We start from the raw sequence: 72,089 nt of genomic DNA on the forward strand, positions 1-72,089 counted from the left end.
TATTTGAAAGCCTAGGGGTGACAGGTGTAAGCCATCTCTTGTGAACCAATGAGGCTTGTCGAGCATTTCATCCCAGACTGACAGACACTGGATCCCCTTTGAATGACACCAGAAGCTTAGCCAATTGTTGAATCTATCATTTTTTTCTTTATACTGCAGTATCATTCTAGGTAAGGGCAGGATGCTACTCAGGGTCAGGGTCATACCCGCCTAGGCTACATGATCAGAGAGCTCTTCCATGTCTCTTTTCATGTAGTCCAGGGTGGTATGTCTCAGGTCATTCACACCAACATGAACAATGACAGAGTCATATTTGCACTTGTTCTGGAGTGACTTGAGTGCTTGTGCTATGTGGTGGATTCTGGCTCCCGACAGGAAGCTAACAGTAACTTTCTCCTTGTCCAGCCTAGTGAGTGGGACATCAGTGTGCTTGACTATAGAGTCGCCTATTACTAGTGTGTTGGGTATGTTATTTCGCCTTAAGGGCATGATTGTGTGGCACACTGATTTTGTGTTTTATGTGTTGTCTGGTTTGTGACAGGAGGTGCAGGTTATTTGGGTGTCTGCTTTGGAGGTCTGTGATGCTTTTGCAGGTTTTTATTTAGAGCCTCCGAGTATGATTTTGTTTATTTATGTGTATTTTTTTGCCAGTGTTGGTTTAGTATGTCTATGTGAGGCTGGAGGTGTGGTGCAAGTGTTAACCTTCTCCTCATGACTGCCTGTTCCAGTCTTGGGTGGAGAGAGCTTAGCCTCCAGTTTAGCTATATAATTGCATCTCTCGCATATGTTAATGTTTTGTGGTAGGAGCAGAGGGTTGTCTGTGTACATGAGGCAGTTGTAACATTGCCTCAGGATACCCAGGTACACCAGCTGGACTGGAGAGTATACATGAAATTGCCCTTTGGTCATGCCTGAATAGTAGGCTGAGCTGCTTAGTCACTTGTTTGGTGAGGGGTGAATAATGAGCCTTGCCCTGTTGGGCAATCAAGTGTCGGGGTATATTAGTGCTTGCTATTAGGTTTGAGCAAGTGCTGGACTGTAGGATGCTTTTTGCTAATTATGATAATAATATGCTAATTATCTAAGCAATACTGTTGACTCCTATACATATCCTGCTACTGGCCTTGCAAATTGGATACTTACAGAATATTATTTTGTTTTAGTTGCACACACACACTCACTTCTTTGCTGTCAGACTTGCCCTCCAGTTACATTACCCACCCTATACAAGGGATGATGACTGTGTACTTCCCCTTGAATGATTCTTTGTGACATATGTCTGATGCACATTGTGGATAGCTAATGATTGCTTACTCAGGATCTTCCTTTAATGTAAATGTATTGCAGAATAAATGTGTTTTACTTGTCATTCATAATCAGTTGTATATGATCGCTTCTGTAATTGTTGACCCTTCTTGTTTTTGTGTTACTGTTGCTATTCATGCAAAGTGTATGCTTACGTCTTGCTTACTATTATACATGTGCAAATGATGCTGACACTTACCTGATGACTGGTTTATATACTGTGGTCAACTGAAATACTTGATGCACAGTATTGTGCAAAATCCATAACTGCATATTGGAAACATTGCTCATAAGCTATTACTTACATTGCTGCACACCTGGTACATGTAGCACCTTAGGGACATATGAGAATTTTCATATTGCAATAATCAGTTAAATAATTCTATTGTATTTCTATACAGGTTCCACACTGACCTTGTTAATAATGCAGATACAAGATGCATCCTTGGTGGGTGTGTGTGTGTGTGCGTGTGTCTTTTTCTGGTGCTAACAAAACACAGCCATTACATGGATCAGTAAAAGTTGTGCAGTTTTGCAGGCATTGGTTTTAATATTTGTATGTGCTCTTTTTTTTCATTCAGGTAGCCAGTTCATGTGCTATCCTTTGCCTATTAGCCAGATCCATAGCATATTGTATGTGCCTATGTCTGCTGGCAGCATCTGCACCTGTAAGTTTTTCCTTAGATTCTTCATTTGTATCTGCTGAACCTGCTGGCCCTGCCTTTGGTCTTGGGAACTGTGGACCTGCCACTAGTTGTCCTTGTTGAAGTTGTTTTCTAATATTGATATCATGCACTGTGGAACAGACTGTGAATGTTTTGGCAGAAGTTGCTGGGTGATACTGCAGGGCATCTCTTGAGGTATCTAGACTCCAGAACCTTTAGCTGAGCAAGCCAAATACTCATTCTATGATATTCCTAGTTTAAACATAGGCATCATTGTATCCTTACTTAGTGGGGTTGTGTGGATCTCTCATGGGTGTCCTGAACCAATCCCCCAATAGATGCCCTTGTGGAAAGTCACCCCTAGTAAATCTTTCTACAACTCATATGTGAGCCACAAAAACTGCATGGGTTACCAGCACAGTCATTGTAGATGATTCCTTGGGGTTACAAATAGCAATTTTATCAAGAGATATCCTTTTATGTAAATATACTTCCTTTCCTGTTAACCAGATGAGGCTTTTATTTCTATGTCTGTGCAGTCTATGGCTTCCAAAACTTCAGGGAAAAATGCTATTGCATAACATGCTTGTGTGGTTCTTGCTGTCTCCTTTGGGGTGCATGGAAAATAGATATGCTCCCTTGCATGTTGTAGCACTGCACTTAGAAGTTGATGTAGTATTCTGGACTCTGGGCATGTGACACCCCTAATATATCCCAGTGGGTCTCTGGAAAGTACCCGTAACTAGTAGGTGTAAACTACATATAGTTTTATTTGAAAACTGAGATGGGTTCTCTATGATTTCCTTGGTTTCTCAGGTGAGGGCAGCAAAGGCTGCATATTTCCTCTATTATTTCTCTGTCCACCTGGTATTTCTCTACAATTTCTGTCTCACAAAGTCTATGATAGGTCAAATGGGATCTAAATACCATTCTTCTTATTGGTTGAGGTCTAACAGCAGCAGTAATTTGAATAAAAGCTTGTTGCACATACAGTTTAATGACGACAGCAGCAACCACTATCATTCTTTTTTCAAGTGTAATCATGGCTGTAATCCTAAGAGCTTTGGATATCAGGGTAAATAGCTACACTGAGTGTACAAGATTGCTTTACAGGTTCCTGAATCTTCTTATTTTGGCTTTTCCCAGTTAGGAGTTGCCACAGTGGATCATCTGTCCACTCATGATTGGCAGTAGAGTTTTAAAGTGTCGAGTTGCTAGCCCAGTACCCAACCTTCCACAGAAGGCACACACATTCACGCATTCACACCTAGGGCCAATTTAGAGTGTACAATCCACCTACAGCATGTCTTTAGGATGTGGGAGGAAACCAGAGCACCCAGAGGAAACCAATGCGACCACAGGGAGGACATGCAAGCTCCGCACAGAAGGCACCCCAGACAAGGATTGAACCAGCGAACCTCTTACTGTGAGGTGACAATGCTAACTCCTTCACCACCACAGCCACCCTTTTTATAGCTTCCTGAATAACTGTCATACTGGATTTTTTTAGCATGTTATGTCATTAGCATATTCTGCAAATTACCATTGTTTTGAGGCTCTACATTAAGTGTAGAGCAATTTATTGAATACCAAATAGCACACTATTGTGTGTGTGGTGTACTGCACTGCATACATGATAGATGTACTTAGTATAGCCACTCATGAATCTGGTCCAGCTATTTTTGTTTTTTTTAATAAAGGAATTGATGCAGGGGAGAGAAAATTGTTTTTGAAGGCGATTAATGAATGGTTTAGAAAGGGAATCAGAAGTAAAGAAATCTGCAGAAGAGCTATAAAATTAATATGAATAATTAAGATAAACATTTAAAAAACTGAAGACTAATTACTTTATCAAATGTAGATTATAAAATCATAATTAATATATTAAAACTCTGATTTGAAAAAGTATTTAAAGAGCTTGTGTGAAACAGTGTTCTTGAATCACGAAGAAGAACATAAAGAAAATGCTGAATATTAAGTAAGTAGTGTAAGATACTGATAAAGAACACTTTAACACTTTATGGTATAGACACTGGTTGTGAAATACTAGATCTTTATTAAAATTGCTTTCAATTGCCATATTATCTTTACTAGATCTAAGTATGGCTTAATGATTTGTGAAAAATGATGGTTAAGTGCCAAGAAGATTTTTAGGCAGCTGGTTACAGAACAAAGAAAAACAGAAAGCACCCTAAAAGTAGTCTCTGACATACTCAGAACTGAGTGTCCCATCAAACATCAAATACTCCAATGAATCTATTACTGTATCTCTCTTTGAACTTGCAATCTGCAAAATAAAGAGGTTATGAGTTTATCAGTGTTCAATATCCACTCTGGATCATTGTTGGGTTGTCTCATGGGCTGCGGGTCTGTGTTTGGCTATCAAAAACACAGATCCTCGAATGGCTACATATTGAACATAAAACATTTAAACGGAAAATTACCAAACAATATAACTTCAAAAATACATTCATCAAATGACCATAGTTGGCCAACTTCATGAACACAACCAACCAACCAAGGTGGGGGGCTTCACCCCCCCAACAATATATGCCAACTCTGAGATCACACTGCAGTGGGAAAAGGGCAAATTTAAAAGGTTCCCTTCAGTTACATCATGCAGTGTGTTATTTCCTGGTTGCTGGCCAACTATGGCCATTCAATGAATTTATTTTCAGTTATATGGGTTTGGTAATTTTCTGTTTAGATGTTTTACATTTGATATTTTGCCATTTGAGAATCTGTTTTTTCGATAGCCAGTCATGACTCCATGGACTGTGGGGGTCATATACATAAGCTAAGAATTCAGTAGGACTATCTTATGAAGGATATGCATTCTTTGCTTCTTAAAACAGGTGAAACTGAGCAGAGGAATTGTTAGGCTGCTAAAGAACTTGAAAGGCAAAGACCTATTGTGATTTTTCAGAAATCTTTAGCTAAGATATTTCAAAGAAAAGTAAGTGCACTTAACATATAAAGGGAACACTTCCACGTCTTCCCAGAGGCATAAGCTGTTCCTTATGAGACTTTTAACTTTTAAACAAAAAAATAGGTTAATGTATGAAGGCTTAGTCAAATGGACCTATATTACACATTGTCAGTAAAGTGCTCACCGAAACTGATTACTTCAAATGAATGACAGACACTTGGAGCTGAACAAGTTTTTTTCTTTCTTTCTTTCTGTTTCTTTCTTTCTTTCTTTCTTTCTTTCTTTCTTTCTTTCTTTCTTTCTTTCTTTCTTTCTTTCTTTCACAATTAAAGCTAGGGGGTATAAATGTTAAAACAAGATACCCATGCATTCTATGAGTAGATTAAAGAAGGCAGAAAATGTGTTTGCTAAAGTGCTTTTTATCAGCAATCCTTTTGTTATTTGAAGTATTTTGTGCCTACATGGATCAGAAGTTCCCTCTACAAGAACAGTAGAAGAATTTGAATATTCAGGCCAAGAGCAGTTCTCAAGCACCACCCAACATCTATAACATCAACTGGTAACAAATAATTATCCCTGGAGGGGATCCCTTGTAGGAGTGACGATAGCATTTTTGTCTTTGTTAACAGTACCACTTTGGTGGAAATGGTCTCTTTTTTAAAGGAACATATAGCTTATTGCATGCTGGCTTTTATTTCCCTATAATGTGTCAGTTTACCAGATTCCTTTCTCTGCTGAGACTAATTGAGATTCATGTGCTGAGGGGCTTTGACAGCATCTAAAACTGATTTGTTCTATGTGTGATCTTACTAAATGTGTTATTTTTTTCAAGTGACAGTTTCTGATATTTGTATAGGTCATGTTTATATTTGTAGGATGACAGGACATATCATTGCATGTAGTTTGGGCAGGCTGAAGATCTTGCTTCTCAAATGGATATTAATATGTATTATAGCAGTGCTAGTCTTTTTGGTTTCTATTCTATCCCTCTCCTGAAGATCACATGTCCACTTTTTTGTTAAAGAAGTTAATAATTAGTAGTAAGAGTGCAATATAATTTAAATTCAGACTACCTCCTCCCTTTGCCCTGATCGACATGGGCTTCAGTAACAAATGTCCCTATGCATTTAGTACAAAGAGAATAAATATAACTGATGCTTTTTGAACTGGGTTTATAATATCACGGGGTCCTTGTTTAACAGCTCTTAAAATGATATTAGGTTTCTGGTGGCACTAAGATGGTGATAAGGAACCATCTTTTGCTTTAGATTTTTGTGTAAGGTTTTATGAAGGTGCAGCTAATTTTATTCTCAGTGATGATCTACTATGACTTTATGTTTAGACATATACATTATTGGATTTTCTGTGACTTTATGTTTAGACATACCCATTACTGGATCTTTAAGAGCTATGTGATACACACACACACACACACACACACACACACACACACACACATATATATATATATATATATATATATATATATATATATATATATATATATATATATTTGCTGGATAACATGTAACTATTAGGTTGGGGTAGACTCAAAATTATCAAGTGAGTCATGTGGCTGTGCTTTTGTCAGTGGAAGTAAAGGAATGATTTCATACTCTCATCCTCAGTTATATGGTTGGTTGAAATTCCCTGTTAGCTCTACCGTGGAGTAAGGGGGTTAGGAACTGTACCTGGAGTCCTCTGTCAACATTATACTGTTTACATACCCTCTCAAATATATAAATAAATATATCAAAGTCATCTCCCTCTCTGTATTGAGGAAAACGTTTATGATCTTTATGGCTTCTGGTGTTTGGTCATTCCCTTCCCCATTACCTCCATGAGCCTGTTGAAGGGTTAGAAGCTCTTTTTCATGCTGTCTCTGCCTCTCATTTTCTTCATCTTCCATCTCCATACACCACAGTCTCTCCTCGGTCTCCAAACATTTGTCCTCCAGATCATGCTGATGCTGCTTAGCCTTCTCCCTCTCCCTCTATTTAGCCTCCAAACATCGCAGTTCATACTGATGCTGCTTCTCCCTCTCTTCAGCCTCCAGTTCGAGTCTCCTTAACTGCAAAAAAATTTTTAAGTCCTCTGAGGAAAAGGTGAACTGTCTTGTCTCGGAAGGCTGCTTATCCTCAATGCCTAACTGGATATCCTCCAAGCTGCTGGTCTGCTCTGCAGCTGCAACTAAGGCTGAGAGCATTGCTTCCTTAGTCAGGTTGGCATGCACCAGTCCTTTGGCTTCATACACCTTGGCCATCTGTTTCCTTGTCAGCTTGCTATAATACTCTGTTGACATATTTGCCTGCTGTCCTTGACAAAATTGACTAAAAAATAAATAAAACTGTTGTGACACTGAAACTCTGCATGTTTATCCTGTGGTTATCAATACTGCACACCTCAGTGACAACTACCCACATATTACTAAAGCATAATTAAATTTCCACTGTTGCCACCAATGTGTGAAAAGCCCACTTTACCCTGAGGCAGTAACTAAGGAGTCACAATCCTCACCACTGTCTCCGGTAAGAGAGTGCCACTAAAAGCAGGGACAGAAATGCACAATTTCCCCTAAGACTACACTGGGAACAGGTTCCAAAACCTGGGACTGGACAATATGCTTCACTCCAGGGCATAAAATTAGTCTACACACTAACCACTGCAGAAGACTGTGTCCCACTTCTAGGTATCTGACACACTCACTCTTAAAGGTCTGATATTCACACATACACACACACACTCTTGGGAAAGCATGACACAGATTTACCTGCTGTGTTTCTTTGCCCAAAGGGTAACAGCTGCCACCAGTCAAATACCACAATATCTTTCAAAGGGGTGTTCAATTATAGTGGGTAAAATAGATATGGAAACAAATGGTAGCATATATTCCAAGCAGTAAGACTTTTTGGAGTGGCCCACATGTTATCACAATAAGCATGAACAATCTCAAGTTATTAAAAATTATAACTAAATAACCAGTCACAGTGAGAGGTAGTAAAACATGTACATACTGAATAACTGATTCTAATAAACATCAGCATTTCACACACCGGAAATATGAAAATAATAGTGTAGGATCGATCTCACATTAACTTCAGAAAACTTCTAACTATCTAGCTGTAGTTCCCTACTTATCTGAAGATTAACTTTCCTATCTAATCTAAATACTTTAGCAATGCAATATTATACTCTTACTTCTGCAAAGTAAGATGAGAAATTATGTCCACACTCCAGGCTGCTGTCTGTCATCAGTGACTGGAACAACTACTCTCATGGAAACCACTGGAGTACTACTGCTGCACAGGTCTGGACAAAAAAAAAAAAAAAAACTACTGAAAAATAACTGAACAACTAACTCAGAACCTGCTTTTTATAGCAGATCTTTTTCAAAAGTAACAAGAAACTGCCATGAGAATTCTACTCTCATATCAGACTTTGAAAAGTAAACAAACAGCTGCAGTGAAGATTCTATTCTCCGAACTCTGGCATAAAATTACATCACATCTAGGTCAGATGACCCTGGCAAAACAAGTGTTCAGAACTCCCCCACAAAGAACATGCACATTTGGTGAGCCAGAAGAACACTGTTTGACATTCAAACATCTTGCATAAATCAGAGTGATAATCAAAAGACATAAACTTATTTACAAAATTATAGCTAGTCATGCTGGCAAATGTAACACAGGGTAATTTACAATTATTTCAATTATTTACAAAACATCAGACAGTCTTGCTAGCACAGATAACAATATCTGATATATTCACTTTTCTCCCCAATTTGAGGACTCAGTTCAGATTTTCAAGTTATCCTAGAAACACGTTGCTTGAGAAAAATAGGGCTGACTGAAAATGTTTCAAGCTATACTCTGTCTTGAGAATCCATCTGCACTAGCATTTCTGTAATCTTTACTGGTTAATACAGGGGTTCCTCCCAAAGCTTCTTTAAGTTTTTGGAATGCCTGCTCACAATCTGCGGTATATATTACCTTATCACAATCTGCGGTATATATTACCTTATCAGGCTTGTTTTTCCTTGCTAGGTCAGTAAGGGGTGCAGGTATTATACTATAGCTAGGCACACATTTTTTATAGTCCCCTGATGTCCCTAGGAATGCTCTCATGTGCTTTTTGGTAACAGGTAGAGGCCACACCTGAATAACCTCCACTTTTTCAGGTTCTGGTCTAATCTTACCACTCCTTATTCTATGTCCTAGGTAGGAGACCTCTGCCATACCCACCTGACACTTACAAGGCTTAATGGTCAACCCTGCCCTTTTTAATCTACCTAAGACTTTCCTGATATGTTGAAGATGCTCTTGTCAGGAATGACCATAAATGGCAATGTCATCCAAACAAGTGAGAGCATAGTCTCCTGCTCCTACTACGATATGAGCTACTAAACTTGGGAAGGCTGCTGGTGCATTTTTCATCCAAAAGGGCATCCTTGTAAACTCATATAATCCAAAAGGTGTTACAAAAGCTGACCTCTTTTTTGCAATGACAGTCAAGGGCACCTGCCAGCGTCCTTTGATAAGATCAGCAGTGGTCAGATACTTAGCTCCATCCAGCTGTTCTTAAGCTTCATCACTTCTAGGTGTGGGGTAACCATCTGACTGTATAAATGTTTAACTTTATGTAGTCTATGCAGACTCCTACACTACTATCTTTCTTTGGTACCAACACTACTGGGGAAGCCCAAGGACTACTGGACTCTGGGATTAGCCCCAGCTCCAACATCTCCTTTATCTCTTCCTTCAAAGTCTGTTTGACTCACTCAAGCACCCTATAAGGGGATTGCTTAATAGCCCTTGTGGTCCTGTATACACATGGTGCTGCACTAGGTGGGTGCACCCAGGTTTCAAAGTGAACATGCCTCCAAACTCCTGTAACACTGTTCATATTTCTTTAACCTGAATAAGGAATAGCTCTGAGATATTGCTACCTTTCCCACAGAAGTGTCAGTCCGAGCCTTACTGAGATCAGTCACCAGATCCCACTCAGACTCCTCCTGCAAATACTCAGCATTAGGCCCTCCCTATTATGATATGGATTCATCATGTTAGCATGGTACAGCTTATGCCCTGCCTCCTGCCTATCTTTTGGCACTACTCACAGGTCCTGAAGTACCCTGTTACATCCATTGCAATACCAGGCCAAAACAAGTTCTGCATAATGAGTATCTTATTATGCTTTATGTCCACATGACCTGCAAAAGGTATGTCATGGGCTATGGCTAGAGGTGCCTGACTGTAGGTTATGGGCACTAACAACTGCTGTATCATTTCACCCTCTAGCACTCTCTCAGGGGTCTACCATCTGTACAGTAGCCCTCTGTTATCTACAAAAAGAATGTCAGGGGCTATGGCTAGAGGTGCCAGATGGTATGCTCTGGGCTATACCAACTGCCATATTACCTCACCCTCTAGCCATCCCTCAGGGCTCCACTCTCTATACAATAACCCTTTGTTCCAGTATAAAGACTCCCTCTTTCCTTGAGCATTAGGTACTTCTGTAGCTACTTCTCTTAAGCTTCATAAAGTAGGATCCGAAAGCTGAGCTTGTCTTAATTCTGTCTTTTTACTATCTCCCAGCTCCCCTTCCAAAGGAAGCCTAGTACTTTCTGAGAGCAGTACCTCATTGTCAGCCTGGGTACTGCCACTTACCTCTGTCCTTGCAGTTACCATGTCCAATGGAATAGCAGTACCTAACAGCAACTGTGGTTCACCTTCAGGCTCACTGCTACAAGTTAGCTCACTCCCTGAAGTAACCACGTCACCAGCCCCGACTTCAGGCATAGGATCTGTCTGATTCTCCCTCAGGCTACCAGACCTACATGCTTTCTCCAAGCTTGAAGGTGTGTAACTGCATGCACCCAAGGTACTACATGATCAAAATCATTCCCTATTAAGACATCTGTAGGGATATCCTCAAACACTCCTATCTGATTCTTCCCTTTTTCACCCTCCCAGTCAAGGTGAACCATAGCCAAGGGTATTTGGAATGGGGTCCCTCCTAGAGCTCTAACTGGTGTGGACTGCCCAAGCAAATACTGCACTTCCTTAATGACTGCAGGCCTCACAATGGTTATATCAGATGCTGTGTTTCTCTTAGCAGTGGCCTGTCTTCCATCCTCTAAGATAGGATACAAATGTTGGTGATAGTTTGGCAACTCTGTTGTTTACAGACAACATATCACTGGCATTCTATCATTCCCACTTGCTGGCTCCCTGACCTTTTGTTTCTCTTCTTGCTTCAATGGACATTTGCATGCTACAGTGCCCCTCAGATTACATTTGAGACATCTGATCCCTGTTCCTGACCATGTGCTTGAACTAGTGGCTTCCATTGTTACTGGTGAACTCTATTGGACTGGTTTAGGCTGCTGCCAGGGGTTTCCTTATTTCCATGTGCAGCACTGGGTATCTCTTTTTTATGCAGTGGTGCCCTGCTTGCCAAGTAGAGATCTCCTATTCACCCCAAGTCATTTGCAGAGTTACACTCCCAGTCTGCTAACCAGATCCTTATGTCCTCAGGCAATGTGCTGAGAGCTTGTTTCCTCACCAAAAGGTGTGCCAGTCCTTCAAAAGTGGTGACCTGACACCCACTCATCCAACTATGAATGTACGTACTTAAATCAGCAATGTAATCACATACACTTTCATCTGCCTTGTGTCTATGTTCACAAAACTTTTTTTCTTCACATTTCAGGGCTTAATTTAAAACAATAAAGTAAACATTGTTTTACACTATCATAATTCAAACAATCAATATCAGATAGTTTAGCAATTGCATTAACAGCTCTACCATGGAGTAAGGGAGTCAGGAATTGTACCCAGACCCCTCAGTCAACATTATAATGTTTACATACCCTTTCAGATATATAAATACAACTATCTGTTTACATACCCTTTCAGATATATAAATAAAACTATCAAAGTCATCTACCTCCCTGTACTGAAGAAGTTTACTGACCTTTATGGCTTCTGGGGTATAGTCATTCCATTCCCCATTACCTCCATGACCCTGGACTTCCTAAAATTCATAAGAGACATGAAGATCCCCCAATACATCCAACTGTATCTGGGAATGGATGGATGACGGAGCCAATCTATATATATATATATATATATATATATATATATATATATATATATATATATATATATATATATATATATATAGCTATATATATATATATATATATATATATATATATATATATATATATATATATATATATATATATATATATATACTTCAGTAGCTTGAACGTTTACAATTTCAAAACAAATATGGCCAAGACCAGCCCCGGGATTCATGAAGCTCGGCGCAAGGCCGGCGGTATGCTTGCGCCGACAGTACGGCATGAAGATGGAGCAGTAGTGCCAAATGCATATTAATGAAAGCGCGCTGCCGCCCCAGCCATGTGCACAGGAAAGGAGCGTGAGTGCATAGGGCATGTCGAAGTGCTGCACGGAGGTGTGGAAATGCCGGTTGTCGACGTACAACCTAAAATGCTTGCATATAACAAGTTGCAAAATAGTAATCACATCTGCCAGTGTCAGTGGATACTGAAACGTATGCAAAGCATGCAAGAAAGTTCCTGCGAATACAAAATGAAGAAGCAAACACAAATGCACGGTAGGGAATAACGGGTCCCTATCCCGCGAACAAATGACATGGAAAACCTTGTGCCTGCAGTCCAACGCCGTGTAGATAGCTATACCAAGTGGAAGTGAAATGCATCATATGTTAGCAAGCCACCAGTACGTACGTCCAGCCCAATGGTTAGGGTCACCAGCTGAGCCATAATGTGAGGGAAAGTACACAGCTGGGCAGATGTGTCCATAACAAAATACATGATAAATGTACATATCTAGCGACCGTATGTCCGAATCATATCCCACAAGGCATGTAATAGTCACATACAAAAGGTATGTCCGTATTTCACATACCAAATGTGACAGGAAATAGAATAAGCATGTAAATGAAACAGAAGGAGCATATAAACAGCTACAACAATAAGGAAACATGTAGGCTGAAAGAAACAGTATTATCTGTAGTGTCGACTGTGGGTACGTGCTGTCCAGTACAATCGGATATGTGTATGGAATATATCCCATCCTGTACATAGGAAAAGGTGGCATCCTACCAATGATTAGAACAGCCTGCCAAAATCCGCAAATCAGCGGTACAAGCCGAACTTGTCAGGATGTGTCACAGTTGAACGGGTAGTACCCGGGTATACCAACCATGTAATGAAAGTTAAGTATGGGTGTGTACCTATGTGCATGAGGTATAGCATATGGAAAGCATACATGGCAGAGTAGTCCACACAACCATACAGGTACCTAACATATGTAGGGTATTCAATGTGTTATTCTGGCCATGTCATGGGCCAACAACCAAAGTAGTGATGTATGGGGTGTGAGGAATATGTGTGTGTGGGGGGATGGGTAATGGTACATTCCTCCAAGGCGATACTGTGTCATATGCAGAATAGGTGAACTAGAGGTGTCTGAGGGAGCAGCAGGTGAAGCTGAAAGAAACACAAAAACATGTATAAACAGCTGCAATACAACCAGATGGGCCATACTGTAGAACACAATCCCACAAACATATGAATATTGAAGTGTGCGATACAAATGTATAGACATGTCACCGACACATACCCACAGATTGGTCCTGATGGAACTGGCCATAACAAATGCAACACACCTGGATGCATAATGGACTACCCAGCATCCCCTCCACATCACACAACCTGCTCCCTTACCTGAACGTACACCAAATCCAGCCATACTTGGCCTACTGGTTTGGTGCAACCACATCTACACATAGTGACCACTATGCATATGTAGTATGTATTGTCACCCTAGGCAGTTGCAGGATTGCACACAATGTGCCAAACACACACCTGCCATGCCCTGCAATCGAGCATCTACCTGTCTAGTCTACCACACTACACCATTATGCAGTAACAGAACGCGCTACCGAGTTCCAGCATCACCGCACTCCCACAGGCATACTTCTAGGCGGATGACATCATCCGCAAAGGCAAAGATGCTGATAGGGAATGTATGTGGTGTGAGCCATCTAAAAGCATTACTCTGTCCCCAGGCAGCTGGAAACACACACACACAGGCAGACACTTGGCAGGATTGGGAGTCGAACACACACCTAACTACCTTATCACACTACAGCATTACGCAGCTACAGAACGCGCTACCGAGATTACTGAACACAGCACTCCCAGAGGCATACTTCTAGGTGGGTGATATCATCCACAAAGGCAAAGTCGCCGACAGGGAATGTATGTGGTGTGAGCTGTCTAAAAGCATCACTGTGTCCCCAGGCAGCTGGAAACACACACACACTTGGCAGGGCTGGAAGTCGAATGCACACCTAATTACCTTATCACATTACAGCATTACGCAGTTACAGAATGCGCTACCGAGATTACTGAACACAGCACTCCCAGAGGCATACTTCTAGGTGGGTGACATCATCCGCAAAGGCAAAGTCGCCGATAGGGAATGTATGTGGTGTGAGCCATCTAAAAGCATTACTGTGTCCCAAGGCAGCTGGAAACACACACACACACACACACACACACACACACACACACACACACACACACACACACACACACACACACACACACACACACACTTGGCAGGGCTGGGAGCCGAACATATACCTAACTACCTTATCACACTACAGCATTACGCAGTTACAGAATGCACTACCGAGATTACTGAACACAGCGCTCCCAGAGGTATACTTCTAGGTGGATGACATCATCCGCAAAGGCAAAGACGCCGATAGGGAATGTATGTGGTGTGAGGCATCTAAAAGCATTACTGTGTCCCCAGGCAGCTGGACACACACACACACACACACACACACACACACACACACACACACACACACACACACACACACACACACACACACTTGGCAGGGCTGGGAGTCGAGCATACACCTAACTACCTTATCACACTATAGCATTATGCAGTTACAGAACGCGCTACCAAGATTACTGAACACAGCACTCCCAGAGGCATACTTCTAGGTGGATGACATCATCAAAGGCAAGGACGCCGATAGGGACTGTATAGAGAGTGAGCAGTCTGAAAGCATATTACTGTCCCAAGGTAGACGTAGACATACACACGGCAGTGGTGTGATCAGTGCAACTAAATATCTACGGAGCACTACAACAACACTACATAGATACGGGACGTGCCACAGACAGTACACCCTTCAAGACAGTCAACCAATGTGTTCAATGTAGGCATCCATCATGACGTTGAAAATGGACATCTGTTGCCTGGATGACCACCATCGCTATACAGGATGTTAATGGCCATGCCCATACACAGAGGCACATCGCTGACACAAGGTGTGAATGGGCATGCCCACACGCTTACTATCACACGTCCATTTGGAATGTACTGTGTGTCCATCTACACAACAGCGTACTGGACATGCTCACACACTTAGCAGTTGCAAAGGGCCGTCTTGCATGCACACAGATTCTAAACACAGAAGGGCGCAGTTTGGAATGTACTTTGTGTCCATCTACACAACGGCGTACTGGGCATGCTCACACAGTTGCAAAGGGCTGTCTTGCATGCACATGGATTCTAAACACGGAAGGGCGCAGTTTGGAATGTACTGTGTGTCCATCTACACAATGGCATACTGGGCATGCTCACACACTTAGCAGTTGCAAAGGGCCGTCTTGCATGCACACTGATTCTAAACACGGAAGGGCACAGTATGGTGTTACTGTCCCCACGTACATGAAGGCCACTCACATGTACTGACCAGTACACACTCAGGAGCCATCACAGATGTCTCAGGTGCAGATCACAGAGGTACACATCGCAGTCTACAATGTAGCCCTCAGACATCAACATGTCTTTGGACCAGCAATACTCAGCCATACATTACCACAACACCGTGTGACTCATGACCAGTGGACTGCACATAGTTCTACAGCAACTGTGCAGACTATACATGTACCGACAGGATTCCATCATGTGTTATGCATTGCAATGATACCACTGAACATAACCAGGTCGGCTCTATACATACCAGGGGCCCTGGGTCTTACATAGCTGTGACAGATGACTGTCGCTGTACACCAAAGAACACACATGTTTGGATATGACATACATGTAATCGCAGTGGATATGTGCATGGACTACACACACAACACATATGTACATAGCATAGCTTTTGTTGTCCTCCGTGCAGACAAGTGGCTACAGCAATCACACTCACGCAAATGGAAGGTGGGTCCATGGCTGTTGAGCGCTAACAGTACATGAGGTAGCAATGTTGACCGAGAACACATTCCCTCTGTACTAGTTACCCATGGCACCCATCATATCATACAACAGTCCATGTGTTATGTATGTCATCACACATGTCCACCAATTGCAATGCATACAAACATGGCTACATGACAGGCATGTAGGACCAACACACGTACAATTTGTAGTGTGCATGCAGCTACCATGCATGTGCAGTAGCTGATGTATGTAACTCATCTGTGCTCAACTACAACATGCAGTTGCAATGCAGCCCCATCATTGACACCTGTATATGGTGACATACTGACAGTACGGTAGGATGTACATCAGGTATGGATGGATGTGTGTACATAAAGTGGTGATCCACCTGTGCAGATGAATGTTTGCTGGGGACGGCTCACAGGTGTGTCACAAGCCATCCTACCATTACATGTGCAAACAGTACGCTATGTTACTGTTACTTGATGGTGAAGACATAAAACCTACACAGTGGTCAGGTGTTACTGACTGTAAGTCACTTGACACCTGTAACACTTACATCCTCCCATGTGCATATAGCAGCACAATTGCCGGACATAGCGTTGGTACACATAATGCGGCCAATACTGCTGCATGTCTGTCAGACGTATCATCATTTATCAGGTGTATCATTCACAGTACTGCCATGGGTGTTTGCTTGTGTGACCATATATGCCACATATAGTGGGGAATACATCCCAATTGTTACACACCCCTGTACACTGTTGTACAGATCTGTACATACTACAGTGTGGAAAGCATGACATAGGCAGGGGTGGTGTGTGTATCACACACATATCAGCTATCAGCATGTGAATGACATTTGTGGTCTCCACAGTGTGTGTGTGTGTGTGTGTGTGTGTGTGTGTGTGTGTGTGTGTGTGTGTGTGTGTGTGTGTGTGTGTGTGTGTGTGTGTGTGTGTGTGTGTGTGTGTGTGTGTGTATGTATGGCGGTCTGGTGCATGGAGTGAGGGTGTATGCTACCATACAGAACACACAGGATCCCTAACCCCTCATGGTGATGCAGTCTACTACCGTGTTGATGCCATCAGTCCCAGCTGTACTGGCTACCTATACACTTCTCTCTCTATTCTTACACAACTAATGTAATATACACTTCTCTCACTATTCTGTTCACCCTGTGCATCAGACCATTTGAGCATGTCCCTGCACCGATGGTGTGGATGACAGGGATGTAGCACAGGCTTCATCATATGCACAGGGTGATAATGTTTGCCAGGGGCATAGGCTGCACCAATGGACGACATCATGTGTGTGTGGGTAAGGGCTGGTGATATGATTGGACATGTCTGTTCAGTATGCATGTGGGTGTTGTGGTGCCCTACAGATGTGTTTGCTGTGTGTGTGTATGTGTGCACACAGTTCTGCCTTTTGTGAGGCCTACACAGGGGTATTATTGACAGCTCCAGATTGTACAGACCAGGTTGTACAGCTCACTGTGTCCGGTCATGTGACCTATGCCTGCCAGTGGTTGCACGGGCACTACCAGGTGGAGGTACAGATTGGCTACTGTCCGAAGACACATGGCCACTGGAACCGTGTCCCTGCTGGGAATGTACAGGGCCACGTCCACGTGGCCTGCTGTGTCCTGGTGTGGACAGCACAGCACCAGCCTCACTGCTACTGCTACCGGCACTATGGGAGCAGGCACGTGAGGTGGCACGCTCATGTTGACCTGCACTAGGTGGTGTAGGTGGCCTACATCCATGTGGCCTATGCCTCACTCCTACCAGATGTTCCAGCACAGACAGCTCACGCTCGTGGATTGCCATGCCACAGTCAAGGATTCCAACCATGTCACCCAATTGCCTTTCCAGAACATCAGCAATCTGCTGCTGAGCATTTGCCAATGCCTGGATGTTGTTGTTTAGGGTATGGATAGCAGCCCTCTGCAGCCTCTGCCCTTCTCTGTTCTGCCATTCAGCATGTGCCTGTGCCACCATTACAGTCTGGAACATGTGTCTGGTTATACCAGCTGCTGCGCTGTGCCCAGCAGGTGCATGTCTGCCAGAGGTCCTCCTACGAGCAGCACCGGCCACATGCCTGTGTGGCACATCTGCAGTCATTACACTGACACCATGGTGTGGAGACACACCTTCTGTAGCCACCACCCATTCCTGTTCCACACTAACAGATGCTGACTGTCCTTGCTCTATGGCCACTGGTGATGCAGTATGTGTTGACAGCAGAACTGTGTGCGGGAAAGAGGGGGACATAGCTGGGATGGCAACCATTGGCACAGATTCAGCCCCTGACAACCCTGCCTGTACCTCATGCATATGTTCATCACTGCTAGTATTTGTGGGGAAATTAACATCAGATGGACCACAGGAGGGTAACGCACCTACATCACCTGTGAATGCAAAGAAAGACTCTAAATTACAATAGACACACACACTCACACAGACACACACACTCACACAGACACACACACTCACACAGACACTCACACACACACACAGACACACACACACACACACAGACACACACACAGACACACACAGACACACACACACACACACACACACACACACACACACACACAGACTCACACAGACACACACAGACACACACAGACACACATAGACACACCATGCATGTGATTTGACAGACGGAATGCCGCATGTATGTGATTCAGCAGATGGCATGCAGCTCAGACATTAATAGTGTTAGTTAGCAAACCTCCCTGGGGTGCACACTACAGCAAGCAGGTGTCATATCAGTAGCCATGCAGTTCACACAATCATGGTAGTATGCATGCATCCCCGTGATACACCATGTGGACCAGAACAGGATAACAGTACACATGGCTGACGTGACCTTGACATGTAATCTGCTGATGTGTGCATTAACATGCATACATGTCTGACACAATGGTGTCCTGACACATGAACAGCATCGTAATGGCCATCACATTGCGGTGTTGTCTGTATGCCCTACAGATAGAATGCATGTTTAGCAAATGTGCATGAGCATGGAAGGGTAGTGTGAGCCATCTACATTGCGATACAGTGTGAAGTACAGACACTGTGGCATTGCATGTCATCATGAGGTGTCTATATTGCTATACAGTGCATAATATGTACACATTGCATAGCCATAACTGCATGCATAACCATGACATAACTGTGGATTGTGACCCACGATGCTGAGGTGTACACACACCAAACCATGCTGTGTCATGTGACAGGTCACTGGAAGACCTACAGATGACACCTCTGCACAACTACTACAGAGTCTTAGCTGCCTGGCAAACATGTCCACACATAGCAGTTTTGTCAATTCACCTTGTCCCACATGACATTGATGTACCACACATACGAGGTGCACAGCTAATGGTGATGTCCTACAGCAGCAAGGGAAATGTACAATATCTGTGGCCTGATGTGGTGTCAATGTCTGTGGAAGCTGTACAGGTGGCTACTGTCATGCTATGACACAGTCGTGATGTTCAACACATCTTATATGGTAGACTTCAGTGAAGCCTCCACTAGCTGTGCACAGGCTTTTAGGATGTCCAGTGTACCACATCAACTGTATAATCAGTCAACTAAGGCTATAATTGGACCATGTGTGGACAATGTGCAACAGGTTGTATACACATCACATCTACTGTGTGGCTATGTGTCTCTGGCCATCCCGCATGGCCATGTGTGCACATGTGTTGGCCAAATGTGTGTGATGGCCGTCTATCTCACATGTCTGTGTTGTCCCATATGACATACACCCATAGATGTCAGATATGTCACCATCCACAGGGCTATGCAGACAACGGGTTGTATGTTTGGTATGTGGGGTATGGGTTATGGCATAGTGTGACAATATTGCAGCCAGAACACTACGTGTCTGGGACATGTCAGATGGCACATCACAATGTGTGCACCCATTGCAGGGGCATATAACACAATGGTGACTCCTGTGGGCTGCCCATATCACAGCTCACTGTGTGGTACTGTTTGCTTACCACACGTGTTGTTCCAATGTATAGTACATATGTCCACACATGAAGCAATGACAAATACTGTGGTTTCATGTCAGTGTATCATTTCGTTTGTATATATTGCACATGGGTAGCCAGTGTGAATGATGGGTGATGCGACCTGTATATCATGACTGGACCAAACATCAAGTGTACAAGTGTTAACTGGCCACATGGTGAATAGATATATGCTTTAACATGCCTGATACTGATGACAGTCTCACCTGCAATGGACTGATGTCTGTGCGGCACGCCAGAGGTACCTGTATAGGGGTGACACAGCAGTTTGAACATTATCCATGACTGTATGACAGCCACAGGGTGCACTGTGCATATTAACACATTCACCTGTACAATAGCATATAGTATGCACATGTGTGCATACACAGGGTAGCATACTGTAGTATGCAGCATGTGTGTCAACATACCTTGCATATGATGTTACGTTACATAATGTACAGTGACACATGCAACTAAATGGGATATAATAGTCATATGTGCAGTACTGACTTACCAGGCAACTCCAGGCTCATTGGTTGGGAGACACCCACCTCCAGGATGGCAGCAAGTGTTTGTGGATGCTGTTCTCAGAGAGTCCCCAGACTGGCCAGTAGCTCCTCGGTGTGTGTGAGTGGGGGCTGGGTTGGTGGCCCACCACCTGTTCCACCTTGTTCCCTGGCAATTGCAGTGGCATGCTGTTTTGCATGTCATATCAAGTCCGTGCAGTGTCTGCGCACCTGCTGGTACATGTGGTTATGGACACTCACATCATTCACCCTCCTGCGAAGATCCTGCCACAGGTCTTCATGCTGCTGGGCATGCTGTGGCATATGGCTGAACAACACCTCATAGTTCTCATGGAGGTACAGGATGAGGATATCATCCTCCTTGCGGCTGTACACTGGCAGGCGTGTACGAGGCATTATCTGTAAGACATAATGATGGTGACAGGTCACAGTATCAGAGATGTACAGAGATACTGCTGCACATACATTTCTAGTAAATCTAGTACATCTGCACAGTTATCTTTGCAGATCATCATGACACTGACACGACTGACATGTTTGTGCCATACACATGTAAAACCCGTTATGCATTGGATATCATCACCATATATGTGTGCCACCTCATTACATTGTTCATACTCCATGTGAATGCTGTCTTGATGTGGGCATGTCTGTTTGCCTGCACTGGTGTTCTTACCTATCAGCACATGCCTGGATGAGTCCACTGTAATGCTGTTGACCTTGATGCTATGTATATGTCACATATCAACACATACGCTGCCTTAATGGACTTGAGCAGTGACAATACACACATACGCATGGAAACCTTTACATGCATGTGTTTTGCCATATACATCTACACGGCACTGTACAGCTGTTCAACATCCTGCCATGGATCGCCTGTGTTGCACATGTGATAGACATGGGACAATGGCTAGTCAGACGTCATTCGCAGGGATGGTTATCAACTATAGCATGTACGGGCAAGGTTTCCTAGCTGTATCTGACAGCCATTTTGTCACCGCGAGGTGCATCAGTGCCACATTACTGATCCAGACAGTAGATACTACATCTACCATGCGGTCATCACACCATGTATGACAGAGATGACATGTGCAGCTTTGATGGACAGGGTTGCATGGTATGGTGGGAGTATGTCACATGTATGGCACAGGGATCTGTCCAGCATGTGGCGATCCTAGTAGTAGGATGGTGACTGTCCATGCCGTATGTCTTTCAGATTATGATATGGACATGTAGCATGTCCAACATCATAGTGTAGCACATGTCTTTATGCAAGGTAGACAGCATGCTGCATAGTGGAGGTGAGGATTGTGAAGGCTGGTATTGCCCATCCATGCATGGCCAATACCCCTTAAAGGTGATATGTGATCCAATATTGGTCACCCGAGTGCTGTGTATGCCTGTCCAATGATCTCCATGCTCATGGATGGCACCCTGTCATGACATGGGTACCTCGTATGACTACCTAAGGGGCCTGGAGACGTCACCAACTCAGGGAGGTGAACTGCACTGTACACAGTGTCCATAATGTTGACCGCAGCCTAGGTGGTAGTTAATGGGTACAGGGATATTCACCTAGCAGTGACAATGCTGATATCATCTGTCAGAATGTGCACATATGTCACACACCTCACCCACAAAGCCCATTCTGTATGTTGTTCACAACACTGAGACAGCTATTGCTCATAGGTCATGGCCATTCACATCCTTACATACACAGATGCCTCACATTTGTCTGTGTGGTATGGGCTACAATGAGGGTGGAGTACAACACATTAACCCTGTTTTACTGTAGCTGGCACTGGTGTGATATGCATATGTCACTCTGGCACCTTTTGTAGTGTTGATTCTGTCAATAGGCCACTGGTAGAACACTCCTGTGACATACGAAGGTATATGTAGTCAAACATCTGTACTGTCATGTACATCTGTACTGCTAACATCTACATTGATAATGGTTCATGGACTTGCATACCATACTCAGCAGAGTAATAGTGCGGTGCCACCAATTATGACTGTCGTCACCACTTATGGGTTGATATTATCCAACACCCTATCTGTATTGTATTTTCATGCTCAGCACATGTTCAGAACTTGTGAGCACTTCATGAGCTACTGATTAATATAGCACCCATTCCACAACATTTCTCACAAGTACACTGTCTGTCCTTACATTTTCAGCTTGCTTACAGTACAACAGCTGTGGTACACACGTAACTCACATATCTTGTGAGACATGGTTGTATATACAGGCATGTCCAACTGTTACTACCAGTGCCATTGCCTGTCTATATGATGAATATGTTGTACACGTGGCAATAGAGCAATTGTCTTATGTACCTTTCACCAACCCTGACTGACCTGACAATCTTGTGGGGATGTGTAACATTCGCAACACACCCCGCTCATCACATAGTCTCACAAGATCTCCACCACCACAGGCCACACATATGAGTACAACTTGTGCAGTACCTCTCCATACTCTATGTAGGCACCAAAGGCAGCCCCCATCACCAAACACAACAACAATAACTTATAGCCCACAGACTCATGTGTGCCCATCATATACAGCTAATAGGGTGTTATAACATACACAACACACCTGTCATAGGTGACTCTGTAGGCGGTCACACTGATGTTCCCCTCAGCAGGCTACACAAGGCGATAGTCGCTTACATCTTGCTGTCGGGTAACTGGTTCTGCATCATAACCTATGCCCCATGCCACACCTCACCAGGTACAATTTGACTGTCATTCTCCATGTTAGTGTGACTGCCCTGAGATGCAACTTCACAGACTATGTGTGCAGGGACATGCAATAGCTCACCGGTCTTGTAGCCCTGACGGTATGGGCCAAGCCCTGAGGAGCATTATGCATTCATCCGGACCTGTTACCACTGTACAATGACTGACTGTGTCACTTCAGCAGTTGCCTATGCTTCTGCTGTCATTCCACAGGCATCTGGTATCTGTCCGCTTTGACTGACATGGTCAACAAAACATGATGCTTTGGCACAGGTGACCTGCACCTGTCAGCCCTGGGAGTACAGATAACATGTAAGGCTCTTGCTGCTTCTATACTGCCTGTCTTGCACAGTTTCCAATAACATTCACCACCAGAACGGGAACAGGCAAGCAAAACATGGGGTCATGTGATGCAATGCTTGACATCTTCATCTCTGATGCTCACAGGCAAGGCACTCCTTATAATGGACCACTTCAATATCTCTGAAGTGAATGGGACCTGCCTCTAGGCTCTGCAGAGCACACCTGCAATGACAGGTTATACACAGACCATACCTTTCAGTCATGTAACCTGGACCGGCACACCCACGGCTGAGGTGTTCCCATATTCCACTATGTTGTACACACATCCTGGCTAGTTAATTAGCACAATGCATCAGAGGTGCTCCACGTGCAACTAACTGTGGCCAGAACTGCTAAACACATTGTAACAAGCTACGGATTCAACAACATATCCCACGGATACCAGACCTCATTTCTTGGTGTACTGGACAGTAGGACTCAGACAGGTACTACTGATGTGAGGCTGACACTACCCCGCACTTAACTGGAATAGCCACTCATGTACCGACACATTAGGCCAATGTTGTCCGGGATTCATAACCTCCACTCGGCTGGATCAACCCATACACACCACCTCCAAGACCAACAATATCCTTGACATGGACACTACCAACATGTGACTGGTGTTCCACAACTGGGGTTATCCCCTCATTGGTGGATTCCGAACATATGCTAATCACCCTTGTTATCCACATCCCGGCACCACACCCTTCACGGCATACACAGTACAAGAGTACTACAATGCCTACAACAGACGTCTTATGACAGCAGTAGTTAACATCATGACACCCGTGCAGATGGACAATGCACATACAAACGCTGAAACATACCCCAGTGCACTTCATTAGCACTTACACGACTGCATGGATCATGCTATTCCACACAGAGCCATGATAGTACCCACCAGATAACAGACGCCACTCTGGGGGTTTAGTTCCATGGACATAATTTACAACAACAGGTGGAGGCTGTTGCAAAGTGGAGTACAATCCCATGGGTGGGGTAGCTCACTGGTCAGCCTCAGTAGGGCTACAGGATCCCTCATCACATACTCCGAAACTAGCTACGTAAACATTACTGCAACACATTCCAGGGTGTACCACAAGGCATTATGGAGGTATGTCAGTAGTCAATGGCAATACCCACATCTGCTCTGACATACAACAGTTACTCAGGAACATTACAGAACCAGGTGATGTTGGCAACATGCTGGCAGATGGGTTAAATGCTAACATTACACCCTCTCACTCCCTACAGGGCCACAATCCATGCAGGAACATTGCGGTGTCCCTGTGGTCACACCTACACAGTACTAACCTGCACTCTATATGGCCTGGAACACTGGCCCCATGTGACCGTCCAACATCCCGGGCTATGATTTACACAAACCTCTGAATGACATGTCTCCCCACTTGGCCACCATATTCAGTAATAGCCTTGTATCAGACATTGTGGCCCCTGAATGGCACACAGCAACAGTTATCACACTCCACAAAGGTGGCGCCACAATGCACGAGGGGGACTATTGCTCTATACACCTGACTGGACTGTTCTGCAAGGCTATGGAGCACATCATCATGGAATTCATTCACAGAGACATTGGTGGGCTCCGGTCCTTTGATGCCACCCAGGTTGGACTTGTTAGGGCCAGAGCATGGCTCCTACACCTGGTGGACTCCTTTGATACAGTTACCAGGGTAGTTGATGATGGTAAGGGGGTCCACACAGCCTACATTGTCCTCTCATTGCCTTTCAGCACCGTTCTCCATTCTGGTATTGACAACATACACATCCACCTGCACATCGACCCCTATGTCTCAGGATGTTGTGCAAAGTGGCTCATGGACAGGAAACACACAATGCGGGTAGCATACCATAGTACCTACTGTATTTCAGTTACACTTGGCGTACCACAGTCCTCAGTCATAGGGCCCCTCATGTTCGGTATATGCTTCCCTGAGGTACAGGCTAGCACAGAGGGACTTTCCCTGCCTAGCTTTACAGACAACTGCATACAAAGCACCATGATTGATCCACCAGCTGATACTAACTCCCTCCATAAGGGTGTCACTGTGACGGATACCTGATATCAATATCATGGCCTCAAGCTGCATGACACAAGGTGCATGAACATCCCCTTTGCATTACACCATTCACCCACTGACTATCACATAGGTGGTAGTCCCCTAGATACATGTCACATTGTACGTGATCGTAGTACACACGTATGTCGCACCCACTCCTTTGATAACCATATTGCCACTGTGGCGTGGATATCCTTCTACGTGGCCACACTTATCTGTACTGGGTTTGTAGCTGGAACATAGGCACCCATTGCACCTTTGAACTCCAGATGTATAAACACATTCAAGGGTACAACACCCTATTTAGGGTGTACCTTACACAACAGCTATGGCTTTACATACCACAACATTAACACGCCATGATGTTTATTGAGCTCTGGCGGTTGACATATGTGGCAGAACTACGGACACCACGTCTGTACACATTTGCATACTACATACTCAGGGGTGACCTCTGCTGAACAGACAGGGCCCATGTCCACAACAATATTCATGAATATACTCCACATAAGCGACATAAGCAAAAGCCACTGTCAGCAACATGCTCATGGATATGTGCACACATGCAATGATGAGTGGGATGTGCTTGAGGGTTACATACCCAAACCAGACACTCACCATGCTTTGGAACATGATTCCTATGTGCATCACGCGGGGACACTCAGTAGCACTGTTCATGTGATATCTCATTTGGTGGATGGGAGACACATGTACGCCAGGGATCACTGCAGTGGCTGTATTGTGCAGAGGTGCAGGTAACACATGGCTCTGCTGTTCACAGACAGGACAGTACCCTAGAGAGGTGCCGCTGGTCTGAACTCTGCAGTTGAGCTTACACATAGACTTGCCAGACTGCATAGTACCCCACTATGAGCCTGTGAAGCTATTACATGTCCTTCGTGCATGGTTAATTGAGTAGCTCTTCCATTTAGATTAGCTATCATGCTATTACAGTGTCCCATGAATACAAGCCATATGTATCCTGTTATTGTATATTGTACATGCCAATAGACGATACCTTTGGTATGCATGATATGCCTGTTATGCTGTGTAGAATATCTGACATATCTACCTACATTACACATATTTTACATAGTATCCCATAATGCAAAGCATACTTGCACAGCAGGACCACCTTAGACATGTCATTGTCGTTATATGCCCATACACATGCCTACTGTGACAGTATATCGACATATACTATCCCCTGCTATGGCACGTACTTGTTGGACATACTCTACCACTGACGGCGGGTAGTATGGAATTGTTCTGTTTAAAGCCCTCATGTAGCATCCCTTGTGGTGTATGTGATGTTTACCTTGTGGCCCACTGCAGGACACACAATTTCTACAAGCGTTACTATGCTCAGCAAAACATCACTACATAATACCTTTTCCCACTTTATGCATGGCGGACACTTTTAATTAATGCAAAACAGGCTATACATACACTAAAATAAGTAATACAAAACAGGCTATACATACACTTACATACCGAGTGTTCTACATACCTTGTTATCGTTCCGGACTTTCATGACTATCTCTCTTACACTGTTTAAATAGTTATATGGTATGAGCATACAGTTTGAATGTCTGGCAAGTCATCCTTATATACTTCGATACCTGTAACATGTGGTTTCCTGCTGTCAATTGGTGTTCCTGAGTGACTTATTACTTGCACATCAGCTGTGCAGCTACTCCATTCGCCAATTACATGGCAACAGTGGGGTATAATTGAACTCTCCACTTGGGCATTGCCCATTTGCCCTACCTTCGGGGAGACAGCCTGTATTGTGCATTGTTGTGAGTAATTGTAACTGCTATGTGTAGAGACACGGATAGTTTGGATTTATGTCCCCCGTGGATTGTGTGTGACATCTAGAGTATGTGGTTCTACATGTGAGTGTACCTGTCATCCCAACTGTCTGATAAGGGACTATTGCAAACAAAACCTGTAACATCGCCATTTGTTCCATTATACAACGGCTACGATTTCACATGGCACCTTTAAATGTGTCTCTCACAAGGTATGTTAATGCTTCTGCAGATGTAACTGACTGACTGGATGTTTGTGCTGTAATTACAGTCTGTATTGCTATAGTTTCATGTGTGGGGGATGTAGGTGGGTGTACGTAGCATATACAGGTTTGTGGGGCTTGCATTTCTACACATTCCATATATGTGTGTGGGCTCCTTTCCTAATTAAAGAGCTATCAATTAGTAAACTTTTGTTACGGGCATATACATTGGGCCGTTGTTAATTGGTTTCTATATAGTATGCAGGTGAGGTTGATACTTCCATACCTCTGGAATTACAGCGATATGTAAAGGAATGTTACTAAATGACAGCTGTCTCGTGTATTTCTGTCCCAGATATTTGCAGTCATTACAGTTGTGTTGGTAACTGAACCTCTTTGGCATGGGTTGCCACCTTTTCAAATGGCCTTTGTGGGACACTTGCGGGACACACAGTGTTTACAGGCCAACACATACCCATGGTCAGTACACAGGATAGCACATACTTTTATCCTCAATACATACTTATTGTTGTAGGACTTTGGCTACTTATCATATTGCATGTAACATTTACGTTTCTTACATACAGGCATAACTATTTAATGCAACTATTACATAATATATGGGACATAATAATGTCCTACAATCTGGGACAGTTGCCCTTTGTAATGTTTTATGTCAGGACACAACTGCCCAGGGAGGGGCTGTCCCTCCTAATGTGGGACAGGTGGTAACCATATGCCTACGGCTAGCTATAACCACACCTACCGTAATGATCTACCTCTGAGTTGGCACTAACAGACACACGATGCAGACACACACACACACATTACAGTCACATGGGAATGTGCACAGCGCCCTCAACACACACATACACAGACTACGGCAATCACAAACACAGTTGAACACAGTACTTACGTGGACCGCAACACCGGCAGCAGTAACTAAATTTCCCTTCATATTATGATAATATTACTCGCGGTTCTAGTGTTCCAGTACTGTGTTCTTTCGGTCTTTCAGCCTCATGGTTACATGTGTCGGTATGTGACACATTCCATAGTTGGCGGTATCCTATTTATTTGTACCTCCAAGGATTTATGAATGTCGTTGACCAATCTATTTGCAGATATCGGTGAATCCGTATATATCAACATATATCTCTCTATCACCCTTTCTATCTGTATCATATATATATGTGTATATATATATATATATATCTATATATCTATATATCTATATATATATATATATATATATATATATATATATATATATATATATATATATATATATATATATATATATATATATATATCTGACAGAGAGTGACAGGCAGAATACACCTTTCATTGTGCACTTGTCGGTGTATACTGTTTCCTGGACTCCGCACGTTTGTGTTTGAACCTGTCAAATTACACACCTACCGTAGGTACATCTTGGCTACCATAGTGTTAGGTGATTGTATACATGATTACGTGTTCTACTCCAGGCAGTGGTCGTTTTACCCTTCAGAGCAGGCACTATTAGTACAGGGGTGAATAATGCTGGTTTCACCTGTTCTGGACATCACTGACCATGATCTGCGTGACATTCAGAGAAGCTTAGCCCTGTTTTGCGCATATCCGTATAGTCATATTTAAACGACGCTTACCAGCACTGGGCAATGCATATTCCCGCTAACATGTGCTAGACATGATCTGATGACCTGCATCCGACGTGCATTATTCGTGCCTTCGGGATTACGTTACATCCCTTGCAGGACATGGAACCGGGAACATGCACAACGGTCACTGCATTTGCCACTTGGCCATCTGGAATTTGTACACGTGTTATGGCGTTTTGTATGTGGAGTCTACTATGGCTGTTACTCCATACTGCAATCAAATGGGTAACTCAGTTAGTTTACATATGGATGAGTCCAATTAATGGTATGTCCATGTGATGTTTACTGGATGTGCTCCAGCATTGGGTATGTATATCACAGTGAGCCACACACGATAATGTGCTACACCTTCAACCGACCGTAGGTGGAGCATGCTGGGGTGACGGATACCTGTCATGGGTATACCCCATGCCTTGACACGACATCCATGATTACATTATGTGGAGCTCCTCATTAACGCAGCAAGGAATCCGTGCAGAGTGTGTGGAGAACAGTGCTTACACACATGTGATCCCGTGATTGCCTCTGCTCCACTGAGCGACAGTTGGTTACTCGATGTTGTGGCGACAGCAGACACTGTTTGCCTCATTTGGTGTATGGCCTTTGACAATCGGGCGTGTACCTACGGATGTACCTAGGAACCTATACACACAGCACCAACATATGCTGATAGGTGCATGTACTGTTCAGGTGTTGACATTCCTTGTTCCAATAGCTGTTGTGTGTACAATGTTTGAGAGCTGCCTATGTAGGATTCACACAGTAGGCCACCTATACATTACAATTTACAGGTGGTTGTGTGTGTGTATGTGTGCCATCCATTTTACTGTGTGTGCAGGTGGAGAGGTGTGACAGTCTGTAGGGGCCTACACTGTCAGAGTATGTGCTATACGTTCCCTCTTTGCCAAGGCATAGGCATATTGGGCATGCCTCCATCTGCCTACTGGGGCTGGCACAGGGTGTTCTTGGTCTGAATCCCTCTGTGCCTGTGATGGCCTTGGCAATTGTGGTGGGCTATGAGGGCTTTCACCATTTTGTCCCTGCTGCAGCTGTTTCCGCAGGATCATATTATGTAGCATGGCACATACTATGAAGATGTGGGCACATGTGCCTGGAGAGTACTGCAAGGCTCCACCAGATGTGTCCAAGCAATGGAACCGTGATTTCAGCATCCTGAACACATGCTCTATGATGATTCTGGTTTGTGCGTGTGCCTCATTATGGTGTTCTTGTATGGGTGTGTTTGCATTTCTGATGGGAGTCATCATCCACGGCTCCAGTGCATAGCCAGCATCCCCCACAAGGTGGCCATGTGGGATGTCCCCCCTGACAAATACCTGATACAGCTGTGAGGCATGCCAGATATGGGAGTCATGGTAGCTTCCAGGGCTGCCAGCACACACATCCATGATAATGCCCTGGGCATTGCACACGACCTGGCAGTTGATGGAGTGGAATCCCTTGCGGTTTATGTAGCACCTACCATGCTCACCGGGTGGTGACTTGATATGTATGTACGTGCAGTCTATCACACTCAGTACCTCCAGGTAGTGTGCCACATGGTGGAAGTGATGCATATTGCTGGCCAACTCCTCCTGAGTTTGGGGGAAGTATATATGCTCACTGGCATATGATAACATGGCATCCAGGAACTGGTGTAGTACCCTGGATGCTGATGCCTGTGAGATCCCCATTATATCTCCAGTTGGCCTTTGAAAGGTACCTATGGCTAGTATTCACAAGCTTACACATACCTTTGTGTCCACTGGGATGGATTCCCCTCTGTTGTTTCTAGTTCTCAGGCGTGGCCAACACAGCTCAACTATTTGCTGTAAGATGTCCCTGTCCACCCTGTAATGCTGTACTATCTCCAGATCATGTAGCCCCTGGTAGGTTACCCTTGGTCTGAACACTCTTCTCCTCCTCCGTGGCCTGCAGTGGTTGTCACCATCATCCTACAGAACACCATCAGTCTCTAACACATAGTGATGAATCACAGCTATGGCAGCTCCCAACATGTACATTTTAAAAGTTCCCCATGTGTTTACACCTATGGTGCAATGTTTGGGAATACACAGGTGTGTGTAGGGTGCTTTCACACTTTATACTATTGTGCTGTGAACACCGATGATGTCATAGGGTGTGTATGTATGATCGTAGCTATAGGGTATCTTATGTGTTTTACTACAGGAACTACTATTGTGGTGCCTTTGGTGTTGAATTACATTTGGCTGCCGTGGATTACCTCTTGCCCTTCCCTTTACATTTCTTCACATTTCACCTACCATTTTCTGGCATGCATCCTGCAGCCTGCTTTCATTTGTACTTTCCTAGACCTGGCTTATCTTGCGTAATGTGTTCTATTGCCGGTCTACTGTAGGTTTGCTTTGCTCTGCTATGACAGTTCTCCTTTCTTTGCAATCTGACACCTCCCCTATCCTGTTTTGCAGGTTTCTGCGAGCAACTTGTCAGCTGCCGTCGATTGCCCGCTGTGAGTTAATAGGTGTTGATTGCTCAGTTGTACTCCAGTTACCCTACTGCGGCATTTCCTTCTTTTCTTCCCCTGACCTTCCTTTTTGTGCTATGGTCCATGGTGCGTGCATCCGTTTACTGGGTTGCGGGCAAGTTTTCATCCCCATACACATGCGCTTTCGGGCACCATATGTGCTCTCAGCTAAATGATGCTATACCTACCTCCTCACCCCTGTCCTGCGGCTTTACTTAGAAACGGCCAGGCCAGATTTGCATTGCTCCAATGTGCTTACAGCTACGGTGGCACACCCCACTGCTGATGTCATGTATAACTCTGAGACACTCCTTGGTGTCATAGTGCTGCGCCATATGGTACATCCTTCATCCAGTGGGACGTTTGCGATTCAGTATTACCTGCCTCATTTGCATGGCATTGACTACTAATTCATAGTTACCGTGCCAAACACTGTCACAGACCCTTAGCAACCCTTGCAGCTTGGTTGTGATGTACCATCCATACCATTGAGTATTATGGTGAAATCCTGATTTGTATTACATTGCGATTTTATGACATTTGTATATATTTTCTTTGTGCTCTAGTTTGCACACACATGCCCTGCGGTTGTACTTTGCGTTACTGTGGACATGACATTAAATGTTTTTTAGGTGTTGTGCATCTTTTCTTATGCCATTGGCTGTGTATTTAGCCATTGGCACATGTTAACTTTGTAATACATGAGTCTGGTCCACTTTCATAGCTCCGATGTTCTGTTTGGGAAAATGTAAGCTGTGTTTTTTGGTTTACATTTCCGTGGGCTTACGCTATGCCTGCACCACTTCATGAATTGCTATGTACCTTCATTTGCATGGTGCAGCACTGCAGATGGGGTGATTAGCATACCTAAGCCGAGGGCTACACAGTTCTGGCATACGCCGGTAGTGCACATGGAATTGGATCATACCTGAATCACTCGACAGCCATATTTGGCATTATACCGCCTACGCTACGCCTGCGCCTGGCGCAAGCTTCATGAATCCCGGGACATATGTTTGAACCCATAAATGTTCGAATACTGAAATGGAAACATAAAAAACAACAAAAATAAAAACTAAATGTCTATAGCACCCCTACACCCCCTTACTTAAATATACCAACTCCGAGATCACACTACATTGCAGAAATGGGAAATATTCCCTTTCCAGTCTGTTCCGAGATCTCCATTCAGTCCATTTGAACTTTTACAAGTTTGAACATATGGTCTCGGCCATATGTTGTTCGAAATTGTAAATGCTCGATTGACTGAAGGGGACACACACATATATATATATATATATATATATATATATATATATATATATATATATATATATATGGATATCAGCAGTTAAAACAAGTTTTGCACAAAGCACCAGCAGTCATTAAAGTTACTAGACATTTTTTGCAGTCCTTGTTTGAATTTACAAATAGTTTGACAGAGGGTGTTTGTTATTTGATGACTCCACTTGATGTTCACAGCTTATTTACAGTAATTCCTAACAACTATGGGGTATTGGCAGTCAAGCATTTTCTGGAAGAAAACAGTGAATTTGACAATAACAAAATAAATCTTATCAGTGACCTCTTCAATCTTGTTTTAGAGAATAATATATTTACATTTGAAAAGGATATTTACTGGCAAAAATGGGGTGTCACAATGGGCATCCCATGTGCAAACAGATATGCCAACTTAGTGTTGGCAGCCTGGGAGGTCGATTTTGTGTTTAATGGCTGTAATCCTTTTTGTTCTTCTTTTAAATTATATAAGCACTTTGTGGACGATATTTATTTATTATGGGATGATACACCTGAACATTTAAAAGATGTTGTCTACTACTTAGAAACAACGATAGACTTTCATCATTTTACAATGCATTAATCTAATGCTACAATTGATTTCCTGGATTTTAAGATCTCTGTAGATGCACAGGGTATCATTAATATGGCATTGTATAAAAAATAATGTGGAAAGAACAATACTTTATCCAGAAGTAGCATGCAACCTCCACACATTGTTCCTGATTTAGTGAAAAATTAAGCCTTATGAATATCTATACTGCACACAAGAGATGAAGAATGCTCTGGAGCCCTAGTTAATTTGATCAATAATTTTATGGACAGAGGGTATAAAAATAAAGAGATAGAAAGAGAGGGGGCCATAGTTAAAAAGATGAGAAAGAAAAAAGCTAAACCATTTTTTGCTATGCAGCAACCAGATCCACCTGTCAAGGAGACTGACAGCATACCTACTTTCCAGAGAAATAGAATCATTCTAACTTACATATGCTTGTGATATTAGTTATTTGTGCAATATTATAAAAGAAAATTAGAAGATTTTGATGGTTGATTCAAAACTAGGAGATTGCTGGACAAACATTTCACTTTAGTTTTAAAAGAAATTGAATAGAATAAAAAATGAAACCACCAGCAGCCAAAGGTCACCCAGGAGAACAAACTGCAAATGTAAAAAACAAACTCCAAGCGACCACCACAGCTAAAACAATATGTAGTTTTAAAAATATGACTGGATAAGCACTTTCACACAAAGTGCTTCTTCAGATCCATGTAACAGACAAACATTGCATCCAAGTTTAAATATCTTAGCAATAATAAAACAACCAATAACAGCCAATCGATAAAACAATTAAGTCACTGATGTGTTCTACATTTCTTAAGAACAGGTTTTAAAGGCATAGTAGCATTAATTCCTGGTGATTTATCTGCTTGTATTCTTGTTATCCACTGCATTTCAACTAGCTGTACTCTGTCTCTCTCTTGTATTTTTAATAAACTACATATGCTTTTAGCTGTGGTGGTCACGGAGTTTTTGGTTTTTAAAAGAAATTGAAATCTGAAACATTTGTGTTATTGCATGCGCTTGGCTGATATTATAGATCAGAAAGGGTGGAAACCCTCTCCATGTAGAGCCTGCTCTTCATGCAATTATATTTTTGATAGAAATTAATTTATATATCCTATTTTTGGGAACAAGTATTGTCATAGATCGTATGCTGATTGTGGAACAAACCATGTCATTTATATTGTTATTTGTGACTCATATGTAAGAGTTTTTATGTAGGGAAAACTGACAGACAGCTCAAGGAGCATATATTACAACATATGAGTGATACAAGACTGAAAGATACTAAAAGTCTGTTAGCTAAGCATACAATGGTGAATCCAGGACACTACTTTCATTTTATGATGCTACAGATTATGCAAGATAATGTCAGTGGAGGCAGTCCCCCAGATTCTCAAAAGCTTGCAGGGAGTGCAAGATCGGTACAGGAGCTCAAGCAGGCAATATGTCTGCCGTGCAATCCAGGAACAGCCTGCAGGGGCGTGCATGAGTGCTCCTGCACTAATCTTGAACGGACTAAGCCCTGGTATGCAAATCACCCTATTTGCAGCTGAAATCCATGCAAATGAGGTGATTTTGCAATCCAGAAAGCTTGCAACAGTCTTTGCAAGACTAGTGCTTTCTGCAGAAATGTACTTGATTAGTAACCGAGTACATTTCTGCAAAATCCAAAACAGAGCTATGACAGCTCCAAATAAAGGCTGCATATCATGTAGTAAGCATGCCAATAGCCAAGTATAAGGCCAATGGCATTGCAAACAAAACAAAAAATAAAAAAAATCAACTTTTATTTTTTTTTAGCCGATCTCGGCTGCTTAAGGTAGGGCAGCGGTGCGCAAACAGGATCGGTGGAAAACAATAAAATAAACCTAAAATAAGCATTCTAACTAAAATCCCTATTCTGCCATGCAAGGCAATGGCAGGCAGAAGACAACCTGGGCAGTGAGTAGTGACTGCTAAGGGGGGAGACTCAGTGTGAGACATGCAACTATGCATTAGCAGGCAATCCTATGCAAATGAGGGGAAGGATAGTGAAACCCAGTTTTCCCCAGTATGTGAGTCGGGTCCCAACAGTGTAAGAGTAGGAATAGCTTGGTGCAAGCCTAGGAGTTAGGTGACATCATGGGAGGTATGTCAGGCATACTGTAAGCAGATTGGAGACCCTGTGGCTCGGGTCTGCTCCTAGCTTAGCACAGCTAAGTTAGGGGGTGTGTCTAAACCTGCCTAGCACTCTTTACAAAGCCTAAGCAAGTGTGTGGGCTGAGCACCGGGTTTTACAGGAGGAAAAAAGAATTTAAATAGGAAATAGCAGCAGTCTGCACATTTGAGCACTCTGTTTGTGCGGCGCACCCCTGGGCTTAAACAGGAAGGCAATGGGAAGGAAAACAGCACTAGGAAGGTAATCAAGGAGTACTAGCTTAGCTGGCAGGTGAAATGTAGCAGAATCAGCCAATTACACAGCCCAGCCCAGAACACTACTATAAACTATGCAAATACCTACCCATCTGTTTTTTCCCCACACTCTACACCACCGGTGTATACAAGCGGGGAAATTGTAACAAACAAACCTACAAAATGAGAAGGGCTGCAGCAAGCAACATAGAACAACATGTGCAAGAGGCTGAGAGTGGTGAGGATGTGAATGCTGCCGATCAACCCACAGTAAGGAGAGGGAGAAGAGTGTACAGACCCAGGGTAACCTACCAGGGTCTACATAAGCTGGAGATAGTGGAGTGCTATAGGTTCATAGGTAGATACTGGGCTATCTGCCGGAAGGCATATATTAGCCCAGCCACGTTGTGCGGTATTCACCGCCCCTTTGGTTAGTTCCCTAGGATCTTGATCTAGCAGCTAGTACCCTTGGCCCTTATCTAGTAGAGCTGTTGGTATGATCCCTGGTATGAACTTTCTGTTACTCATCCACTTGTCAAGGTTCCTCTTGAAGAGTGATACTGAGGGGCTCTGTCTTATGTAGATCGGGACCTTGTTCCATAGCAAGGGAAGTCTTTGTGAAGGGAATCTATCCCTCCAGCATGTTCTATTCATTGTTGTGCTGAGGTTTATATCCCTAGAGCGTGTAGCTCAAGTGGATTTGGTTTTGCTAAGATGGAGCATGTTCAACAGTTCTGGGTTGGACATGGCTCTGTATGTTAAACAGAAATCGCCTCTGAGAAAGCGGTATGCAACAGAGAAAAGTCTTAGTTTTTTCAATCGTGCTGCATAGGGCAACTGTTTGAGGCCAGTAATCCTCTTAGTGAGGTACCTCTGTGGTCTCTTCAGCTGCTGGAGATGCCTAGCCAGGTACATTCCAATTGGTGCATTGTACTCAATAATGGGTCTGATGAGGGAAGATTAGAGGGGCACCACTACATCCTTAGATCTTGATGTGAACCCTTTCGTGATCAGATGGGTCACATAGAAGGATTTTCTAACCACCTTGGCAACATGGTTATCAAAGGAAAGCTGACTATCTACTTGGGTCCCTAGATCCCTTATTAGTACTTCAGATTTCAGGGGGTTACCTCCTATGTGGTAGTTCGTGGGTACACCTTTTTTTCCAAAGGGGATTACTATGCATTTTTTAGCATTTAGCTTGAGTCCATGGCTTTGACACCATGCATCAGTCTCGTTAAGGCCCTTCTGGAGGATATCCATGTCAGCTGGAGGCTCTATTATAGCACCCAGTTTGCAGTCATCTGCAAACTTGGTCAGCCACAACTCTTCAGTGCTTGCCTGTACTTCTGAGAAGTATATGCCAAACAGGAGGGGCCCCTGAGGAACACCGCTCATTACTGGTCTGGATTCAGACATAGATCCTGCTACTCTTACTTTGTGGGATCTGTCTGAGAGCCTGTTTGTGATCCATCTTGTGACGTAAGGGTTTATGCCCAGGTTGGTGAGTTTATCTATAATACCCGAATGGGGAATGGTATCAAATGCTTTAGCAAGGTCAAGGTAAGCTGTGTGTACCTCCTTTCCCTTATCTATAGCCTGAGTAACTGTCTCAAAGAAGTCCACCAGGTTCAGGAGGCATGATCTGCCCTTGACGAAGCTGAACTGTGTGGGGTCAAGTGTTTGGAGGTTCCCAATCTCTCCATTTATGAGTTCCATAATGATTCGCTCTATTGCCTTACAGATCAGTTTGGTCAGGCTTATTGGTCGGTAGTTCCCAGGGTTGGTTGTGGGTTCACCCTTGTGCAGCAGGACCACCGTTGCTGTGTGCCATTCTATGGGCACATATCCTGTCGAGAGGCTGAGATTGAACAGGGTATTCAAAAGCGGGGTTAATTCATTTTGGAGCTCACATATGACACAGCCCAGGACACCATCTGGTCCCATGGAGGCAGTGTTTTTAGCTTTAGATAGAGCCTTATTAGCCAACGTATCAGTAATGATTGGAGTTACACAATCCCCTGGAATAGTAATAGGCCCTGTAGGTGGTGGTGGGGGGATTTGCACTGAACCTGTCAGCCAAGATGTTGGCAATGTCAGTGGGGTCAGTGTATTTTGTTCCATTTTGTACTAGCTCAGAACAGACCTGAGTGTTGCCATTTAGGTTTTTGACGTAACCATAGAAGATCTTATGGTTATCCTTGGCATCCTTGGCAACTTTCTTTTCAAAATTGGCTTTAGTTGACTTGATGAGGGCCCTCAATTTCTTACTAAAACTGATCAGGGAAGATTTTTCTACTTGAGATTTGGCCTTTTTTTGTATAAGTCTCCTCCTTTTATTGTATAGTTTGCTTAAGGCCGGGGTTCACCAGACTGGTTTCTTCTTGCTTGAGGAAGGAGTCTTGGTTTTATTTGGGATAGCACGGTCCATGCAATCCTGAAGATGTATATAAAGTGCCTTGGTGTAGGATTCTGCACCCGGGATATCATTATCCTTCTGCAGGGGGATAGTGAAGCTTTCCACTTCTGACACAAGTAGTTTGAAGTTTGCTTTGAAAAGTTTTTTTACGATGGTTTCTTTGACTGGGGGAGGTGGAGGGGTGAGGATGTCTAGGATTATCAGTTTGTGGTCTGATCTGACCAGAGAGGGAGTGATAACGGGTGTGGTACAATGTATGCCCATATGTGTGATGACTAAATCCAATATGTTGTCCCCTCTAGTGGGAGAACATACCAGTTGTTCGAGGGCATTTGAATTTATAAATTCTATGAACCGCTGGACATAGAAGTTAGAACTTTGGTAGTTCACCCAGTCTATACCAGGGTAGTTGAAATCACCCAAAATTATGGTGTTGGGTAGGACCTTTATATTTTTCAATGCCTCAAAGAATGCTGAGTGAGCATCTTGGGACATGATGGGCGATCTATAACAGGCTACGACTTGAAATGTGGTTTTGCCTGCTGATAGTTGCACATGGATGATCTCTGGGGCGTCATGCTGCACCACTGACCTGGAGATGTGGGTATCCTTGATGAATATGGATACACCTTGCGCCCTTTGTACTGCGATCCGGTAACTGAGGCCGGAAGGTATGATATGAATTGTAATGTGGTAGTGCTGGGATGCTCTCTGGAGCCTTGGACCAGGTTTCTGTCACTGCACAAACATCGATATTCTCCATACTGAGGAGTGCCTCGAGTGTGTGCATTTTGATGTTGAGACTTCTGGTGTTGAGTAGCATTACCCTTAGTTTTTGGTTACCTGTGCTGGTTATGGTGGTTGGTTTGTCCTTTGAGCCGTGCCTAAAAAAGGCACTATGGGGACAGCAAGAGCCTTGGCCAGTATTCAAAAGCCTAGGGGTGAAAGGTGCAAACAATCTCTGTCGAAAATGTGAGGCTTGTCTATCATGTCATCACAGGCAGACAGACACTGGATCCCCTTAGAATGATACCAGAAGCTTAGCCAATTGTTGAAATTGATCATTTTGTCTTTGTATTGTGGTATCATTCTAGGTGAAGGTAGTATGCTACTCAAGGTCAGGGTCATACCAGTTTGGGCTACATTATCAGAGAGCTCCTCAATGTCTCTTTTCATGTAGTACAGGGAGGTACATCAAAGATCATTCATACCAACATGTACAATGACAGCATCATACTTGTACTTGTTCTGGAGTGACCTAAGTGCCTGTGTTATGTGGTGGATCCTAGCACCCGACAAGCAGCTGACAGTAACCTTCCCCTTGTTCAGCCTGATGAGTGGAACATCTGTGTACCTTACTATAGAGTCTCCTATTACTAGCGTGTTGGGTATGGTGTTTTGTCTTAGGGGCTGTCGTGAGGCACACTGCTGAGGTGAATTATGTGTTTTCTGGCTTGTGTTTGGAGGTGCGGGTTGCTTGCTTGTCTGCTTTGGAGGGCACTGTTTCTTTTTCAGATTTACCTAGTGCCTCCGAATATGTTTTTGTGTATTTATGTGTATGTTTTGCCGGTGCTTGTTTTGTAGATCCATGTGTGACTGGTGGTGTGATGCTAGTGTGTCTCTTCTCCTCTTGAATGTCTGTTACAGTCATGGGTTGAGAGCACTTAACCTCCAGTCTGGCTGTGTATTTGCATCTCTCACAAGTGTTTGTGTCTAGAGGTAAGAGGAGAGGGTTGTCTGTATACATGAGGCAGTTGTGACATTGCCTCAGGATGCCCAATTCCACCAGCTGAACTGGAGAGTACACCTGAAGCTGACCTCTGGACATGCTTGGAAAAGTAAATTTCACTTGTCTTGCGGACAATTGAGGGTCTAATGCTGTTTTATAATAGTGCTGTCTTGGAGATTTGGAAAATAGTGCTGTCTAGGATATTTGGACAAGTGCTGATTTGGGTTATGCAAGTGCTGCAATAAGAGCAGTTAATCTGAAGCACTTGAGTTGAGGCTTGCCTAGTTCTAAGGGAAAATTTGCAGCGCAGACTTTGTGGAGCCAGGAATAGTAAAACCCAGCTAACCAGCACTGCCCGACGCTGCTCTGTGCGCAAGACCACGCAAAAAGAGAGTTGCAGGGTTTTAAGAGAGAGAGATCAAGGAGTTTGGAATTGACCCAAAACGACCAATAAAACTACAGTTTCTAGGCAGTAACCACTTCTACAGGGACAGGCAGGCTGCTCAGTGTTAACCACTGTCACTGGTGAACACAGAGACTTCCCTTTAGCCCAAGTAAGCACTGGCCTCCAAGAAACTTACAAACAGTTCAGAACAGCAACTCTGTAACTGAACTGAACTAAGGTGGACAGAGACCTCCTACAGCAAATTGTTGAGCTGTGCCGGCCACACCTGACACACCAAACTGACCAAGGGGAACCCATCCCAGTGGATATCAAGGTATGTGTAGGCCTAGGAATACTAGCCACAGGTACCTCCCAAAGCTCAACTGGGGATATCATGTGGATCTCACAGGCATCAGCATCCGGAGGATTCCACCAGTTCCTGGATGCCATGTCAGCACATGCCAGTGAGCACGTATATTTCCTCAACACCCGTGAGGTGGTGGCCAGCAATATGCATCTCTTCCACCAAATAGCAGAATATCCTGAGGTACTGAGTGCTATAGACTGCACGCTCATATGCATCAAAGAACCACTTGGTGATCAGGGTAGGGCCTACATCAACCGCAGGGGAATCCCCTCCATCAACTGCCAGATTGTCTGTGATGCCCAGGGCATTATAATGAATGTGTGTGCTGGCTGCCCTGGAAGCTATGACAATTCCCACATATGGCATCTGACACAGCTATACTAGAGATTTACCAGTGAGGGCATCCCCTACGGTCACCTAGTGGGGGGATGCTGGTTAGACACTGGAGCTGTGGCTAATGACTCCCACCAGAAATGTACATACACCTGAACAAGAATGTCATAATGAGGCATATGCACAGATCAGACTTATAATACAGTGTGTGTTTGGGATGCTCAGGTCATGGTTCCAGTGTCTGGTCACATCCGGTGGAGCCTTGCAGTACTCACCAGCTACATGTACCCAAATTTTTATGGTATGTGCCATACTACATAATATGATCCCGTGGAAACAGCTGCAGCAGGAACAGCATGAGGCAGGGCCACACAGCCCCCCACCAATGTTAAGGCCTGCACAGGCACAGAGTGACTCGGAGGAGGAACAACCTGAGCCTGCGCCAGTAGGCAGATGGAGGTGTGCCCAGTATGCCAAGGCCACGGCAAAGAGACAACGCATAGCACATACACTGATACAGTAAGGGCCCATGGAATGACACCTCTCTCTGACTTACACATACAGTAAAAGGGATGACAAACATGATGCTACCTTTGCTCAACCATGTATAGGGAGTGTACTGTGTACATCCGACATAGGCAGCCCTCCAGCAGCATCAGCAAGGCTGGCACATCCTCAAGGTAAGTCAATCATCCTACCAATTGCCAAATGGAGTAGAATGTGTCATTACCTGTATCTATGGTATGGATGTGAGCATGCAAGGGAATTGGGTAGCTGAATGTGATGGCAGCAGACAGTAGACACCCATAGTGGCACCATGACATCTGTAACACATACTGGACTCACCATAGTAGCCAGTACTGCAAAGGGTGACAAAACCCACTGCAGGAAATGTGCTGAGCAACATGTGTGTTCATATGACTCACACATGCCAGTCAGAGCAGTTCACATACCTAAAAACAGTCGCAGCCAGCAGGACAGGTGTAGACAAACACAAACAGAGCCTGTGCTATGGCCCCTGAATGATGACTATGGTTAAACCCCCCCCCAGCCTACACAGACAGACTACAGCAGGTCAGGCAGTGGGATGTTAGTTCTGAAGTGTAGGACATCAGACACTAATATGTAGGGCAACCAAAGCTACGATCTGTAGTACACTGGTATGCCTCCAGTCAGCATGATAGGTAAGAATACAGAATGAAATGGAGTACCTGACATACCAGCACAGTCATAGCAAATGTGTACAAGTGTCAGGTGTTCCCCCCATCCGAGGTAGTAATGTAATAGCAGTCAGGTGTGCCCCCCGATCCTGTGTAGAAATGCAGTAATAGTCAGGTGGGCCCCCAATCCTACATAGTAATGTAATAAGAGTCAGATGTGCCCCCCAATCTTGTGTAGAAATGTAGAAATAGTCAGGTGTGCCCCTCCATCCTACATAGTAATGTATAACAGTCAGGTGTGCCCCCAATCCTGTGCAGAAATGTAGAAATAGTCAGGTGTGCCCTCCCATTCTACATAGAAATGTAGTAACAGTCAGGTGTGCTCCCCCCACTCCTGTGTAGAAATGTAGAAACAGTCAGGTGTGCCCCCCCACTATGCAGAAATGTAGTAACAGTGAATGCCAAATGATTGATGGATACCCTGCAGAGACAGCATGCTACCTGTTGGTGTACAACACAAAGGTCAGCACTGCAACACAAACAACCTGGACTCGATTCACTCATTTAATACAGACGGCCATACTGGGCATGCTCACACACTTAAACACATGAAGGCCATGTCTGCAAACACCAGTGGACCAGACATATTTGGCAGTCGCAGTTGTTAGTGCAGACACTCATCAGTATGCACCACTCATGCCTTGTACACAGTGGATAGGAATACAGACATATATGTCAGGACAACACACTATAATAAGCCAAAGGTAGATGTACATAGATGTGTGGAAGAGGGTGACTGTGACAAGGAGCCACCCAGGCCTGTCCCACCTAGCACACAGCCAAAGGGCCCCAAACACATGAGGTGCAGATGTCACTCACTGCAGATATCAGCCACCAGTATCTGTCAGCATTACAGACTATGTGGTGCACATGCTAGCTCTGCAACATGACTGTACAAGTAAGTAGTCATCTAGCAGCAGTATACACGTACCTGTGAAATATGACCCTGTGTGTGCCTGCATGTGGTGTGTCAACCCCTAGATGAATGGGTTATGGCCCATGCACACACACACTACCCTCCCCACAGCCCTACTATGACAAGCCTTCTGAGGTCAACCACTGTGGAATACATGTTTGGGAGAGTTATAGCCCAGTAGTCTCTGTGGCGCATTCCATATCTGCATACTGCTGTAGTCTAATAAGCGAGTTAAGTAGGAGTTCTAATCCCAGACTTGGCAACTGTGTGTGTGTGTGTGTGTGTGTGTGTGTGTGTGTGTGTGTGTGTGTGTGTGTGTCTGTCTGTCTGACTGTGTAGAGAGCAATGGTTTTGAGGGTAGTCACAGTCCCTACAATTCAAATGCTCAACTTTGTCAAGGCTGCTGATGTCATCTACCTAGAAATACACCTCTGGGAAGCTTGTAGTCCAGTAAACTCTGTAGCACTTCCCATAATTGCATACTGCTGTAGTGTGATAAACTTGTTAGGTAGGAGTTCTAATCCCAGACTTGGTAACTGTGTGTGTGCTTGACTGTGTAGAGAGGAATGCTTTTTAGGGTAGTCACACTCCCTACAATTCAGATGCTCAACTTTGGCAAGGCTGCTGATGTCATCCACCTAGAAATACACCTCTGGGAAGATTGTAGCTCAATCTCCGTAGTGCATCCTGTAACTGTGTACTGCTGTAGTGGGATAAAGTGGCTAGGCAGATGTTCTAATCCCAAACATAACAAGTGTATGTGTGTGTGTCTGTTTGTGTAGAGAGCAATGCTTTTTAGGGTACTCACACTACCTACAATTCATATGCTCAAGTTTGGCAAGGCTGTTGATGTCATTCACCTAGAAATACACCTCTGGGAAGGTTGTAACTCAGTAATCTCTGTAGTGTGTGCCATAACTGCGCACTGCTGTAGTGTGATCTAGATCTCTCGTAGGGTTCTATCCCCACCCATGGCAGTTCTGGATGTTTTGTGTGTGTTTCAATGTCTCTGTATGGAGCAATACATTATAGTCTAGTCAGACTCAGTATATTTCAAATGCCCTATTTTAGTAATCCTGCTGATGTCATTCATTGTGAAATACACCTTTGGGGAAGGAGCTCACCAGTAATCCCTGTGGTGCACCCTGTAACAGCTCCATACTGTAGTGTGATGTAGATCTTTGTTAGGGGTTCTATACGCCCACTTGTCGGTTGTGGATGTTTTGTGTGTGTGTCACTGTCTGTGTAGGGAGCAATGCATTTTAGGCTAGTCACACTCACTACAATTCAAATGCCCTACTTTGACATTCCTGCTGATGTCATCCAATGTGATATATCCCTTTGGGGAAGAAGTACTGCAGTAATCTCCATGGTGTGTACTATAACTGTGTAGTGCTGTAGTGTAATAAACTAGTTAGGTAGGGGTTATACTCCCAGACATGACAGGTTTGTGTGTGAGTGTACTTGTAACTTGTACCTTGTGTGGAGGTGGGTGTTAGTGTATGACACCTGTGCCCAATGTGGAGCAGGTTTTTCATATTTCTTATATGGTGGCCCTACTAAATATCACAATGTCCACCATACAGGGATAACAGATGTGAAATAGCTGAGAGGCTGGGGAGCAAAGCCATACCCATACCTTTGACATCAAGGCCAGACAATCACAGTTAGCAACACCAGTATTACCCAGAGCACACTCTCTACCCATGTCTCATACACACACACACACACACACACACACACACACACACACACACACACACACACACACACACACACACACACACACATGCCTAGGCAACAGCCAATATGTGGGTAGTACACTGCATATTGGCCACTGATAGTAACTATGGAGTAATAGCAGTGGGCTACACAGGGCATGGCACCCTGTCCATCTGTCCAATATGCATGTACATGCAGACAGTGCACCTTCCCCATGTTCCCCAATGGACACCTGCAGCACCTGTGGTGCCATCCCATGTGATCCACAATGGACATACCATGCCTCACAACATGCCCTGTATGGACAGCTGCCACTGACACCAGGGAATGCCGTTAGCATGCTATCAAAGTAGGTGCAGGGTAAACCTGCTGACCATTACCAGTTAGACACCCCAGGTACAATTCCACATGTCACTCTACATTCATGTGGGAGGTGTGCACATCCCAGACACCATCCATGTCATGGACTAAGGAACACATACATGGCAAGTGATGCACAGCATTGGCCATGCACAATAGTTACCCAGGAGACTGGATGGGGATACAATACCCACCTGTGTGGGCAAATGCATGCACTACAGCCCTGAGCCACAATGCAAACCATTGTCATGTGGCCTGATGCTATGATATACCCACCACCTAGCCTTGTATTGCAGTCTGGCACAGTTGGCCACCACACACCCGTGCAGACATGCACCCATGCATGTCAGTACTGGCATCCTGTGTGTGTGTTGTATGATGAGTATGATCACATGCACATTCACTACAACCCCCAATGGCATACTGAAACATGCTGTCTGAAGTCAGACACCTCCCCCATACAACCTCCGTATGACCCATGTGGTGCATGTGATACCTACACAGTGATGTGTTCTGGCAATCCCACTACTGATGAGATGTAATCCTGGCCCTGCCAAGTGTGTCAATATGTGTTTGTCCCTGTGAGAGTGTGGCTATGTTGACACTGGCACCTGCTCATGCAGACAGGCATGTGTATGTCACCTACCGTATAGCTACCATATCCCTGTTGCAGATGTCACTCACCATCACATATATCTTCTGAGGGCTCCATGACAGGTTGCGCATCCAATAACTGTATAGAATTGTGATAGCACTACATAGTCGGCAGGGATTTAATATCCTGTGCTGGTAGATGTGTGACACAAATATGCTTAAGTTTTACTCTCCCACCCCTCCATTACTTGTCGTTGCCTCTGTCTGCCTCTTTCACACCCTCTCTGGTGGATGTGGAGACCTACACCTGCTTTGCTTAGGCAGCAGCATGTGTATTTTAAGTGATGCCCATGATCAGCTGATGGCCTCTGCATGAATTGCAGCCCTCTCCTAGCTTATTGCATGTGGAACAGCTGTGGTAACAGTCCTATAGCCAATTGCATGGGAACACACTCCAGTATCTAGGAACATCATGTTGGTGTTGGCCCTTTTCACTCACTGTGAGCAGGAACTAGATCTGTTGTTTGCAAACAGCATCTCAGATGGATTGGGGATTCACCTCTAACAACATATACTGTGGAAACAGGGCAACACACAGGAGGGGGATGTGCCTGACCTGGCTACAGACTGTAAGTGCTGCTATACTACATTTGGTGTAATGTTGGTTTAACAGTGTGTAGGTGGATATGGCTGTCCTACATGTTTCAATACCTGCCATGTCAGTTCTATGTTTATGAGGAATCCCCATCTGCAGGGTCATCTGCAGGCTGGGCAGTGTGTTGTGCCTTTGGTTTCATGTGTTACCCACTGAGCATCTATCTGTGGACTGCAGAATGTAGTGTGAGGATTGCAGTATGTAGATTGTGAAAGCCGTGACAGTTACTGACTTCATCTCTCTCATAGGACATATGCTGCAACAAACCCTGTTACAACAGTAAATGTATGAGGTTATCACAGCAACGTCAATATTCGCCATGTGTATGTGCTTTCTGCCACAGCTCTGTCAACCTTTGTACATATATTGTGCATGAAGAGGTGCATATGTGCTGTAAACCGAAATTAGTGTCATCATATCTGATAACTAGTCAGTGAGATATCAGACTGCTACACATGTTATGTACAGTAGAGGTTATATTTGATGACATAACCTGGACATACTATGGTTGTTTGTACAGTACTGAGGTCTATGTACTTATGGTGAATGTCGACAGTGTGTGTATTGTTAATATATACCTTGGCCTGTGTACAGACTGTGGTAGTTGTCATCATCCTAGGTCCTGTCCTATCTGATGTTACATGTTGCTCCACTGACCGTATTGGCTTACATGTTTGTAGGGCCATACACACACATGTCACATATCACAGTCAGCCATCAGACCAAAATGTGTAGCGTCCCAGTATATGTATGGTTAGTGTGTGAGTGGCACATATGAGGATGGTGTTGAACAGATAATGGATATACTGTAATATTGTGCTAGCTTGCCATATGTGGCTGTGGCTGTGTTCTCATTGGTTGTGGCTATGCACTTTCACACATGTGTATTTTACCCTGTGCTGTGACACACCTGCACAGCCTGCTATATATGCAGGTACATGTGCATTCCCCTATAGGAGATGTAGGCCAGTGTTGAGCCAGTCTGCCTGTAGCCTGCACAGTGCATTGTTACATGCCTAGCAGCATAGTGCACTTACCCAGTGAGATGTCATGTGCACATACTTGCCAGATGTAGTGCTGCCGAGCCTCCCTTAACAGTCATGTATGTCAGACAGAGCAGTGGGATGCTGTACAGATGTATGTCAATATCTAGTGGGTAGTATGTGTCAGGCAAGACAGGGGTGTGTGAATGCATAACCTATGGTGGCATATGTATACCAGTTGTTATGTGTTATACCAATCTACATGGCTGTTAACATCCATATTGTCAGGCATAGTACACATGTATTGCACTAAGGGGTTATGTGTATACCTCTGGACTGTACAGAGTATGTCAGAATGTCCACGCATATTGGCCAATATCTCTGCTGCAGTCAACAGGGGCAGTACGTGCTAGCAGTTGTACATTACTATGCTGTCCTTAGGATGTCCTTAGGATTTACTAAAACAGCACTGGCAAAAAAATGCACATAAATACACAAAATCATACTCAAAGGCTCTAAATAAAAACCTGCAAAAGCATCAGAGACCTCCAAAGCAGACACCCAAACAACCTGCACTTCCCATCACAAACCAGACAACACATAAAACACAAAATCAGTGTGCCACACAATCACAGCCCTTAAGGTGAAATAACATACCTAACACACTAGTAATAGGTGACTCTATAGTCAGGCACACTGACATCCCACTCACTAGGCTGGACAAGCAGGAGGTTACTGTTGGTTGACTGTCAGGAACCAGAATCTGCCACATAACACAAGCACTCAGGTCACTCCAGAACAAGTACAAATATTACTCTGTCATTGTTCATGTTGGTGTGAATGACCTGAGACATACCTCCCTGGACTACAAGAAAAGAGACATGGAAGAGCTCTCTGATCATGTAGTCCAGGCTGGTATGACCCTGACCCTGAGTAGCATCCTGCCCTCACCAAGAATGATATCTCAGTATAAAGAAAAAAATGATCATTTTCAACAATTGGCTAAGCTTCTGGTGTCATTCAAAGGGGATACAGTGTCTGTCAGCCTGGGACGACATGCTCGACAAGCCGTGATGCTTCACAAGAGATGGCTTGCACCTGTCACCCCTAGGCTTTCGAATACTGGCCAAGGCTCTTGCTGCCCCCATAGTGCCTTTTTTAGGCAAGGCTCAAAAGTCAAACCCACCTCCATAAACAGCACAATTAACAAAAAACTGAGGGTTATGCTACTCAACGCCAGGAGTTTAAATCTCAAAATGCAAGCGCTCGAAGCACTCCACAGTATGGAGAACGTCGACATCTGTGCAGTAACTGAAACCTGGTTCAAGGCTCCAGAGAGCACCTCAGCACTACCAGGCTACAACTCATACCACACGTTTCAGCAACAGAACACAGACCGAAACACAAAAGAAGAGGGTGTATCCATATTCATCAAGGATACCTACACCTCCAGGTTAGTGGAGCAGCATGATACCTCTGAGATCATCCATGTGCAACTAACATCAGGCAAATCTGCAATGCAAATTGTGGCCTGCTACAGATCACCCTCCATGACCCAGGACCACCGCTCTGCCTTTCTGGAGACACTGGAAAACATGAAGGTCCTACTAAACACCCTGATATTGGGTGATTTCAATTACCCTACCATTCCATGGTAAAAATACTTGAGTACAAATTTCCAGGCCCAGCGCTTCCTGGAATTCATCAACTCAAATACCCTAGATCAGCTGGTAAACTCCCCTACCAGATGTGAAAACATACTGGACCTGGTCATCACCAACATGGGCGACAGGTGTTCCACACCAGAGGTCAACCCGTCACTGGTTAGATCAGACCATAAACTAATAACTCTGGATGTCCACACCCCACCACCGCCCCCAACTAAGGAAACCACAGTAAAAAACTTTTCTAAAGCAAACTTCACCTTACTTAAGACAGAGGTGGTAAGTTTCACAGCCCCCATGCCAAAGGATAATGCTGCCCAAGATGCAGAAACCTTTACAAATGCACTCTATGAGCACCTACAAGGATGCATGGATCATGCCATCCCTATCAAAACCAAGACTCACTCCTCTAAAAGAAGGAAATCAGTTTGGTGGACCCCTGCAATAAACAGGCTATACAATAAAAGGAGGAAACTAGTTCAGAAAAAAAGCAAATCCAAAGAAGGAAAGACATCCCTGATCAGTATCAGTAAGAAACTGAGGTCACTCATGAAATTATCAAAGGCTAACTTTGAAAGAAAAATAGCCAAGGATTCAAAAGATAACTACAAAGCCTTCTTTAGCTATGTTAAGAATCTAAATGGCAACTCACAGATATGCACTGAACTAGTGCAAAATAGCACAAAATATACTGAACCTACTGATATTGCCAACATCCTGGCAGATAGATTCAGTGCAAACTTCACCGCTCTCTTACCTCCAAAAGGGCCACAACAATACCAGAAAAGTGTAGTGTCCCAAAAATCACAGATGCACAGGTGAAAACAACCCTTTCAAAAGCCAAAAACACAGCGTCAATGATACCAGATGGTGTCCCAGGCTGCATTTTGCATGAACTACAGAATGAACTAACCCCCCACCTAAACACGCTGTTCAACTTCAGCCTCTGCACAGGCTGCATGCCCACAGAATGGTGTACAGCAATGGTTATTCCTCTCCACAAAGAAGGGGCCACAACTGACCCTGGTATAAGCCTGACTAGCCTGGTCTGCTATGGAGCACATCATCATGGAACTCATTAACAAAGACATTGGGAATCTCCAAACACTTGACCCGACCCAGTTTGGCTTTGTTAAGGGCAGATCATGCCTACTAAACCTGATTGACTCCGAGACAGTCACCAAGGCCATAGATGAGGGAAAGGTGGTTCACACAGCCTACCTTGACCTTGCCAAGGCTTTCAACACCATTCCCCACTCGGGTATTACAGAAAAACTTACCAGCCTGAACATAAACCCCTACATCACAAAATGGGTTGCCAACTGGTTTACAGACAGAACTCACACGGTAAGAATAATGGGCTCCAGGTCCAACTCTAAACCAGTCACAAGTGGTGTCCCACAAGGCTCGATCCTGGGAACCCTACTGTTCAGCATATACTTCTCAGAAGTACAGGCAGACACAGCAGGACTATGGCTAACCAGGTTCACCGATGACTGCAAACTGGGAGCCATAATTGACTCTCCGGCTGACATGGACATCCTCCAAAAGGTTCTTACTGAGATGGACTCCTGGTGTCAAAGTCATGGCCTCAAGCTAAATGCCAAAAAATGCATAGTCATCCCATTTGGGAAAAACAAAACATCCGTGAATTACTACATAGGTGGCAGCCCCCTTAATACAGAAGAGGTAATAAGAGATCTGGGGACCCAGGTAGATAGTAATCTCTCCTTTGACAATCACATTGCCAAAGCTGTTAGGAAATACTTCTATGTGGCCCATCTATTTACTAAAGGGTTTGCATCTAGAAATAAAGAGGTTATAGTGCCCTTCTACTCGTCCATTAGACCCATCATAGAGTACAATGCCCCATTTGGAAAGACCACAAAAGTACCTCACCAAGAGGATTACTGGTCTCAAACATATGTCCTATGCAGCCCAACTGAAAAAACTTTGGCTGTACTCAGTGGCATATTGCTTACTAAGAGGTGATCTCTGCCTGACTTACAAAGCCATGTCCAACTCAGAATTGATGGACATGCTCCACCTAAAGAAATCCAAGTCACTGCGAGCCACTCGCTCTAGTGAGCAAAACCTCGACACAACAATAAATAGAACATGCTGGAGGGATAGATTCCTGCCACAGCGACTCTTCATGCTTTGGAACAAAATGCCAAATTACATCAGGCAGAGCCCCTCACTAACACTCATCAAGAGAAACCTTGACAAGTGGATGGGTAACAGAAAATACACCCATGGGATCACTTCATTGGCTCTACTTGACAGAGGATCAGATAATTAATCAATGGGGTGGCGAAAGCCGACACACTCTGGCTAGGCTTAAAAATGCCCTCGGGCAGGTAGCCCAGTACCTACCTATGAACCTATGAACTTATATCTGCCAGTAGCAAATGGCACACATGTGGAAAGCAGATGTGACCTCCCACACACACACACCATGTCTGTGAAGACAATCCCAATTACAGTAGTAATAGTATACAGAACTGTAACAGTACATAAATAAAGGTTTTCCATTCCTGAAAACCTGTGGGTGGTGATTTTTATCTATGACCTATCTGTGGGTATGTTTTGCAGGCAATGATTGTCATCTGTATGGGTGGCCCATACAGTGTCCAGTTGTCCAGGTGTGAACTGTAGGCATAGTGGCTATTTCATATTTTATGCACCTTCTACATATGTATCTTACTGTACATATCTCTGCGTGTGTATGTATAGTCACATGTATATATATATATATATATATATATATATATATATATATAAATAAATATATATATATATATATATATATATATATATATATATATATATATATATATATATATATATATATATATATATATATATATATATATATATATATGTGTGTGTGTGTGTGTGTGTGTGTGTGTGTGTGTGTGTATATCCATATCTGCATATATGTGTCTGTGTATATGTATCCTGGGGATGTTGATAGCTTCCACATTTTACATTTGCTATGGGAGCCAGATGGCACTGCATGATATGTTACCAACACCAGCCTGACATCATACAGGTGGGATGTAGTTCTGTTAACATCATGTGCCCATGTCATGTCCGGCCCTGGTTATGGAATCTGCAGCACTTGGTAGTGTATTGCAGGGCAGACGTGCTGGGGGGGATGCCTATTCATACAAGATGTATATTGTTTGGGGCCTCTCAACCCCTTTAACAGTGCATGTGGACATATTTGTGTTTGTTAATCTACCATTGCTATCTACAAATGTATGGCCAGATATACCTATATATATATATATATATATATATATATATATATATATATATATATATATATATATATATATATATATATATATCAGCTTACATATGTATGACTATGTCCTTATATACCTACATAGCTATATATCTGCGTACATATATGTACCTTGCTGTGTATATGTAGACATATAGGTGTAGACACATATATGTGCCGATGTAGGCATTTGTATCTATATATGTTTATATATATATTTATATATATATATATATATATATATATATATATATATATATATATATATATATAGATATATATATCTACATATAAAGATATGTTGCATCTGTTTAGGTATTAATACATTTACACACACACATACATCTAGATGTTGGTATACATTCTCTGTACTGTTGCATAACTGGATAACTGGGATGGATGATATGTTTCTGAAAACATCAGATTTATGTGTATCTGTTATGGCTTAGTAGTAAATCACTTTGTTTATGGTGTGCAACGTCTTGGGTTCGAGCCTTGCAAAGGCTGTTTATTTGTTGCTGGGCAGAACACGGGCCATTGGATACAGACTGATTAAGGCACTTTAAAGGAGTTGTAAGTGGGTTTGCGCGGAGCTAAGGACTGCTAACTTCTTACACTCAGCTTCTAAATTGCTTAACCTGTGTAAGCAGTGCTTACCCCCTCGCAAACAGGCTTAAACCCGCTTGCTGCTGCTTAAAAGTGCTTACTCCTGCTTATCCCCATGCTAATTTCTTCAAAAGAAAAGAGAAAGAGGTTGATAGGTGGGTCTATATCACCATATTGAATGGTGATAATGCCAAAAGCCGAAAACATTGAAAGTTCATGAGAACGAACTTGTGTTTTTTGGTCGCGGTACAGTGAGGATTGGGATATTTGCCCTTTTCTCACTGTAGTGCAACCTCAGAGTTGGAATATATATTTAGCGGGTGGTGGGGGTGCAGGTCCCCACAATAGCAAGTTCGTTCTCGTGAGCTTTCGATATTTTCGGCATTCAACATTATCACCATTCGATATGGTGATATCGACCCAATAGGAAAGTGGTGAAAAAAAGGGCAGAAAGAGGGAAAGACAGTAGGGAAAATAGCCACGGATGTGCAGAAAGAGTGTAGGGAAGGTCCATAGCTTTCCATTTCTTCTACAGCAACGGCTGTGCATATACACTGAATTTGGAGGTAGATTTGGACACTCAAACCCCTGGGTGGGGGTGAGGACAACAATAATTTGTTGTGATGCCAATTAGACCAGATTACTTGTGTCCAGTGGACACGTGTGCGAAATGGACAGCTATATATGGGGCGAGATTTCTTTGTCGGAACAGATTGCCTTTTTTTTTTCAGGTAAGAGTGGGATGTTAGAGAGGGGTAGTAGGTATATTTGGGGAGGTAGGTTGGGTAGGTTAACAGACAAGGCAAACAAGATGCATACAGGGGTGGTATATGTCACATGTGGGGGGGTAAACACCTTGGATGGGGAGGGGTGTTTGAAAGTCGCAAGCCTATGAGCCCCCAAATGGAAATAGTGGGACTGAGGTCCCCACCCATGGGCAGTCACCATGCACCTTCACGGCTACAAAGGTGGCTGTGCTGGGGTCTGGGTAGGAGGTTCAGGCTCACCCTCTAATTGCACCACACGGCCCTCAAGCTGGCGTAGCTGGTCTCAAAACTCCCTATCGAGCTCCCTATGCACCACAGCCTGGACCTGACAGTGGGTGACAGGTACCTCTCCACCCCCACTCCCAGGGGGGAGTTGAGCCCCTTCCTCTGTGGCAGTTCCATCCAAAGGTGGTGCAGGGCCAATGGAGGAGGAGTTCCAAGGCTGGGCTCTAGATGTGCTGGTGCCTGGTGTCATGGCCAGCTGAGGTGGGACAGGTGGGTCCACTGAGAATGGCCTTCCCATATGAGCTATGGTGTTGCAATTTTAAGAAAGATATCAGTTAGTCATAGTCAACAGCATTCAGGATTAGGTATAATAGCATGCAGAGGTATTCCCATTAACCCAAGACACCAGTTTACAACAGTTGCAGAGCGAGCAAAACACATGCATATATGAGACAACAGTGGCCATTACAACAGCATGCAGGTTTCATTGATGGCAACAGGCCACCAATATGGGAGTAGTTTATCATGGCACATGCATAGAACCAAATGTGAATATTTATAAATCAATAGGTCATATGTCCCAAAAAAAGTTTGGAGTGTACACATACCCATTGAGGTGTGTAATAAGGTTATTGTTGCACATATGGAGGGGGTGAGAGAGAAGTCAATTAACAATTAATATATCCCTGTAGTTTTCACTTTTTTAGTTACTGCAGTGATCTGTCCCTTACATGTATTATTACACTGCCCAATGTCCTTATTTTGTACAGTAGTATGTTTGTAGATTAGTATATATGTGTACTGTGTCTTATGTATAGTCTACACCTCTTACCTGTTATACCTATTGAGGAAATCATTCTTAACACTACCTTAAGATTTCTACACATAGTCCAAGATTCCATGCTTGTAGACAAGTATATGAGTGAACTGTGTTGCACCTACAGTCTACACCTCTTATCTGGTATAGCTGTTAAGAAAATCATTGTTAACCCTACCTGACAATTTCTACACATACTCCCAGATTCCATGCTTGTATAAAGGTATATAAGTTACCTGTGTTGTACCTACAGTCTACACCTCTTACCTGTTAGAGCTGTGGAGACAATCTTTGTTAACACTACCTGACATAATCTCCACATACTCCCAGATTCCATGTTGCTGTTATACACATACCTAACAATCTCTTATTGCACACACTCTGGTCAAGGCATGACAGGATGCAGGTGTTAATGTGACATATATTGAGAATAGCTGTCATACACTTTGGGTGAGATGCTACAATGACTTGTTTGTTTCCATATACATTGTCTTTTTATGTTCAGGTCTGACTATCCAATGTATGTCAGTATAAGCTGCCTACATTTCTTAGTTCATCACACTGATTTGTCAGGAGAACAGGTTACCAGGCAGCAGATTTGGGCCATTTATCTGGACATGCTGAACAGATCAGAACAGTTGAGGGGTATGACTATGCATACAGCTTACAACCTGAACATTCTGCCACAGTCTGTACAGTTGATGGTTATGATTATGCTTACAGCTTATTATCTGAAAATTCTAGCAAAGTCTGTATAGTTGCTGGGTCTAATTATGCATACAGCTGTCTATCTGAACATTCTCGCAAACTCTGTACAGTTGTGGGGTATGATTATGCATACAACGTACTACCACTCCCGGGATTCAAACCCCTGCTGTGTTTGGTAAAAATATTACAGTTGACATCACAGTACACTATGCTATCAGGAAATTGGTGTAAAAAGTTCCAATGGTCTCCCTCAGTTGTTTTATATGACTGACCTCTTGGGACTTCCAGCATTGTTATACTGAACTTCCTATACATTTTACCTGTATTCAACAGTGTGGATAATACTACTTAATACAACAGTACTATTTATAGAATGCAACACTACAACAAGATATGAAAGCAGGATGTACACAAGCAGTCCTGGGGTTATACTTTTATTCACAAGATATTACACCTTTATTTCCACACAACCTATATGACAGTCTTCCTGCCATATTGTCTGGTTTATACAGTACATCCCATACACAATACATTTTTGTACTGGTACAACACTTTCCAGAACTGTTATATTTATTTGTTATGACAGTACATGCAGGAATATTACTAATCTGCCTCACGACGCAGCCTTTGCAGCCTAGCAGCATGGGCTTGCTGGTTCGCAGCCCACTCATCTACAGCTGTCAGAGAAATACGGTGATATTTAGCCATTACCTATCCATAGTATACACAAGCTAGGCAATCATTATCTATGTAGTAGAATGGGTTCTTACTTAGTGCTGGGGCATTGGCCATCTGCCTTGATTCTTGGATTCACTGGTCCAAGAGATCACCCTTCTGCCGCTTCAGGTCAGCATGGTGATGCCTGACCTGCTCAACAGTCCGGGGGATACCAGTGGCACTGGTGAGGTCATGGCGAGACTGTCCCAGGCCTACACTTTATACTGAGAGCCCTGGTGCTGGCCTGCAGTAGTCTCTCGTTATGGTGTTTTAACAGGAGCCATACCATGAATCTGGACTTCTGGATGCCCCAGCGCTGGGCTCTAAATCGAGTGCCTACCCCAACTCCAGCCATTCTGCCTACAGTAGGGAGCTGCAACCAGGTATGGGAATTATTGGCACCTGTGGGGTTTAAATATGCCTGATGTCCCACACTTTCCCGTGATTGGATGGTTTTGAAAAGGCTAAGCTATGGGTACACCTGCTTATCTAATGTTGGCATTGCTTAAAAGAGCATACCACTGGGCAGATTGAGTTAGCCGGCCTATACATTGCTTACACCATGTAGGCTGACCTGTGCAATGCTTAGCATTGCTTAATATCTAATTAGCATTATATTTTCCTTTTGACATTGATTTATTATTTGTTACATGTTATATCTGTGTCTGGTATCTGTGATTCATGTGTACGTACACTGTATGGGGTCCTGGGGACTGGAACACTTTATTACACTAACGCCTCAGATCTGGCCTTACTGCAGTACTCCAGTTCACATATTTATGTTATGTATCTAAAACCGTTGGTGTAAACAAAGTCACATGTGAAGTCTATTGTTATTACCAGGGAATCATTTGTCCCATGCGGGACTACCAAAAAATTGGGCTACATTCTTTGCGGTAACACCATGTCTATGAAGGTAAGCATGGATGTGTTCATATGTGCATGGACTACAGCATGTGGAAGGCCTACGATACTTGGGTTGGGACAACGTACAAGATGAGTCCTGAGGGGAGGAGGAGTGGAGGGTGGGCAAAGTGTGGTAATGTGGTAGCTTTGGGCCGGTAACCAGAGAAGGGATGGTGGCTGCATGTGTGCAGCAGAAGAGGGGGGGTTAGAACTGTGGGTAATTAAATTATGGGTTGAGGAGAGGCTGGGTTGGATGGACCTGTACTGTTCAGTCCGCCTAGTGGGTGGGGGAGAGGGGAATGAAATATATGAAAATAACAGATAAATGTCAATATAGTTAAACCATTATTTATATAGATCAAACAAAATACATTAAACTTGGTAGTGTATTGCAGGGCGGATGTGTTTGGCTGTGGGGGTGGGGTTGCCAATTACTACCAGATGCATATTGTTTGGGGCCTCCCAACCCCATTAACGGTGCATGTGGACATATATGTTTCTGTTAATCTACTATTGCTATCTACAGATGTATGCCCATATATACCTATATAGGTATATATATTTGCTTACATATCTATATATATATACACACACACACACACACACACACTACCAAAAATAAAAACTTCAGAACCTTCAAACCACAACAGCTCACAGCACCAAATCAGGTGAGATAAGGAAAGTTGTAAATAAATTCCAAACTTTATTTGATAACGGTTAAGCTCTTTCTTCTCCTTCAAGAGACTTCATCAGAACAAATTACACTGTAAACCCATCCCTTAAATACCATTACTTAATGATGTCACAATTAAATAATTACACCTTAAAAACATACTACATAATTTTGTAAATAAAATTGGTAAAATTGATTAATAAATAAGTAAATAAAACACTCATATTTATATACATACAAATATTTGACTAACATTTTAAAACATCTCGTATATTTATGCCCTATAAGGAAATCCAAACTGTCTAACCCATTATATGTTTTAATTTTAAAATACATGCAATGTTAACTGCCTCATTTAGTCCAGGATATTGAGTAGCATCCAACCTTCACTGCCATCTCAATTCACTGGCATCCAAATGTAAATCTACTATTTTACCCTGAGGGTCCTTTACTATATGATCAATAGCCAAAAGCTTAAATGAGTGTGTCCCATTATCTTTGATATGTCTAAATAAGGTGTTAGTAATTTTTCTTTTCTTTATATCATAGAGATGTTCACTGTTATGTGTCTTGAATGTTCTAGAGGTCTTTCCTACATAAAATGCCAAACATTTTTGACATTTGGCTAAATAAACCACATTAACACTGCTACAATTATAGTGCCCTTTAATGGAAATAGGATTATTTTTATTCAATTTGAACTGCTCTCCTGTTTCCAAAATGTGGCAACAGTAATTACGATTTCCACATTTAGTATTACATTTAGCTCTATTTGAAAGGCCATATGCATTTTCATTATTATGCTCAAACATATTTTTAATTGTTAACAATTGGGAAATCTTGGGTTTTGACCTGAATGTTGGAACCAAAGTTGGAAAGGGTCCCCATGGAATTGTACTTAGGAAGGATAGGTCCCTTAAAAATATGTTTGAGCATAGGTAAGCATAGCTGTATTCATATGTTCATGGACTACAGTGTGTGGCAGACCTAAGATAGTTGGGTCGGGACAATATACAAGATGTGTCCCGAGGGGAGGAGAAGTGGATGATGGGCAAAGTGTGGTAGTGTGGTAGCTATGGGTTGGTAACCACGGAAGGGATGGTGGCTGCGTGTTTGCAGCGGGGGGGGTGGAACTGTGGGCAATGAATGTATGCGTCGAGAAGGGGCTGGGTTGGATAGGCCTGTACAGTTTGGCATTGCCTAGTGAGTGGGGGATAGGGGAATGAAATATAGAACAAATAAAACATAAAAGAAACATAATTTAAATTCCTGTTTAAATAAAACAATTAAATTACAACAAACCTGGTAGTGTATTGCAGGGCAGACATGTTTGGCTGTGGGGGGGGGGATGGCAATTCGTACAGGAGTTATATTGCTTGGGGCTTCTCAACCCCATTAACAGTGCATATGGACACATATGTTTCTGTTAATCTACCATTGCTATCTACAGATGTATGGCCATATATATCTATATAGGTATATATATTTGCTTACATATTTATAACTATGTCTGTATATACCTACGAGGATATATATACATACATATATATATAAATACACTCTGCTACAGGCCCCATGAAGGCTCAGTGTCTCTCCAACCTAACACCACTCTTAAGTATTCAACTCTGGTACCACCTTTAACATTCCTATAAGAAAAGTGCAGTCCGGGTCTGAACTGTCTGCAAACAGCTACAATTAACTTTGAACCTAACACCACTCTTAATTATTCAACTCCGGTACCACCTTTAACATTCCTATAAGAAAAGTGCAGTCCGGGTCTGAACTGTCTGCAAACAGCTACAATTAACTTTGAACCTAACACCACTCTTAAGTATTCAACTCCGTACCACCTTTAACATTCCTATAAGAAAAGTGCAGTCCGGGTCTGAACTGTCTGCAAACAGCTACAATTAACTTTGAACCTAACACCACTCTTAAGTATTCAACTCCGGTACCACCTTTAACATTCCTATAAGAAAAGTGCAGTCCGGGTCTGAACTGTCTGCAAACAGCTACAATTAACTTTGAACCTAACACCACTCTTAAGTATTCAACTCCGGTACCACCTTTAACATTCCTATAAGAAAAGTGCAGTCCGGGTCTGAACTGTCTGCAAACAGCTACAATTAACTTTGAACCTAACACCACTCTTAAGTATTCAACTCCGGTACCACCTTTAACATTCCTATAAGAAAAGTGCAGTCCGGGTCTGAACTGTCTGCAAACAGCTACAATTAACTTTGAACCTAACACCACTCTTAAGTATTCAACTCCGGTACCACCTTTAACATTCCTATAAGAAAAGTGCAGTCCGGGTCTGAACTGTCTGCAAACAGCTACAATTAACTTTGAACCTAACACCACTCTTAAGTATTCAACTCCGATGCCACCTTTAACATTCCTATAAGAAAAGTGCAGTCCGGGTCTGAACTGTCTGCAAACAGCTACAATTAACTTTGAACCTAACACCACTCTTAAGTATTCAACTCTGGTACCACCTTTAACATTCCTATAAGAAAAGTGCAGTCTGGGTCTGAACTGTCTGCAAACAGCTACAATTAACTTTGAACCTAACACCACTCTTAAGTATTCAACTCCGGTACCACCTTTAACATTCCTATAAGAAAAGTGCAGTCCGGGTCTGAACTGTCTGCAAACAGCTACAATTAACTTTGAACCTAACACCACTCTTAAGTATTCAACTCCGGTACCACCTTTAACATTCCTATAAGAAAAGTGCAGTCCGGGTCTGAACTGTCTGCAAACAGCTACAATTAACTTTGAACCTAACACCATTCTTAAGTATTCAACTCCAGTACCACCTTTAACATTCCTAAAAGAAAAGTGCAGTCCGGGTCTGAACTGTCTGCAAACAGCTACAATTAACTTTGAACCTAACACCACTCTTAAGTATTCAACTCCGTACCACCTTTAACATTCCTATAAGAAAAGTGCAGTCCGGGTCTGAACTGTCTGCAAACAGCTACAATTAACTTTGAACCTAACACCACTCTTAAGTATTCAACTCCGGTACCACCTTTAACATTCCTATAAGAAAAGTGCAGTCCGGGTCTGAACTGTCTGCAAACAGCTACAATTAACTTTGAACCTAACACCACTCTTAAGTATTCAACTCCGGTACCACCTTTAACATTCCTATAAGAAAAGTGCAGTCCAGGTCTGAACTGTCTGCAAACAGCTACAATTAACTTTGAGTATGTGTCTAACTGTTTGAGCCAATCTTCATTTTCCCCTGGAGAGCACTGTGCTTTGGCTGTAAGCAGCCCCCCCCCACCACCACCACCACACACACACACATCTTCCACTTTCTCTTATTCCCTTCTGTTAGCAAATAGTATCAATAACTGATCAATACTGTGTGTTTGTTTATTTAAACTATACCACAGTAGCCTACTGATACAAGGTTATCCTGGTTTTCCACCTGAGAAATTAAGACAAGACTTACAGTTTCAGAGCAGTCCTTGGTCAATTGTGATTGTTCTTAACACATACTTGTCTTGCTTTGGCTCATTAGCAGCAGTACAAAGAACTGCCTGCTCACACCCTTGTTCTCCCCTCCCCTTCCCTGTTTATTACCTTAAGACAATCCCAGAGTTAATAAATATTACCTGTGGCAGGCACCATTTGTAAAACTACAATCTACTCTGCTACAGGCCCCATGAAGGCTCAGTGTCTCTCCAGTAAGTGTTTTACAGCTGTAAATGCCTATTTATGTTGAATTGTATTAGACATTTTACAACTGTATATGTTTATGTTGAATTTCAAGCCTGTACTCCAATCTGCTTACTTACACTATCAGACTATTTACCCCACTCATAGGACCAAAAACTGGGACTGGGTTAGCCCGCTCAAGCTGCTCGCTCGCTTCACTCCCCTCCCTGCCCCCTTATCCCACCCGGCCCCACTGTGTCTACATTTATAGCCACTAGGCCACACCCCTACTTCCTCTCCAACCTACACAACTTCCTCTCCAATTTCCTCCCCACCACCACTTTACTGTTTAACCACTACTATTCCTCTGAAGCACATTGACCCCACCCATTGATGACATATAACATGTCTATAAATAATTATAAACTCCTTCCTCTTATCTTACCACTCTTAATTCTGCCCTACTTTCTTACTAGCTATGAAAATCTCACATTCGTAGGTTTCTCTTATCCAAAATGCCAAACCAAGACCCCCTACCTCCACTGACTGCGGAACTTGCCCACTACTACACTACCCCAAAATTATAAATTCCAACCACTTGCTTCTAAAAACCACTCCAATCAACACCAAAATCCAAATATGAACTAAAACCACTATTCAAAGTTATTAGACTACTAGCGTATCTAAGCAAAAACATAACCAAAGATGGGGACATCCATCCTAATCCAGGCCCAACCTTAACTCAAAATCCTACCAGCCCACCACTCTCCCACTGACTGGTCAACTCCCTCCTAATATGCCACTTAAACATTAGAAGCCTAAACAATAAGATACATAGCCTGCATGCTGTACTAGCCACATACCTCCCCAACATAATGTGTCTATCTGAAACATGGCTCCGGCCATCAACCAAAGACAATGAGATCCTGCCTCCTGGTTACAATATACTTAGGGCAGATAGAGTAAAAAAAAAGGGAAGGTGGAATAGCCGTCTTATATAATAGCACACTTAACATCATAACTAACCCTATACAACCACCCCAGGTCTCTAACGCTGAAATACTAGCTCTAAAAATTCTACTAAATAATCATAAGGACATTAACCTAATTGTCACCTATATTCCCCCTGGGAACAATGTAGAAACACTAGAGGTCATTCTACATTGGATAGCCAACAACTACCCTCAAGAAACCATTGTCCTGGGCGATGTTAATATTGACTGGAACCAATGCACAGCACAGTCCAACCCCATCCCTGTTAACCTACATGGATTCTCTCAGATAATATCATCTACCACATGTACAGGTAACAATAACCAAAAGAGAGTATACTAGACTGGATACTCACCAACAGTCATCCCCAGAACTATATGTCTGGAACTCTCCCTAATGATCTTAGTGATCACCTGCTCACATACATCATGAAAGACAAAATTAATTGTACAAGCTTACCTATTTATAGGTCTATCAGATCCAAGAAAAACTTTGACCCAACTAAATTTCAACTTGAACTCAAATCATGTAACTGGACAAAACTAAAGTTCCTTCCCTTGATGGGGCAGTGTCATCATTTAACAATTCATTCCTTACTATACTTGACTCGCATGCCCCTAAACGCTCAAGAATTAAAACTCAACTAGCACCCTGGCTAACAACAGACACCAAAACCAAAATAACAACTAGAGACAAAGCGTGGGATAAATGGCGCACTACCAAACTACCCTAGATCGTATCAAATTCCAACAACTTAGAAATGAGACTAAAAAGCCATCATACTAGATAAGAAAAATTACTTCTACAATCTGCAACATAAACATCAGAATAACCCTCAAAAGTACTGGGCAGGCATAAATAAACTTCTCCAACCAGGCAAATCCACTACTCCGACCCCAGGAACATTATCTGACAAGAGCCAAGAAGATATAGCCAATTCATTCAATACTTTCTTCACAGAAACCATCCAGTCATTAGCTAACCAACTTTCTCCTCCCCACACTTCTATAAACACTATACCAGACTCACCACTCTCTTTTAACTTCCAGCCAGTGTCCACATCCTTTATCAGATCCCTTTTGAAAAAACTGAAGCCAACCACCCTTTCAGCCGATCTTCTGCCAGCTGAATACCTACAAATTGCTGCAGATGTCGTAGCCTACCCTATCTCAATCCTAATTAACAGAACCATAACCGAGGCCTCAATCCCCTCAATTTGGAAAATATCCTATGTTATTCCACTCCACAAAGGAGGTTCATCCACAGAACTATCCAACTATAGACCTATAGCCATACTATCACCACTTGCCAAAATTATGGAAAAGTGCATGCACAACCAACTAATGCTCTATCTAACCCAAAATAAACTACTCACAGACTCTCAACATGGATTCAGACCCCATCATAGTACAACCACTGCCCTCCTCTCTTTTACTGAAAACATTAATCTTAACTGGAATAATAAAAAAAATCCTCTGCTCTCTTCCTGGACCTATCGAAAGCCTTCGATATGGTAAACCATCAGTTACTTCTATATACTTTAAAAACCCTGTATCTAGATACTCCAGCCATTGACTGGTTTCAAGCTTATCTCACTGGGAGACAACAAGCAGTAATGTGGCAAAACAAGCTCTCCTGCCTACTACCAAATACCATAGGAGTTCCTCAAGGTTCCATATTAGGACCTCTCCTCTTTTCAGTCTTCATAAACGACATCCAAACAGTCATCCCTGAAGCCACCTGCATTCAATATGCAGATGACTCGACTATAATATGTTCCAATGCCTCTCTTGCAAATCTACTAACTACCACCCAACATAGCTTCACCAAAGTCGAAAACTGGCTTGCCAACCATCTCCTGATCTTAAATCCAAACAAAACCAAGTTACTTCTCTTCTACCCAACCAATAGATCTCCGACTGAAAACTTCACTATAAAATCCAATAATGGGACCATCATCTCCCCAGACACCTATACAAAGCTATTAGGAGTAAACATTGACAATAAACTCAGATTTGATATACATATCAACCAAGCCATTAAGTCAGTCAACAAGAAACTTGGGACCCTATATAGAATTAAAGCCTTCCTTACCCGAATGCCAGGGCAGCCACAGCCCGTTCACACCTTCTCTCTACCCTACTATATGCCTCTCCTGTCCTCACTCACCTTAACAAATCTGATCTGGCCAAGCTCTCATCCTGCTATAATCACATTGCCAGGTTCATTACAGGCCTACCCTACAGAACACACCACTGTACTAACCTGAAAAGCTTGGATGGATAGAATTCCCACACCTTCTTCACCAGTCCCAACTCATAGAGGCCTTCAAAATCCTTAAACAACCTGAGAATACCCCAGCACTAAAAACTTAATGACTCCCTACTCCAATCTAAGCTGCCTTCGCTCAGCAAACAGACTCCTTGTCCAAACAACTAAATCTCTCAACCTAGGTGGTGACGCTATTTGCCAACACCACTGGTAAAATATGGAACTCTCTCCCAAATAACATCACGCTTGCAACTTCTCTAAGTCAATTCAAAAATAGTCTAAAACTCCACTTCAAGTCACACTGGCTATGTCCTTGCTCAAACCCAGACTAGCTCTGTGCCATTAACTAAAACATAAACAACTAGCTAAGATGATAAGTACTTTGTATACTGTGATAAAGAAATATGTATCCTGTCTAACTCTATGTCATTATACTGCCTACCGTCCTTGCTAATATGTTATTAATGTTACATTTGTAGTAATCTCAGAAATAGTAATGGCAGTCTTGTACTTGTATGTAAATAGCCTATGTTTTTGTCAAGTTCTTTCAGCTCATTTACTGTACCTAATTATCAATGTAACTCTGTTGGAGCTTTTCTCCCGGGCCTCCACTGAAAAGGACATGTATCCAGTTGGACCATCCCGGTTAACAAATGTAAAATAGAATAAAATAATAAAATAATAAATAAATATATATATATATATATATATATATATATATATATATATATATATATATATATATATATATATATATATATATATATATATATATATATATATATATATATATATATATATATATATATATATATATATATATATATATATATATATATATATATATATATATATATATATATATATATATATATATATGCGTACATATATGTAACTTGCTGTGTATATGTGGACATTTAGGTGTTGACCTATATATGTGTAGATGTCGGCATTTGCATGTATATATGTTCATATATATTTATATATATGTATATATTTCTGAATATTTATATATATATATATATATATATATATATATATATATATATATATATATAGATATCTAAATATATAGATATGTTGTATCTGTTTAGATATTAATATATTTACACTCACACATACCTCTAGATGTTGGTATACATTCTCTGTACTGTTGCATGACTGGGCTGGATGTTATGTATCAGAAAACATCAAAGCTATATATATATGTATATATATGGGTCTACTTCTATTCGCTGACAGCCCATTTCACTGAAACCCATTTGGTTGACAGCTCATTTCATTGACAAACATTCTAGGTGGGGGGCTGCGCCCCCCACACCCCCCCCCAACTATATATAACAACTCCACAGTTGCACAACAGTGGGGAGGGGGGCAAAACCCAGGTTTTTGCCTTGAATACTTTTGTCAATGAAATGAGCTGTCAACCAAATGGGTTTCAGTGAAATGGGCTGTCAGGGCATGGCTTAGTGGTACATCACTTTGTGTATGGTGTGAATGGTCCTGGGATCCAGCCTTGCAGAGGCTATTTATTTTGTTGCTAGGCAGAACGCAGGCCATTGGATACAGAGTGCTTAGGCACTTTACAGCAGTTGTAAGTGGGTGTGCATGTGTTTGTGCAGCAGTAAGCACTGCTACCTTTTGGTTACAGTTTCTTATACTCAGCTTCCACATTGCTTTATCTGTGTTGGCAGTGCTTACCCCCGTGCAAACGCACATATACACGCTTACTAGTGCTTACATATGCTTACTGCTGCTTAGTTGTGCTTAGACCTGCTTACTAGTGCCTTATTCATTATGACACTGATACTTCACATGTGCATTTCCTGCAATACTCTAGTTCATAAATATGTGTTATTTAGTGTGTTTTGCAACATAAAAATTGGCTATAATGTGCTTTGCCATGTAAAATAGACTGCGCTGTAGTGAGACTCGAACCAGGAACGCCTGCTTATTACGCGGATGCTCCACCCACTACACTATTGCTGCGCTGCTTCATTTTCATATATCTTCCTTGTTATTCTCTTCAGCCTTTTATGCTGCTTGTAGCTAAGTGGTGGGCACACCCGTGCACCTACGGTTAGCTTTAATCGGATTTTTAAAAAAAAATAAAAGTGTTTTTTCATTTTATTTATATGTACTGTTGCTGTTGTACACTTGGAGGACTGTTGGTGGGGATATGCAGATGCCTATAACTGATCTCACTCATTTCATAACACTTTCTGCTGTTTTACATGGCAGGGGCTTGTTTATTCTGAGAGCTCTGCTCTCAGACATGCACCCTGCACTTGTACATACCCCATGTAAGCCTCGGAGCTCGGGCAGCGCACCTTCATTAATATGCATGGCATGCTGCCATCCTGCTCCTAAACGGGCACTTCCATGCAGGACTAAGTTAGTCCTGCATGGAAGATTAGTGAATCTGGGGGAATATTGTTGAGAAAACAGAGCAGGCAGATATTAAGTGGATAGCTGAATTACAAATAGATAAACCACGGGGCCTAAGTATCAATCTACCACTTAAACCTACCCTGAAAGGATTGTAGCTCTGTAAGTGAATGTTATTGTTTGATTATTTATGAATGAAGTGATGTATAACTTTGGAAGGCTTGGCTTGATTAATCATCCCCCTTTTGAAAGGTGTGTGCATATGATTGTGCAGGACTGGCCACCTAAAGAAGCATACTTATGGAACATTATTGATTGTTTTTTACTTTTTTAAAATATCCAGGAAATGGGTTAATGGATAGACCTGAAGAAGGGTTGGAAGAAACCCGTAAGCGTTTATCATTTTTTAGTAACCTGATTTTAATTCACTGTTTTAGCTTTTATTAAAGTAACATTTATGCTTTACAGCCTGGTGACCACAGTGATTATTTTTGTTCTAATAATTTTGCATTTTACTGTATGGATCTTTGACTGTTGTTCATGGTTTTTCAAGCTTGAAATATATATATATATATATATATATATATATATATATATAGAGAGAGAGAGAGAGAGAGATAGAGAGAGAGAGAGATTATTAATTTAAAATACCCAAATTCGACTGAAACAATATTCAACTCAAAAGGTCAAAAACAACATAACTGACAGAGTTCTACACATGCACTAAAAACAGCCTTGCTGCTTGCAAAATCTACCTTTAAAAATATAAGCAAAACATTTCTGCAGGTGTGTAAGCCCCACTGCACTTCCACACCTCCTACTACTAATTATATATACTAATGGCAAGATCATATAAATATCGGGTAAGGGCAAATTTCTCAATCCCCGGATTTGTCATATTGCTCACCTGTCAGTCAGCTGCATAGTCAAACATATATAGTTGATTGGGCAACTGTCAAACTAACACACACTTGACCTATTCAATAGCACCCATGCATATAGACCTGATTGTCCTACTAAGCCAGTGGCCCATTTTTCAGGGGAAAACTATGTTTATATTCACATCAACTAGGAGGAATTTGGCCAAGGCCCCAAGGAACTTCCTCCTATTCTTTTTTTATAAGTGCCATTTACATCCAGTGGAGGTACTACCAACTGAAGCAGATGGATCCTCAATTTTCTGTCTGAAAATAGATTGACAAATTCTCCCCTGAACACTGCATGCCAGTAACAGAACCTAGAATGCATTCAATCTGTGATGGATGCCAACTGTTAATTTCAGAATATACTTTATCTCCATAGTGTCAGTGTTATGAAGTGGTGATTTTGAATTCAATATGTAGGGTTGGGAGTAGGGTTAGTGTTCTAATTAGTCTTAGCACACATGATTAAGGGTAGGTCAAGGGAACTTTTCTCATGAAGGCTATCTCTAAACCTAGTCTTAACCCTAAACACAACCCTGTATCTGGAATGATTATTGGTGATTATGAGCAGTATGAGGACTTGGCTATATTGATTGAAAATCTAAAGTTTTCTCAATATATCACTAAAGTGTTGAAAACCTGCTATGCTGTTATGAAAACATTTGAAGTATTTTGACCAAGAAATTAGAAAATTGCGATTTCAATATTTAAAGCCATTGTTAGGCATATAATAGTGTATGGAGGCAGGTTCTGTATGTACTTTTGAAATTAATAAGATAGAAAAGATCATGCATTTTTACAAGGACAATCCAAGGTCTGTGGAATTTATACTATCAAGGAAAGATTAAAAAGATTAATGTTATATTCTGTATTCTATAGGTTTTAACGAGGAGATCTAATATGAGCATTTACATTTCTGAATAACAAGTAGTTGGGGAGTACATTGAGAATGGACTGTTACTCATGTCAGAAACTAAAGAAATAATAATAATACTATGGTTGGATATAGAAAAGTTGGTGTAACAGTTATGGTCTTTGCCGAACAAGGTACAAGGTTTGATCCTGACCTCTGGCCACTGCCTGTTTGGAGATTGTATGTTCTCCCTGTGTCTCTGTGAAGTTCTTGCCACCTCTTAAAAAAACAAAAACATGCTGAGCATCTGTATTTCAAACTCACCAAAGAATGGAGTTGTGGGCAGCAGCATAGACTATATACATGGTGCCCTAGAGGGAGAAGAGTTGTATAAACCAACCACTTTAAGCATCTACCATGTTGCGCAGTACCATCATGATAGGAGAACATGGATCGCAGATGGCATGCTGTGAGAAGGCTAGCCACTTAATGGTGTAAAATATGGCTCTAGCTGATCCGATGATAAATGGGTTGAAGTCATGGCCTACTCTGACGGCTGCCATGCCAGGGACCCATGCTAATGGTAGGAGGGGCAAATGTGCTGTTGTTTGCCATTGTGTGCCTGCCATAAAGCCTAGCAGCCCTTGGTCAATAATCTGCTGACTGGCCAGTGTCCAGATGCCCAGCTTGGGTTATCCATGATAGCTCTGCTGAATGAACGCTGGATATAAAACCAATCGACCTGTCTTGGACTAAGAATAGCTACACTCAGTGTAGGTTTGCTATCAGGACACAGTGTAGAAGTGGATGACATGATGGGAATGAGGAGGCTGGACATCCTATATATCCAAGAAACAAGATGGAATGGTAGTGCAACAAAGCCACTTGGCATGGGATCCAGAGTCTGCTACTCAGGAGAAGTTCAGTCTAGAAAACATGGTGTGGGAATTTTGGTGAGGGAGAAGCTTCAGAAAACAGTGAAAGATGTCATCAGAATTAGTGACAGACTCATGACAATCAAACTCCAGCCTAATGATAGGACTACTATTCTCAGGCTATGCCACACAGCAGGGTTGTGATAGTGAGGAAAAGACTGCATCCAGACAGCAGTTGCAGAACCTACTAGATAAAGCAGGAGAACAAGAGCTGGTGTTGATAACAGGTGACCTGAATGTACATATTGGAAAAGGCAGACCTGGGTATGAGGACTGTCTTTGTCCACATGAGTGGGGCAACAGGAATAAAGGAGTGACTTCTGTCTAGCAAATGGCTTGATAGTAGCCAGCACATGGGTCAGAAGGAGAGACAGTCACAAGATCACATGCAAGCATGGCTAACATGCAACTCAGGCAGACATCCAACTACTAAAGAAAGGGTACAGTGTAGAATCGGTGATTGCAAAGCCATCCCCAGTGAAACATTCAGCCTACAGCATAAACTATTGATTGTCACAATCAGTTGCAAGCAGTGGTCAGAGAAGGCTCTAAGGTCAACAGAAACCAGGCTGAAGACCTGAATGTTTACTGGAGAGAAAGCACTACAGTTCAATGAATTACTCAGGGGTCTAACATCTCAAGAACAAGAGTCATTACATGGAGTTGAAGAAGAATGGCAGCACCTCAGAACTGCATGTGCAAGGGCTGCAGGACAGATATGTGACTGAGATAGGTATGACTGAGATAGGTATGAAAATAAGGTACATAAGGAAAGCTGGTGGTGGAATGGAGAAGTCCAGGAAGTCATCAAAAGAAAGAAGGCATGCAGGAAAAAATGAGAGATAGAAAAGTATGGACTGGGCTAGGAAGGAATATTGGTTAGCTAACAGAAAAGTTAAGAAAGGAGTTGTGATAGCAAAGAACAAATTATCAGATGCACTCTACCAACTTCTGGAAAGTGGCTCAGTAGATGGCACAAAGAAACTCTTATCAGGTTGCAAGGCAAAGGCAGAAGGATAATGAATACAGTCAAGCACAATTCATAAGTGATCCCAGTAAGAATCTACTCACCAGTCCACAGGGCATCAAAGGAAGATGGAAGGAGTACTTCCAGCTGCTTCTGAATGAAGAAAACCCCTGAGAATCTGTACTTCCTAAGACACAGCCTATGATGAGAGGAGAAGAAGAGCCCACCATAGAAGAAGTTAGAACTGCAGTAAGGAAAATGAAGTCAGAGAAAGCAGCAGGTTCAGATGTGGTCACAACAAATATGATAAAGATGATGTGTACGAAAGGGGAGAAATGGCTACTCTGGGTACTTACAGCAGTGCGGAGAGAAAGGTGTATTCCAGATAACTGGAGAATAAGCATACTAGTGCCAGTGCTCAAGAACAAAGGGAACCTTCACAACTGTGGGCCATACAAAGGTATCAAACTCATGTCACATTGCATGTAAATTCTGGAAAAGGTGTTTGATAAAGGAATACACAGAATAGTAGCAAGTAAAATGGGAGATGAGCAGTTCAGATTCAGATCAGGATGCAGCACAACTGACCCAATGTTTGCAGTGAGACAGATAGCTGAGAAGCAACAGACAAGGAACGAGTCCAGT

Source organism: Protopterus annectens, chromosome 4.part1 (assembly GCF_019279795.1).
Source record: "Protopterus annectens isolate FY-2018-M chromosome 4.part1, PAN1.0, whole genome shotgun sequence".
NCBI lineage: Eukaryota > Metazoa > Chordata > Ceratodontiformes > Protopteridae > Protopterus > Protopterus annectens.